At 41.5% G+C, this 72,089-nt stretch overlaps 3 protein-coding genes and 2 long non-coding RNA genes across 10 annotated transcripts; 4 read left to right on the forward strand and 1 right to left on the reverse strand.

Moving 5' to 3' along the window:
- The first annotated feature begins 4,878 nt into the window (after positions 1 to 4,878).
- Positions 4,879 to 6,935, forward strand: LOC307033363. Its single transcript, XR_013806485.1, has 3 exons — positions 4,879 to 5,009; positions 6,015 to 6,367; positions 6,632 to 6,935. It is a non-coding gene; the product is annotated as an uncharacterized lncRNA (long non-coding RNA).
- A 17,310-nt stretch (positions 6,936 to 24,245) lies between these two features.
- On the forward strand, positions 24,246 to 26,644 carry LOC307032050 (uncharacterized protein). 3 transcript variants are annotated; one of them, XM_079669754.1, is made up of 5 exons: positions 24,251 to 24,703; positions 24,868 to 25,130; positions 25,308 to 25,369; positions 25,574 to 25,612; positions 25,908 to 26,644. In XM_079669754.1, the coding sequence occupies exons 2-5, from the start codon at positions 25,029 to 25,031 to the stop codon at positions 26,320 to 26,322; spliced, it is 618 nt and encodes a 205-aa protein (XP_079525880.1). In that variant the 5' UTR covers positions 24,251 to 24,703; positions 24,868 to 25,028; the 3' UTR covers positions 26,323 to 26,644. The 3 variants fall into 3 exon arrangements, with proteins under 3 accessions (XP_079525881.1, XP_079525880.1, XP_079525879.1); XM_079669755.1 differs by having other exon boundaries at positions 24,246 to 25,130; positions 25,303 to 25,369; XM_079669753.1 differs by having other exon boundaries at positions 24,251 to 25,130.
- A 4,992-nt stretch (positions 26,645 to 31,636) lies between these two features.
- LOC307031866 (zinc finger BED domain-containing protein 4-like) lies at positions 31,637 to 42,786 on the reverse strand (the record flags this gene model as incomplete). 4 transcript variants are annotated; one of them, XM_079669368.1, is made up of 5 exons in its annotated part: positions 31,637 to 33,211; positions 33,373 to 33,450; positions 33,742 to 33,918; positions 41,665 to 41,997; positions 42,387 to 42,786. In XM_079669368.1, 4 exons carry the CDS (start codon positions 41,758 to 41,760, stop codon positions 32,819 to 32,821), a joined length of 744 nt encoding a protein of 247 aa, XP_079525494.1. In that variant the 3' UTR covers positions 31,637 to 32,818. The 4 variants fall into 4 exon arrangements, with proteins under 4 accessions (XP_079525494.1, XP_079525493.1, XP_079525495.1 ...); XM_079669367.1 differs by lacking the exons at positions 41,665 to 41,997; positions 42,387 to 42,786 and adding an exon at positions 37,472 to 37,603 and having other exon boundaries at positions 31,637 to 32,637; positions 32,868 to 33,211; XM_079669369.1 differs by having other exon boundaries at positions 41,665 to 42,786.
- Positions 42,787 to 57,475: 14,689 nt separating this feature from the next.
- On the forward strand, positions 57,476 to 61,064 carry LOC307032999 (uncharacterized protein; the record flags this gene model as incomplete). The annotated part of the gene is made up of 3 exons (XM_079671268.1): positions 57,476 to 58,185; positions 59,140 to 60,392; positions 60,662 to 61,064. The coding sequence occupies exons 1-3, from the start codon at positions 57,841 to 57,843 to the stop codon at positions 61,062 to 61,064; spliced, it is 2,001 nt and encodes a 666-aa protein (XP_079527394.1). The 5' UTR covers positions 57,476 to 57,840.
- Positions 61,065 to 63,632: 2,568 nt separating this feature from the next.
- LOC307031867 lies at positions 63,633 to 66,625 on the forward strand. The gene is made up of 2 exons (XR_013806092.1): positions 63,633 to 66,401; positions 66,490 to 66,625. It is a non-coding gene; the product is annotated as an uncharacterized lncRNA (long non-coding RNA).
- Positions 66,626 to 72,089: the final 5,464 nt, after the last annotated feature.

A 72,089-nucleotide genomic window follows, 5' to 3' on the forward strand; every position in this document is an offset into this window, starting at 1 on the left:
TGTGTGTTGGTCTCGTGGGGGTGAGACCAAAAGGGGGATTGAAGTATTATTTGAGTTATTTGAAGTATTAAAGTAACATGTTATGGCAGGAAAGTTCAATCTGGTATATTCATTTTAATGTCACCTTATATAGAATGTGTGTTAAACTTGTGATTTCTGCATTGAGTGACTTCTGCCTAGCAGATACCAAGAAGAGGCCCCTAGGGTCTCTCTGTTAATTATCAATAGTCCTTGCAATTAACAGGGGAAGTCCCAGATAAATTTTCAGATAATGTAGTTAAAGTCTTGTAGAATTAATGTTTATCTCCTACACATCCTGCAGGCCTTGAGACTTGGGTCACCCAGCAGTAAATGAGATAAAGGTCCTTTTGAGCTTATCAATAAAATGTATTCATTCCTAGTAAGCTGACTTTGGGGTGAAGGGAAGTTCAGGGAAGCCAGAAGATCGGGGTTCTTGTTTTTGACTTGCCGTTCCTGAGACGTGTCTCACACGGGGTTAGAACCTGAGCCCGGACTACTCTGCAGAGTGCTTCGTGATTCGGTGATGTATTTGTATGTTTTACCATTAAAGCAGATTATTGTTTAACCCTTATCCTGGCTGCTTTGAATTTTTCCTTCTTTTGAGAACCCGCTCATATAGGAACGGCGCGGAGCAGAGATTCTGCCCCAACAGTAGTCCTTGCAGGATTGCCATCTGGCTTGAGACCCAGTAGACATGCAATGGGACATGTAGGGAAATTAACTTTGAAAGATTCAGACAATAAGGATATTACATCTGACCAAAGTTTTTTTACCGCTGGGCATTCCCAATCTGTTGATTAAGTAGACAGCAGGGCTCACTGTAGAAGCCTGCCGGTTTTAACCTCGGTTAATAACCTGCAGAGCTCGCGGCATTCCTCTGTCCGAGATACGCCTCCTACACACGGTCATAATAAACCCATGAGCGCTGTTATAACGCCTCGTGTGGACAGCACTGCACACACCTCCATTCATCCCCTGAGCGTGTACAAGCCTCATGATGAGAGCCGGAGTGAAACGCAGCGTGTGGAGACTCCCTGGCGTGGCTCGTTGCCATGACGACCACAGAACATCTCGAGCATGTGCGCCCGCTCTTAGAGTGTTTCTCAGAGTGGCAGCTCGTGTGTCTGATGGACAGATGGATGAGCAGGCTGATCAGCAGAGGATACATCCTGCAGTTCGCCTCTCCCCCCCCCACAGTTCAATGGGATACAGGAAGTACTCCTGTCCTCCCAGAAGCTATGTCTTGCGCTCCAATCCGAGCTGCTGGAACTCCTGTTGAAAGAGGATATTTCCAGGGTTCCTCAAAGGGAGGAAAATCAGGGGTTTTCACTCCCGTTATTTTTCTAATCCCGAAAAAGACTGGGGGAATGAGACATCCTCGATCTGTCAGTATTCCACATGCTGACGATCAAACAGGTGCTGGAATGTTTTCACCAGGACGACTGGTTCACTTCCACCTGAAGGATGCATACTTCCACGTACCCATCATCCCGAAACACAGGAAATTCCTGCGTTTTCCATTCAGGGAATATCAGACCAGACAATCGTCTGCCGTTTGGATATTTCCTGGCTCCTCGCATTTGTGTAGAGAGGCTGGAGCCACTACACAGAGGAGGGATGAGAGTGTGTTTCCTCTGGACGACCTGCTATTTGCTGGCTCGCCCCAGGGAGGAAGTCGCTTTACAGACGGTACATCTCGTATCGCATCTGTCAAAGCCTGGGTTTCATAATAAATTGGAAGAAGAGCTGTCCTCTTCCCTCTCAGACAATCGTTTATCTGGGAGTGGAGTTAAACTCAGCCAGCATGAGAGCGCGACTCTCGCGGCAGCGAGGGGAAGAACTGACAGCTCTCCTCCGGCGTGTCACAACCCACACAGCCCTCTCCGTGACGCAGCTGCTCGGCGTTGGCGTCAGCTGGTCACGTGATGATCCCCCTGAGTCTCTTCCAACAGGGGGACACTCCAGAGGTGGTTCATTCGCTGCAGAAGCCTGCTGTTTTAACCTATTAGTTTATAAACTGCAGAACTCGCGGCATTCCTCTGTCCCAGATATGCCTCCTACACACGGTCATAATAACCACGAGCACCGTTATAACGCCTCGTGTGGACAGCATGCACACATCTCTCATCCCCTGGGCGTGTACGCGCCTCATGAGGAGAGACGGAGTGAAAGGCAGCGTGTGGAAACTCCCTCGCAGCCCTTTTGCCTCACGGGCAGCGGCGGCGATGGCGTGGCTCGTCACCATGAAAGACCATTACGGCACTTCACAGAGAAGCCTCTCTCCCAGCAGTTCCATGGGATACAAGAAACACTCCTGTCATCCCAGGAACAGTGTCTTGCGCGGTTTTTACCCCCGCTATTTTTCTAAATCTCCTCTGTCCTGTGCGCGCTGTCTTGCTAGTGGCGCGCACGGCTGCCTTGCGCCATTCTCAGCGCCTGTTGGTGCACTATAGAGAGCGCTCGATCGGGCAACCTCTGTCTGCACAGCGGCTGTCACACAGGTTGTGTGAGGCTGTGTCACAGGCATGTCTCCTCTGGGGTGGAGCTCCCGGAGAACGTCAATGCGCACTCCACCAGAGGAATTTCCTCCTCCACGGCTTTGCACGGAGGAATGTGGAGTGGAAGATATTTGCACGGCTGCATCTTTGTCTTCCCCCTGTTCATTTATTCAATTTTATTTGAGGGATGTCTCCCATTCCTCTCTGACACACCCTGTACTGGGTGTCCTGTCGGAGTGAGTGACGTCAGGGAGCCAGCTGTGCGCCTCTCTCCTGCCTCTCGGCACGCGGAGAGCGGCCCTTTTCCCCTCTTATAGGAGGGATGTTCCTTTTTCCTCTGACACACTTTGTACGGAGTGCCTGGTCAGAGTGAGTGACGTCAGGGATCCAGCTGGGCGCTCTCCTACCTGTCTGACACTCAGAGAGCTGCTGTTCACCCACTACGATCGCAGGACGAGGTGGGACCTTCGTCTCTACTTTCTCACAGCGGCCGGTATGTATTGTTCCCAGCCTTCACCCCGTCGGGAAGATAGGCATGTTTTGCTATGTTCCAGGTACGGTGGTGAGCCATTACGCATGGCACATCAGGCAGGGGGGTGTTATTGAGCAGGTATGTCTATGCTTCTAGTGCCGGGCGGACCCAGTGGGGGGCAGACTACATCATGCTTCGCCCTTAACCCAATAGCGATAGCCTTAGAGGGCGAAGCCATATACGAAATAGAACTGAGGTTACCTACTGTAACCCCAGCTTCTATGAGTAAATGGCGCAGCCCTCTAAGTGCGGGGCCCCACTGGCTCTACGAATAGCTGAAGAAAAGTTATGTTGTATGGGAGCAGATTGCCGGGCCACCTTCCTATTTATACCGGAAGGACGCCCGAGGGTGGGGCCCACCTTGCGGGTGGGCATGGACTACAAGTGTTTCAGTGCTGCGCGGGGGCGCAGGGGGATTACCCAATAGCGATAGCCTTAGAGGGCTGCGCCATTTACTCATAGAAGCTGGGGTTACAGTAGGTAACCTCAGTTTTATTTGTGTTCTGTTGCTGTGTTTTTTTTTTTCCATTGGTCAATATACAGTAATAAACCTTAGTTTTACAGTATAATGTATGGTTTTCGGATTCTGGCCGACAGCCAGAGCTACGGCACTTGAAATAGAATTCAGCCAGAACACGGCAGACAAGTCAGGCGTGTTTGGAATGAGTCCACAACACTCCTGATTGGTTAATATAAACGTCATCGAAGAAACCTGCCAATGAGAACTGTCCGCGCCTCTCGTTCACATTTGAAACATCCACCGTCAGTTTGAGCCGGTTTGAGCGGGTCTCCTCCGGTCTCCTCCTGCTGGAGCTACAGTTGTCTGTCTGTATGTTTGCTGCAGGAGTTTATGGATTCATATCGGGATCGTTTTACACGTTAAATATGAGCATCGGGACGTCAACAAAGAACAGAAGACTTGAGATCTGGTGAGTCCTGCAACTGTAATGGAGTGAAACATGTATTTAGATAATCCTTAGTTTGTGAATGTTTTATTTTTTATTTAAGGTTACGTTTCTTCTTCTAGTTAGCTGAGTTTCTTCCCGTTAAGTTGGCATGCATCATTAATAGGTTGTTAAATGTTAAGAAGCCCTGAGATGCTGTTTCTTGCCAGATGTTGCGCGGGAAACCTAGCTTAACAGGTGGCTGCTAACGTTAGTTTACAGTTTATTGCAGTGCTGCCCCCCCACCCTCTCGTCTCCAACACGGGAGAATTACACATAAACATGCAGCGGGGTGTCACAGTGTTGTCCAAGTTTAATGTAAAGTTTCACAGCTTTCTTACAGCGGAATCTAGTTTGTTAATGTTCAGTAGCCAACAGCTAGCATAGCATAAAAAGCTCACCACTAACGTTCGGCTAACTTGCTCGTTAGCTCTGCTCTATATATTACAAGCTAACATGACGAGCTAATGTCACACTGTGTGAACTAACATAGTTTTTGTATTACTACATCATACATGCTTGGTCCAAATCACTGCTAAAATTAATTATTTTTGAGAATGTATAGTAAAGAAACACTCAGCCATGCATGAAATAACATAGCAAAATAATACGTGTAATGTTTGACCCATGTTGTGCCTTAGAAGTGTAGTGATAAAAACATGATTTTTATTCAAAAAGTAAGAAAGGGAAAAATTAGAATTGGTGTTGATCCAAAACAGGTTAATTGAGGAATACCTGAAATCCTGAATGGTTAAAGTAATTTATTGCAAAGATATTTACAATTAAATCTAATTCAGGTCACTTTTGACACATGTTGGTTGTATGTTGTGTAACAAAGGGTTAACATGACAGCTGTGATGTTCACTCTTTTGACCAGTGGACAGTGAGGACTATGGAAGAGAAGATGTGATGGCTTTGTGTGGAAAGCTGCTGAAGCCAGCCTGTGTCCCTCATCAGTCTTTCCAGGCAGCAACCAGCTATTCTTCCATCTTGCAGATGGAAAGACTTTGATATGTGAGTAATAACTAACTTGTGTCTAACATAATATTGAATGTGGTTTAGTAAAGTATTTAAAAATACCCCACATTGTACATATACAGGACAATCAGATTTTGTTCAACAAAGATCATCAGACAATTGTTTTGTCTTTGCGGTACAGCCGCAGCAGAGAGTCTGAGTTTGAAGAAAACACTAACATTTTATTTAGTGTTGTTTAATCAATCAATATTTACTGGTCTTGAATTTCCTCACTGGATTACAAAATGCTCGCATGTTATTGTACAGGGCCATTATGCAGATTTAATCACCTGAAGATGAAAATATAGATTCAGCGATATGTACCATTTTAAGGAAATAAGCTCTGCAGCTGTAGCTAAGGGCTGCTAATGAAAACTCAAGTGCTCCATTTGTTGGTTTTTCTTTTTTATTAAGAATTGACCAAGCATATCTTCCTCTTCGAAATCCCAGTTGTACTTCGCTAACACGCAGTGCCTGGGAGAGTGCGTTTGATTGTTCACACCCTTACTTCATTTATGGACTAGGCCATGTTAGACAAGCAATCAAGTGGTTAGTTTTAGGGTAAGCTCCATTGTTTTATTTTTTATTTATTCACTTTAAGAGAAAGGGATTTCAGAAAGAAGTCTCACAAGTTTGGCTCGAAGTAAAATTAACAAAAGCTAACTGTTGTTAGACTATGTTCCCCCCTTCTAAACTTGTGTGTGTGTGTGTGTGTGTGTGTGCGCGCGTGTGTGTGTGTGTGTGTGTGTGTGTGTGTGTGTGTGTGTGTGTGTGTGTGTGTGTGTGTGTGTGTGTGTGTGTGTGTGTGTGTGTGTGTGTGTGTGTGTGTGTGTGTGTGTGTGTGTGTGTGTGTGTGTGTGTGTGTGTGTGTGTGTGTGTGTGTGTGTGTGTGTGTGTGTGAAAGGTCCATCATACAAGATTTAGGGGATCTATTGGCAGCTGCTGATAATAACATCCATCATTATGGTTTACTAATAGTTATCACTTCACATCCTCCTCCAGCACCTGGACACAGCAGGAACCTACGCCAGGATCCTGTTTGTGGACTTCAGCTCTGCCTTCAAGACAACCCTCTGGCTGGAGGCTGCGCTCCATCAGGACCAGAACCTCTCTCCATCAGGACCAGAACCTCTCTCCATCAGGACCAACACCTCTCTCCATCAGGACCAACACCTCTCTCCATCAGGACCAAAACCTCTCCCCATCAGGAACAACACCTCTCTCCATCAGGACCAACACCTCTCTCCATCAGGACCAAAACCACTCGCCACCTCAACAAGGCCCGCCCCCCCACTGACACTTTACCTCAGCCACAACGCAGACTCTATGCATTACATAATGGAGATCACAGGATGGTAAATAATGCAATGTTTAAATATTGCTTACTGCACATATTTTATATTCTATAATGTATTGCATTCTATTTCGATGTAAATTACTGCTTTATTTTATTTCTATCTTACTATATTTGTATTACAGTGTTCTTAATATAGTTCGCTATCTGTGTACTTTTTTTTATTTTTTATTTGTATGCACCACGACACCTAGTCAAATTCCTCGTACGTGTGAACCTACCTGGCAATAAACCAGTTTCTGATTCTGATCTTTTTGTCCTCTAGGTTGCACTGCCACGTCTGCAGTAGCGCAGAATGGACAGAGGAAACATGATTGGGCCTCAAGTTTTTTGCAGGCAATATTCATTCTCCTACAGACTTGGGATAGGAGGGTGAGTGAACAAGTTATCCATTGGTTGGAACCTACATCCCCATTGTTAGACATACTAAATCCTGCACACTGCTCCTTCAAATTGACAATGTGAACAACATATGTCGCCATTTTGCAATTTCTGTTATTTTCAGTTGAGAATGTTTCAAAGTAATCTTACAAAATTAAACTTACTTTTTGTTTTTACTGTTTATAAATATGATGTTTAAATATGAAATGCTGTATTCATTAGTTGTACTATAATTCTACAAATATTTCTATATTTTAAGTTTTCAGAGTAATTGTTTCCTACAGAACATTTTGTGATGTCATTTTATTGAACCTGTTTGATTGGAAAATGTTAGAAAAAAGCTGTAAAATAACAGTATTCTAGCTGTAGAACTTTAGGTTCTGTATTTATTTTAGTGTTTGATAAATCTAATAAAAAGAAAAAATGTAAAAAACAGTTTTTCTCATCAGAACTTTATTTAAGGTATTTTAATTTAACATTTTAAGACAATGGATTTTGAAAAGAGAGGAAAGTTTCCTCTCAAATCTTTAAGGACAATTTCTGTATACTAATTGCTTTTGCACTTTATTTCAGTTAAAGTATTTTTACTTTAATTTTATGGTTTTTGTTTGGCAGCCGCTGCTGCCAGTCATTTGACCGTTTTTTTTACGGGTTTTTTGCCCGTAGAAGTTTTAGTGCTGTACTTTTATTAAAGGTTATTGACTGTAAAAAGAGAGGCTAAATCTGTAAAATTAGAGTATTTGCCCGTAGAAGTATTAGTGCTGTACTTTTATTAAAGGTTATTGACTGTAAAAAGAGCAGATAAATCTGTAAAATTACGGTGTTTTCCTGTAAAATCTTTAAGGACAATTCCCGTAAATTAATGGCTTATTCACTTTATTTCAGTTAAAGTATTTTACTTTAATTTAAGGGTTTTTGTTTGGCAGCCGCTGCTGCCAGCACTTTGACCGTTTTTTTACGAGTTTTTTTTTTACAGTGTATGATCACAATTGGAGGAATTAAAGGTCCCCTATTATACTGTCTTTCATCAATATATTATAGGTCTCAGATATATACAAAACATGTCTCTGAAGTGTTTGGCTCGAAATACCAAAAAGATCCCTTATTGAAGCATCCCATAATCCCCTCTGTTTCAGCCCTGTTTCAAAAGTGCTGATTCTCTGACTGTTACTTTAGATGAAAATAAGGAGCCACTCCCCATGCCCCTCTGAGAGATATTTGGTTAAAAAGAACACAGTGGTGCTCTAGGAGGAGATTCAGGTGATAAGGTGGGGGGTGCTACCTGTGGCCCAAATCTGATCAGCTAATTTTCCGGATCAGGACAAAAAGTGAGCGAATCTTTTTTCCTGAAACTTTCAGAATCTCTTTACACAGAGGGGACACATGTATGGGTTTTGCATAATAGGTGACCTTTAAGTTGTAAAAAAAGGAGCAAATATAGAACTATTATAAACAGATTATTTTAAATACTATAAAATGAACAAATAAGAATGACAAGGTTGAAACACAACGAGAACACGGTAGAGCTGGAGCTTGATGTCAAACAAAAAACTGTAAATTATAGTGTCCGTCCAAAAAATATTTTGTACTTATAGTGAAAACTAACCTTGGATGATGGGTTAGTAGAATAAAAGGTTTAGGAATTTTGACATGTGACATCTCTTTTCTAACCGTCAGAGCCAATGGAATCGAGGGGAACTCCCACATAGTCCTTATTTGGTCATGTGTGTATTATACTGCCGCATAGCCAAGACCGGAAGCAGCAGCCACTCTGGTGGCTACCATTAGCAGCTAACTTTTGCTCTGCAATCTTTACATAAAAATTGAATTATGAATGTATTAACCTATGGATTGACCGATTCAGCCACGTTTTTTCTCGTTTTAATGCCGCTGAACACGTCTTTTGATCAGATTAACAGCTACGGTGAGACGATCTCCCTAGAAGCTACGTAAAGGTACGTGTTGTGATGTCTGTTTTTGCTTCCCCTGTGCAAGTTTGGATCACTCAGTGATGATACTATATACCTAAATAATCTGTGGAACCTCAGCTTTAATGGGATATCTTGTATGTGCAGCTGCGATAAGTAATAAGGGTACTTTTATCTTGAGTTCTGTGCCAATGTCCGTTAGCATTTTTCGCTAAGGGGTCATTTAGATGCTTCTTATGAGACTTGTGTTTTGTTTTGGTAAAAATGGTTTATATCGTCAGTTAGCTGAGATTATTTCCGTTAATCTGGTATAACACATTAATAGGTTCTTAAATATTAAGATCCCCTGAGACACAGTGTCCTGAAAAAAAAAAACACTGGGTTTTTTTCTGTACCCAACCTTCATCACATCCCCAGCCACAGCCGTGGTCTTGACTGGTCTTGACATAAAATCTCAAGTCATATAGGTCCGAGACAAAACCAAGACCTTTAAAAAGAGGTCAAGACCAGTCTCGAGTACCACAACACTACTCCACGAATCTGATGCTCAAATCTGAGAAAGTTTTTTGACATTATCTTTCAGTAGCAACACAAAACAGCTTACAAATAGATGCAGCATTGATGCATGTATTGGAAGCCTTTATTTATTTATTTATTTATTTACAGACTGAGCTGCGTGTGTCACAATCATGAAGCCTTGATACAATTCAGTAAAAATAATTCACAAACACTGATAGAGGGATCCCCCACAGCATTCATAAGAAGAAAGATGTATGTGCAGAGCCTCTCCCTCCCCTGCTGGGCTGCAGCATATAAATGATGGGCTCCTCTCATTCTGTAATAGGAGATTCTGAGCCCAAACGCTGATGGAGGGCCTGGTCATTTGTCAAGCTCTGTTCCAACTCTCTGACATGATTGATGCAGGGACCTCCTCCGCTCAGAGCCACCACCGCCAGCTCTGGATTAAAATCCATCCATGCTGACGTTTACATATTAAAATGGGTAGTTAGGGCAATTCTCCATGTGGAAACAAAAGTGGGCAGCTCTGCAGAGAATGTTATCGATCAACCTGACAGTGCGTTTGTACGGAGTCTAAATGGGGACAAGAAGATAATTTGTTGCATATGTTGATGAAACTGCTCTGCATGGATCCTCACACCTGTCAAATGTACAGAGCCTCATATTCTCTCCAAAGCCCTGACTCAATGTGAGACTATAGCAGCCGGTGGTAACAATGTTACACCAAATATTTATTCTGGGATCATATATTTTCCTATTTATATCCTCATTCCTTGATTTCGTTTTTGTTCAGCTATTTGTGCCATGTATAGATCAAATATTGGCTCGTAATAATCAAACTTACACTTTTCTGTCAATCATTTATCATTTCATAATCATGGGGACTTAAATGGTCCCAGTTCTAAAAGGAACCAATACAATTCATACAATATGTGTTTTAATGGTGGTAATTTACCATGATGTGAAGAGTATTAGGAGAAAAAAGGCTACGCTGACTACAAATCATTCCACACCATCTGACAGCTGCTGCTACAGAGAGAGCCGCCTTGTAGTGGTGTATGACATTATGATGACATCATGATGACATCATGTGAAAGCTGTGGGGAACGTTACAACGATATCGCCATCTGGAATCATGTGGCTCAAGTTTCATACTTAGATCAAATGGTGACAAACAAGTAATCCCCACGTCAACTGAGCTAAGGAAAACCTTTAAGATGCAGTTAAATTATTTTACTAAGCAAGAAGTGATTGTGATAAAAAATTACGTGTGCTGCTTACAGTGCCCAAGGCATGATGAGAACACTGACAACATATTTATTTAACCAGGAGAGTCCTGGCAAAGATAGGCAGCAGCACAGTTACAGAACTTATCTCTTGAGAAAAAAAAAAAACATTGGATGCTTTTTGCCGACTCATTGCTGTCAGTTAAGATGTATGTATGGTGTCCAAATGTTTGCAAAGAACACAATATAGAACAGAATATTGGACAATTGGACATTTAACAAAATATAATGAAAAGAACATAGAAAGTTAGCTATCGCTCACTAAATACTAATTAAACGTAACTGTAATATGAACCTTGCAATGTAAAGTGCGTTATAAAAAAAATATTCTCAAAAGTAGCCTGAAAATCAAACCCCCGGCTCGATGAGCGAACTATGGATAAATTAAAGAAAAAAAAGTACCCGTTTTGTTTGTTGGTCTATTTATGAACTGACTCGTGCTCCATGCTTAAGTGTTAGCCAAGTTTTTAATGAAGCTCTTGTTCGGGTCCCTTACCGTACATCTGTATTCAAACATAGGTCACAACTATGTGGCGACACCTTGTGGTGGGAGTGTGTATCTATCTAATCAGCACATCCCCCTTTCTTTGAGGTAATATAAAAAAATAGTGCAACATCAATTTTAACCAAACATTTTGATTTCTCTACCATGCCATAACAAATAAACATCTGGTCTAATGTACTCAGACTGCTAACTAGCACAAACTTGAAAATTGTCTAAACATTTACACCATTTTAACATCCATTAAACCAGTCTCTCAATTACAGATTCAGTCTATCTGGTTTTCTGATTTCCCTTGTAGATCTTCTGACCACATGTTCACTTGGAGTGTTAGTATCAAAGTCTGTCTGTGGTGAAGGTGTGGACTCAGACTCAATGATGGATTCCCTGAGCTGTTGACCAGCCTCTTTTGTTTTCATAAGACTGCGACGATTGCGTCTGAAGATTTGTCCTTCCTCTGTCCTCACAGAAGGATCGCGGTGCTACTTCCTGAAGAACAGTGGCTTTAGTTCTCCATCCATCAGGACCCTCAATCCTGACTGTGTCATTACTTGATAGTAATGGAAGCTGCTTAGCTGTTCTGTCATAGCATGTTTTCTGCTTCATCTTTTGTTGTTGTAGTTGGTGTTGCAGCTTTGGGTGTCTCTTTTGCTTTGAATAGCTTGGCAGTGTGGTGCGTAAATTACGATTAATCAGAAGTTCAGCAGGTGACAGTCCACACTCCAGAGGTGAGGCTCTGTAGCTGAGTAAAGCGAGGTATGGGTCTGAGCCACTCTCATCAGCTTTCTTTAGAAGTTGCTTGAGAATGTGAACTCCCTTTTCAGCTTTCCCATTTGACTGTGGATAATGAGGACTTGAGGTCACATGCTTAAAGTCGTACTGTTCAGCAAATTCTTGCCACTCTCTGCTGTTGAAACACGGTCCGTTGTCACTCACTACTGTGGTAGGTATGCCATGTCTGGCAAAAATTGATTTTGAATGTGTTATGACACATGTTGATGATGAGTTTGATTGTAGTACCATTTCAGGAAAGTTTGAGTAATAGTCAATGACCACTAAATAGTCTTTACCTTTGAGATGAAACAAATCCATTCCAACTTTATCCCATGGTGCTGTTGGCACATCAGTCACCGTCATGGGCTCTTTAGTCTGTTTGTTTCTGTATGTCTGGCATGTGTCACACGTACCAATCAGTCTCTCGATGTCTTTATTTATTCCCGGCCAGAAAACACTTTCTCTCGCCCGCCTTTTGCATTTTTCAACACCCAGATGACCTTCATGTATTCTTTGTAGTACAGATGGAGCACTGAATTTCGGACTCCAGCTTACAGCTTCCTGCCTACCACCAGCCAAAGACCAGTATAGAGGAATGTTAAGCCCTCCCACTATTTTCCAAGAGGGCGTTGCCAGATTTTCAATTTCAGGTTTTAACCAGGAGATGGCGCTTCATTCACAAATACAGAAAGACAAGTTTCATGGACTTTCAGTTGTGTTTTGAAGAGCATTTTAACACATCAATATTTTAGATCAACTAAAGTATATCTAATCTTGTAATTCAATAATATATAGTCTTTATATATGAAATAATCATAATTATAATGTAAATTTTTACATTACACTTCTTTATTTGTTATGCTCATACTTTAACCTTTACAATCGTTTGCTTTAATATGCAGTATATTTTTGTGTTTGCTTCCTCCTGCTCCCTTTCGGACACATACTGTATGATTTATTAATATTATTAATATGAAGATATTATTAAGATAAGATAAGATGTTACTTTATTGATTGAACATTTTAGTTTAGAATGTGCTGTCCCACGGTAATTCAGAAGGCTCACAGGTCACATTCCGACCATTATTTAAAACAATAGGTGCTTTCACACCGTCTACAGTTTGATTTGTATAGAGGGAGCTCTGTCAGTTTTCGAATTACCCATTTGCTTTCGGGGGGCCCTATTTTTCAGAGCACATCCTGCTACTAAATATGTCACACGCACGCTCTGTTGACTGGCGCAGCAGCGCGGATGCGATCAATTGCTATAAAAACACTCTTCTACTAATACAGACGGTGTCACTATGCCGGCGGATGTGGCCGTTGTTGAAGCCTCTTCAGGCTCCGCATCGGCAGGCCTCTCCCTCGGTGTGGAGCTGTCAAGCTCGACCCTAACGCCGCTTACAGCCGGCCAACTAAAAGTTGTTTTCCGTTCACGTTGTCATTTTTAGACTCCTTCGCTTCTTTGCTTGTGAATCCAAAAGCTGTGACGCTTGGCTGTTTTCGTTTTGCCATATTTTTTTATTACACAGCCAGAGTTAAAAAAATATCAATATGAACATTTCAAATACCGCGCCGGCATCACCGCCATAATCATAGCAACGTAAGTAAGAATGCAGCGCCGCCACGTACAGATGGCAACACCCAGACATATTCACAAATATAAAACAAATATTCAGAAACTGTAATGAACAATAACTATTATTTATTTCAAGAACTGTTATTTAAAGAAACTCAACATTTCTAATCTGTGTGACACAAATATGCACGACTGTTTTGGGCTCCCCCTATTTATCTCAAAGTCAGCCTTCAGGGGAGCTCCCTCCCTCTTCGGGGGAGCCAAGCTCCCCCTAGCTCCCCCCCATTTCGAACAGTGTCTGTGGCTGAATGGCCAGCGATTAGGTGCGGCGCATTTGTCATAGGTGATCAGAGCTAACTGCCTGCCGTCAGATTTCATTTAAAAAACAGATCTGATTTTAAGACTATTTCTGCGCTCATAAAGAATGATAAGAATAAGAATAATGCGTATTGAACTGGTTTCATTAATTAGTGAGTTTATTTAATATTAGAACCGCCAATCGGGTCAATTTGTGTGATGTGTTGTTGTGTGTGTGCAATGTAACTTTTTTTCAATCAAATATTAAAGTCTCCCAGTCCCTGACTTTTCCTGAAAGTGTGTTATGTAGCACCCTATGTTGTTAAAAATTGCATTCTAATAGCGGGATTTGACGGGTTTAGGTAGGCCTATACAAAAACCTCTGGCGGTTCTAGTGTTAAGGTAATTAGGTACAGTAGAAGCCCTTTTTTTTATCAGTAACGAATTTAGCAGTTGAACATAAAAGTCAACTAACTGAGGGTCACTTGCAATGACAGTGTTGTGTCTAACTGTAAGCTTGTCACTCAGAGTAACCTACCGTTAATTTAGCTGCTGGAGAAGAAAGATCAAGGGGGGAGGGGGGGAGAGAGCTGTGGTTGATGGGCCATTAGTTGTGTAAATACACAGCTGAGAGCTGCCGTTTCATTCAGACTGTTTAAAAAACTGTAACAACGGACTATTTTTCTTAGCGGATGCATGTCAATTTAAATCAATACATACAACTATTTTTTAAATCAATACATACAACTATTTTTTAAATCAATAAAAAAAAAATCTAAATCCATAAAAGCATTTCAATTAATATTGGGAGTCATGTCGTTACTTTGTTGAGAATTTGGCCATGTAATAAGCGGGATAATTTGCAGCGACTTGTTCCTTATGGGGAAAATAACACCCGGCATGTGTGTGTAGTAGAGGTGTGTGTGGTTAAAATACTTTCATGAAGTGAGGGAATTTCCTTCTATAAAACAGCTGTGGGCAGCAGTGAGTGTCACGGACATGAATTCATAGATCAAGGCAGACTGGTGCACACACTCTCCTGTCCTGCCAGGCGACACGCCCGTTCTAAGCCGTGTCCCTCACTCCTCACATCCCCACAAGTGTATTATGTTGTTACATCGTTTCAGATGTTATGTTTCAGTTGTGCTCTGTCTATGTTCAGTGATGCAAACTTGTCACCTTTCGGCGAAATTCGCCGTTTTGAATCCAAAATAAGTCGTTTGTGTGATTCATGTAGATCTGCAATACAAATATTTTTGGGGTATGGGGGGGGCTGGGACCCGGAGTAATCTGCGGCCGTGAGCTGTTATGTGCCATCATGACACGCATGGTGTTCTTTTTGTATATATTATAATGAAGTACGAGCTGTGTGCTCGAGTCTTCCTGCCTGTCGGCTCTGCTCATGGATGTATAATAAGGCTCTGCTGCTCCGAGATGATGGTCTAGCTTCAGCAGCTACATTACCTACGGGTGCGTTCGTTAATATTAACTGTGCGTCCGGAGTCACTGTGGCACAGACTGGACCGCTGGTGAACAGCTGTTAGAACGGGCCGTTCAGGTGTTCAGAGCAGAGCTCCCTGTTGGAGCGGCAGAGCGTGATGTGAACTGAAAAGTTTTTCTGTGGCAATATTATAAGGAATCGTTGAGCTAGCTAGCTAGCATACATTGTCACTATCTGCTAACGTTAGCTTTAGCCTTCTATTTCTAATAGTTTTTTCATAGGCTATAAACAGAGGTGGTATAAGTAGGCCTATATGTATATATATATATATTGTACTTGAGTAAAAGTAGAAGTACTCAGATCTTGTACTTGAGTAAAAGTAATAGTCCCAGAGTGTAGGAATACTCTGTTACAGTAAAAGTCCTGCATTCAAAATGTTCCTCAAGTAAAAGTAGAAAAGTATGATCATCAAAATATAGTGAAAGTAGCGACAGTAAAAGTATAGTCATTGTGCAGATTGGTCCATTTCAGAATAATAGATATGATATGTTTTATAATGATTGATTATGAAAGTGTTCTCAAAGCTGCTAAAGGTGCAGCTAGTTTGAATGACTTTGTATACTGCAGGGTAGCTTGTGGATTTACTCCAGGTGGAACTAAAGTCTGATTTAACACTTGATTATATTTCACTTAATTAATCCAGATCTGTGAAGTAACTAAAGGTATTAAATACATGTAGTGGAGTCAAAGTACACCATGTACCTCTGAACTGTAGTGGAGTAGAAGAACAAAGTAGCAAAACATTGAAATACTTAAATAAAGTACAAGTATCTCAAAATTGTGCCCAAGTATAGTAATTGTTGAGTTTATGAACTTAGTTACTTTACACCATGTGGCTATAAAGATAGAAAGACTAAGCTTTGCACAGAGGCCTGAAAATACATTTTCAAAATGCTCAACAGTGCTGCCAAAATTATAAACTGACTGCTCCACAATTTGAAATAAATGCTTTTATATATTTCTATTATGTGACTCTTTGGCGTTTCTGTTATTATTAACACTGCTGCTTTAGTTGTTCTGACTGCTAAAATCCTCTGTCATTCCGTGGGGTGGGGGGAGCCGGGGGCTCGGATCCTTGTCACCTTTTTCATACCTGATGAGTTTACATCCCTGTATGTTAAAAAGCCTCAGTCACCTTAATTCATGTAATAAAAACATCTCAGGTCAGTAACACTCAAAGCTAAATGTGCAATACCATGTTCAGCTATGTTACTATTTATAATGTTATTGTTGTTACATCAGAAGATGTACATATTGAAATGATTTCTTAACTTACAGTAGGCTATTTTTTACAATGTGTGTTGGAAGGATTTATTAAATTACAATGAATATTGTCTCTGTTGAAGTCTTTTAGAGAAGGGTGAACTATAAGCCTGAATTACATAACATTTTATACCTAAAAACATAAAAGCCACAATAAATAAGTCACAATTATTGTAGTTATTTTTACCTCCCATATTGCTTTCAACCCACCAGCTTTTATGGTGTTGTTACGTCACTAACTGTAAGCTTGTCACATACAGTCTATGGTCACTCAGAGTAACCTACTGTTAATTTAGCTGCTGGAGAAGAAAGATCAGGGGGGGAGGGGGGGAGAGAGCTGTGGTTGATGGGCCATTAGTTGTGTAAATACACAGCTGAGAGCTGCCGTTTCATTCAGACTGTTTAAAAAACTGTAACAACGGACTATTTTTCTTAGCGGATGCATGTGAATTTAAATCAATACAACTATTTTTTAAATCAATAAAAACATTTTCTAAATCCATAAAAGCATTTCAATTAATATTGGGAGTCATGTCGTTACTTTGTTGAGAATGTGGCCATGTAATAAGCGGGATAATTTGCAGCGACTTGTTCTTTATGGGGAAAATAACACCCTTCACCCAGATGAGGATCCCTCCGCTACACTTTGGGATCCTGATCGACCGACGAAACTCCATTAAAATATACATATTTTTGGTGAATTACTGAGTTTAGGCACGTTAATAACGTTTTAATGAAGTTGAATACAGTATATTCATATGTGTCAGTGATTTCATGTCAATTCGGCGAACATAAACATAAATGATCGTGGTGAAGATGATTAAATTAGGATTAAAAATCGAGAGCCGGGCTGCATTTCCTCCCGTTCGTTTTTTTCGAATAACACAATTATTTTGTTAAATAACAACATGTTGATGTTTTGTAAATGATTACAAACGAAACATGATCTGCGCTCCAGCACCTTTTTCAGCCTCTCATTGTGTTCTTGTAGTGTAGAGCCCCACGCAATGATGTCGTCAACATATGCTCGAACACCATCCAGCCCCTCAATGATGTGCTCCATCGCTCTATGAAATATTTCGGATGCTGAGATGATCCCAAAGGGCAGTCTGAGGAAGCAATATCTGCCGAATGGTGTATTAAAGATGCAATATTTGGTGCTGCTTTCATCCAGTTTCAGCTGCCAAAAGCCTTGAGACGCATCAAGCTTTGTGAAGAAGCTGGCACCTGCCATTTCGCTTGGGTATCTGATAATGTTCACACTTGATGTTTTCATTAAGATCTTTTGGGTCCATGCACACTCTTAAATCACCACTTTTCTTCTTTACACAGACCATCGAGTTAACCCAGTCTGTTAGCTCCTCAACTTTTTTTATCACTCCGAGCATTGTCATTCTGTCGAGCTCTTTCTTCAAGTGATCTCTGAGTAGCGCTGGAACCCTTCTTGCAGCATGCACAACTGGCTGTGCATTTTCTTTGACCTGGATTTTGTATGTGAAGGGCAACACACCAAAACCCTTAAACACATCTGCATAACTCTGTACTATACAATCAATAGAGTCATTTGGTGTACTCACAGTTGTGTTGATGCAATACACTCTCTTGACAAGTTCCAAATCTTCACATGCTTTATCACTCAGCAGTGAATCAAGTCCATCAGCAACAACAGAGAAAAGTAGGTGGTGCACTTTACCTTTTGAGGTTACCTTTAATATGCACACACCCGAACTGTTGATTTTCTATCCATTATAATCTTTTAGTGCCTGTGTTCTTTTTTTAATTTGTGGCTTATCTTTCATTGCCTTTATGTCAGACAGGCTCATCAGGTTTGCTTTTGCACCAGTATCCAGTTTCATAGTTATTATTGTCCCGTTAATCATCAGTGGAGCTATCCATTTGTCTTTTCTGATTGAATTAACCTCTTTTTGCTCAGTTTCACAGTTCACCATGCCAACAAAAAATGTCTCACTTAAATCATCGTCTTCCACTATGTTTACAAACTTTCCTTTATTCCTCTCATTTCCTTTTGAGAAGCACTGCTTTGCAAAATGGTTCTGGTCCTGGCAATTTGAGCATTGCTTACCAAATGCCGGACACTGTTGTGGTTTGTGCTTCGAGCTGCAGCGCTTACAGCTGAATGTCCCTTCTTCCGACCGCTGTGTAGGCCACGTCTGTGCGCGCCATTTGCCTTGGCTGGAGACCGCACGCACCAACTGCTGCGAAATCACTCACGTTAGCCGCTCCCGCCATCTCGCTGAAAGTCCTGACGTGCATTTGGGACAGCTCGCTTGCATGGCAGATTTTTATAGCTGCTTCACATGTCAGCTCCGTTTCCCTTAGCAGCCTTTCTCTGAACTTTTTATCCTCCACGCCAAAAACGATCTGGTCCCGTATCATGGAGTCCCTCAGCGTAGCAAAGTTGCATGACTGTGCTTTTAGCTTCAGGTCAGTCAGAAAGCTATCAAAAGGCTCATGCTGCTGCACACGTGAACGGAATACATATCTCTCGTATGTTTCGTTCTTTCTGGGAGAGCAATGGGCATCAAATTTCTCGAGTACTTTATCCAGTTTGTCTTTATCAGCCTGCTCTTCATACACAAAAGTATTGTACACTTCTATCGCCTGTGGGCCTGCTATAGTTAGCAGTAGCGCTACCTTCCTAGCATCCCATGGCCGTGATGTAAAGCTGGAACTGCTGCTTGAAGGTCCGCCAGTTGCTGTCGACATTTCCCGAGAGTTTTAGCGTCTCCAGTGGCTTTAATGAATCCATGTCGCTTGTCACAACTCCTCACTTAATGTGTTTTTATTTTACTTCATAATTTACTCCTGGTACCATGTTTTGTTTGTTGGTCTATTAATGAACTGACTCGTGCTCCATGCTTAAGTGTTAGCCAAGTTTTTCATGAAACTCTTGTTCGGGTCCCTTACTGTACATCTGTATTCAAACATAGGTCACAACTATGTGGCGACACCTTGTGGTAGGAGTGTGTATCTATCTAATCAACACAGTACCGAGGAGCACAGGATTTAATTCTGCGTGGACAGTTATATGCTTTCACAGCAAACGATGCTGGTTTACCGATATGTTTGATGTTGAGAGAAGTTGTCAAAGGTGCTGCAGCCTTTACGTATCGAGGAGAAAAACGGGAGAGGAAGACAGCTGACGATCTTCAGTCATAATTCAATGGGGTATGTAATTTATTTCAGAAAACAGTTTTTGTTATATTCCATGGAATGCTCTTAATGTCCCGATAGCAATGAATATATTAAATGCTTTGACAATAAATACATACAAAAATTAATCTGTGGAAGCCGTAGCGCTGTAAAATGGTCTACCTGGCCTACCTGCCTGTCAGCCTTCCATCTGTGCACAAACTTATCTCGTGCCCTCATTGGTGATGTGCGCCTTCGTGTGTGTTGGAGGAGGGGCTCTGTAAGGAAGTCTGAAGGAAGTGGCAGATTTTTTCCGGTTGTGTATTTTCAAATTCTAGCGCACTCAAGCTGGTTTCTCCATTCTTACCTACCCTACCTTTAACTCTTTTTAGGGTGCAGCTATATGTTTTATTTATTTCAAAGTGGGCCCATTTTAATGATATTTGTTTTCCTTCAAATGTGCAGAGGACTCCCCAAGTGCTGTGTTTAATTTGTTTTAAAGTAGGCCTGTGTATTATTTTTAAAATATCCTAATAGGAGTTCTCTGTTTCTTATTAGAGGTTAACAGTTTTATATAATGTAATAAATAATAAATGCAAAAAAACTAGTTTTTGTCTGGTCGAATGTACTTATTGTAAGTCGCTTTGGATAAAAGCGTCAGCTAAATGCAATGTAATAATGTAATGATATAACAATAAATACAACTTTATAAGCTATCAAGCTATGAAATATGTTTTGCGCCTCCAAACAAAAAATGTTTGGGGAAAAGGGAGCAAAATGGCTCTTTTGGTCAAAAAGGTTGCTGATCCCTGGGCTAGGCTAACATGTAGCTGCTCCATCTGCACTCACAAAAACGTAATTCAAACTTAAGTAAAGTAGCGACTGTATTTGCCATGCCATAGAGTTTACAAACATACATTTATAAACACAGATTTGTGTCCCGCTTCTGAGCAGACAATGAGAAACTTTGAGCTCTGTGTGCCGTGAGGAGAATGTTAGACCAGTTAGTTTTGCTAGTGTACCTTTCTTACTAAAACAACATACCTTACATTATGTTAAACATTGTTTATTAACAATTAAATCAGGTTGCTAACCCAGGAGGCTGGTTCTCCATCACGGTGAGGTAAAGCTGGAGTGGTTGGAGAAGGCTGTAATCTGAAATCTGTCTGGGGAACATTAGGCTGCTTATACATGCTGTCAAGTGTCAAAGTTAGATTACTTTTCTGTGCTAGTGATGTTCAGAATTAAAATGAATCCCCTGGATGTTTGAAATAAAAATAACTATAATGCAGCAGTGCATTTATTTTTGAGTTATCTGTGATTAACGGTTAAATCCTTAGACATTGATTGTAACGATCTTCAAGCACCTAATGAGGCCTAAATGCAGCCCTGCTTACCTCTCAGGCTGTACCTGGACCTGCAGACCTGAACACTGCCATCCCAGTCTGTGGGACAGAAGAGTGTGGACAGATGAGCCGTGCAGATTGTGTTGTACCATGTGTTACTCAGTGGATTATCAAAGGTGGGGTAGGTACATTTTATAAACCGGCTCGAGTGCGCTAGAATTTGAAAATACACAACCGTAAAAAATCTGCCACTTCCTTACAGAGTCTCTCCTCCAACACACACGAACACGCACATGACCAATGAGGGCACGAGATAAGTTTGTGCACAGATGGAAGGCTGACAGGCAGGTCGGCCATCCAGTTATTTTAGCCGGGCCGGCTAAAATGATTGGTCGTGCTTTTTACAGTGCTACGGCTTCCACAAATGAAATTATTTCATGGATTTTTTGTCAAAGCACTTAAGATATTCATTGCTATCGGGATGTTAAGAGCATTCCATGGAATATAACAAAAAGTGTATCTCGAGCCGGTTTCTCAAACCTAGCTACCCCACCTTTAATGGTCATCTGTGGGCTGGAGTGTGGCAGGGCTGGAACTCCAAACACATGACAGATACTGGGAGCAGACAGCAACACACCAACAACCACTCTCTGACAGTTACACAATCTATAATTAACAACAAAAACATTTAACATGGTACAGAAAACTCCCCAGGGGGTTCAACATCATTTATCACATTTCCTCACAGAAAACCAACTCTCTAATCAAATCTAGAATGAACATTTATAGCCAAAGAATGAAGGAAGATCACAGTTGTGGCGACAGGTTTAGATTTTTCTCAGCAATCTGTTGCCATTACTTGGAAGTTAAAATGACATCACAGCTTTGGATTGAAATGTGTTTCTTAATTTATGACATAGAAGTTAAAACAAATAATTCAAGGTTCTTTTAGAGCTTCATAAATCTTTGAAAACTCCCAACCAGCTGCTGAATGCACGCTTTGGTGAGTTTGTTTTGTACATTTACAACTTCATCCACATTCACAGTGAGATTATTTTAAGACCCCTCCATTTGTCTGTCCAGGAGAATTGCTGTCAATAAATGAGACTAGAAGCTAAGTGACTCACCCTGGTGGTGATTAAACAGCATGCATGAGTCACACAGCAGAGGTGGGTCATTACGAGGAACAAAGTTAGCTTGACTGAAAAACAGGAAGACTGCTGAATGAATTAGCGCTCCTGACACATTTCATAACATGGACTGAATCATTAAAACGGTTAAACAACCACAACAGAAACTCACAGACATAGAATAGAAGTCATATTGGGAGAATGATGTTGACTGACATTATAAGACATGGAGCATGTTGGGAATTCACTTTAAAATCGGGATCCCCTATGAGCCTCACTGATAGTTAGCATTACACTGGACTGCAGGCTAGTTATATCAGTGTGCTCCTTCAGGACAGAACTGAAGGTTCATTATTTAAAGGATTAAAGGATTCAGAGATCATTTATTGTCATTATGCAACACATGGCTGCAAAAATAAATGCAGTTGTAGTCCAATGTGTGTGACACAGAGCAGAACATAAACAAGAATTATAGTGCATTTTTACATTTCCAACATGTGGAACAAACAAAAACAATGTGATTTCTCAGAGCAGATCATATGCAGACGCCGTATCAACACGTTGTTTTAACATAGCTCTGTTTTGTCTGTTCTATGTTATGTCTTTAATACTTTTTAATGCATGTAACATCTGTAACATTAAGCTGTCTGTGGCTCTTTTTCTGCTGTAACAACGTACATTCCCCCTCTGTGGGACTAATAAAGGTGTAATGTTCTCACTAGATGTTCCTGGAATCTAGCTATTCAGTCAGCATAAACATGAACTTCAAATAATTCCAGGAGAACGGGATTCTGAATTGGGGATTACTTAAGCTCCTGAATATTCTTATATTCTTTATTGTAAAACTGTAACACAAGAAAAGGACATTGTTTTACAGTTGCAATGAGATAAGTATACATGACAGGTATACAGAAACACGAAATAAATGACCATGCTATAGCTAGGCTAGTTCCTTGGTCTCGTGTCATCCATGTTTCACGGAAAACTCATGGATGACCATGGTCATCCATGGACATCCGTGATCTGTCCATGGTGGGTGTCCATGGTATGTTTGTCCGTGGTTTGTCCATGGTCATGAAACATGGACAGAACACGTACTACCCGCCTGGCCGTGAACTGACCATGATTGTCCATGGTCATGAAACATGGAAAAACATGTTCACTTGTCTGGCAATGAATTGACCATGATTTTCCATGGTCATGAAACATGGACAAACATGGACAAATCCTATATTATTTCCATCCATGAAATATCCATGATTTTCCATGGTCATGCAACACGGTGAAACATGGACAATCACTGATATTTTTATCCATGAAATATTCATGCTTTTCTGTGGTCATGAAACATGGTAAAACATGGATAGAATTCTGATATTTCTAACCATGAAATGATCATGTTCTTCTGTGGTCTCAATGTTGAATGCAGATCAAAGATATTGGTGCCAATCTTTTTTTCTCAGTTCTGACTCTTTTTGTTTGTCCTGGAGTAGTGAGTTACACAGGGCTGAACTGGGGATTTATGAAAAATATGAAGGCACAACATACAGTATTTATAATAGACACATTTAATTTATTTCAGAATGTACAGATAAATGTAATGTCTGATCAAATAACATTAAATATGTGACCTACATGTTCGTCAGCAGAAATAATAAATTGTTTGCAAATATGACATTAGCAATACCCCTGCCAACATGAAAATTAGGGTTTGGCACGCACTACATATTTAGGAATTTTTTTTGGACATGTGCTCTATTTACCTGGTAGACTGACATTGAAAATGTAAACAACAGTGCCAATTTCATATGAATACAATAAGAATGTCAGAGAACAGACAGTGGTACAAAACTTAATTCACACAATTACATGAAAGGTTACAATTTTGTCAATACATGGAAACATTTTACAATATTGGACTCCCAAGTAGAATCCTTGTCTGCTTTACCAAAAACAAGACAGAACCAGTTCCCTTACTTCAATATGAACAAATATAATTAAGTGTGCCAGATATATCTTATATTAAGATATATCTTATATTAAATCCTTTTAGAACCTCCTTACTTATACTTCAAAAATAACATAATCATTTAATAGATTTACACTTAAAACCTTAGTCGGACCGCGAAACTTTGTGGTTAGACTAAAAGTAGAAGAGGTCAACTGACCAATTCTATTGAGTGATGGCGTTTAAATGTCCGCTTATATTCACTCTTTAAATATTAGAATTTTTTAAAAACACAAAAGAAGTGTAACCTGTACCAGAAGTTTTTTAATGTTCACGGTTTGATCTTTAGAATACTTCTTTATTTATTTACTTTAATATATACCACTCTAACTTTACTCTTACTCTTATATAGATAAATACATTTAGGGTGGAATGAGTTAAAAAATAAAATATATATTTTTTAAAAATCTAAAAAACGGATTTATATATTTTTTAATTTAAATACACTGTCTTTACGGACATTTGGTATATTATAATTTGCTTGCAGTTCATGGAGTAACCACTATGAGTGCTAATGGTCATGTTACCTTTAATTCCGCCGTTTTTGGCGTCACTTCCGGGTGGCGGAACAGCCACTTCCTGTCTAGCGTTTACATAGGACGGCAGTTGAGAGAAGACTGCTAAAAACCTTTGACATCCACATTGAAATACTGATCTTTCAACGTTGAGGGTGAGTACATTTGATTATTAACATATCAGAGACCAGAAATATGATCCATTTGAAGAAAAATAAGTTTTTAATATTTAAATAAATAGATAATTTCACAAGATGGCGGCCGTTTTTTTCCAGTTGCATTTATTTCAGATTCATATTAATAAATTGATCATTTCAAGTCGGGAGGGTTGATATGATCTTTAGAGGGTTTAGGTTTTAGATACAGCCACAGCCCATCGCCTCAGAGGAACACAATACCTCGCTGCAACCGGTCATCGCCCAGAAAGGCTGCACCGTCAGCACGCAGCCACAGCCAGTCGCCTCAAAAGGCTGCACCCAGATGCAGTCGCTCACCTCCACAGCATGGCACAGCCTCCCCCTCTGCTCACAGGAGACTGGAACTGGGGTCGCCATCTCCAACGATCACCAAAAAGAAGCACAGGTAATATTAATATTATATACATATACGTATATGTATATGTATATGTGTGTAAATGAGAACAAAATGTAGCACACTATCATTGTGAAAAGATCTATTAGGAAGTTTATCTGCTGATAAAACCATGCACAAATATGCAGACTGAACTTGATAAATTTCACACATACCTTCAAAGGTCTAGTGTTGAACATCACTGGACTTCATTGGAGTCGACTTGGAAATATCAGTCATAAATTGAAAAGGTAAATTACTTGCGCAGTTCCAATTGACTGCAGCCAGAGACGTGTAGAAGACAATCAGCAAAATGTTGTTTAAAATCTGTTTATTCATTATTTTAAGATGGAATGAATATTGATACCAGGTGAACATGGTAAACCTTTTTGTATACTGCTTCAACTTCACACATTACCTTTTAGGTTCTAGTTTTTGGGTATTTGTTTTTACAGATCTCCCTTTGCAGCTGGAAAGGATATCAATGTTGCCCAGTAAGTTATTTTAATTATATATATTAATTATATATATTATTATATATGTTATATATATTTATATATATATATTTTTTTATATTGTTAACAGATACAGATGTTCCCTTTTTATAATATACTGTTTGCTGGGAAGGAAAATAATGTGGTTAATATTATATGACTCCAAAATAGTGTTTACACATTGTCTGATATGGCAGCAAATTATATATTTGAAGACTGTGGTAGATGTAATTTTTGTTCCGTCTGTATTGTTTTTACTTCGGCATTATATTTTTAAGCAATCTTTCTTTTTCAGACTAGCCAAGAACCTGTACGAGCTGCAAGGTCAGTTTGCGGAATCACAGGAGAGTATAAGGAAACTCAAGAGAAGAGTTCGCGAACTGGAAAAGAACCGCGAGGGGCGTGTGGCAGTTTGTGAGCCACGGTACAATGGCAACACCATTGAGGAGCTGCGTGCAACTGTCGTCTTGGAGACGAGCACCTTCAAAGCAGCCAGACGGCTGCTGACACAGTTGTTCTCCAAAGACGATCTCCTCAGCCACAGTGTGTCCGGGAAAGCTCCCAACCGGATGACTCCACCAAAGCCACAATTTCCGGAAGATAAGTTCCTGGTATACAAGGACTTGATGCGGGGACGCTTTCCCGAAATGAAAGACAAGGATATGGTGGAGAAGGTGCACCATGTGCAAAAAGGCTTAAAAAAAGTGTGAAAACTGACTTAAGTGTACATTTGGGAAGAAAATGTATGTTGTTATGGTGAACATATATCTGGCACACATATTTCTTCATACAAAGTCATATGTAAGTAAGGGAACTGGTTATGTATCGTTTGTGGTAAAGCAGACAAGGATTCTACTTAAATGTTATAAATACTGTAAAATGTTCCCATGGATTGACAAACCTTTCATTTAATTGTGTGAATTAAGTTTTGTACCACTGTCTGTTCTCTGAGATTCGTTAAAAAACATCCTGTGTAGTATTTCTTGTACAAGAGTGTCATGATAAGATATTAATAAACATTTTGAAATGCAATCTTAGCACATTTATATCTGTAGACTTTAGATGCAAGTTAAATTGGTCCTGTCTGTAGCCCCCCCTCCCCCCCTGGAGCATTATGTGGACATTATGGTAAGTCTTGTTATATACAACTTTGGTAACAATTGACCAAATTGGTAAGCTTTCTATAACTTCAGGGGTGGAACACCCATGGTCAGACCATGGATATCCATGGTCAGACCATGGATATCCATGGTCTGACCATTGACCATAATATTGTCCATGGACGTTAAATGGCACCATGGTCTGACCATGGATGTCCATGGTCTGACCATCGAAGTCCATGGTCAGACCATGGATGACCATGGTCTCTCCATGGACATCCACGGCCATACTATTGCAAGCCTCGATAAGACCATGGTTGTCCATGGTCAGACCACGGACATTAAATGGCACCACAGATCAATCACGGAAAACCACGGTTAACTATACCATGGACAGACCACGGCTAACCACGTCTTTGATGTCCATGAATTACCGTGGTCTGTCCATGTTTCACTTGGCCGTGGGTTTCCATGATTCATCCATGGTGCCATTTAACGTCCATGGTCAGACCATGGTCAACCATGGACAATATCACGGACAGATCACGTATGTCCATGGTTAATGTCCATGGTCTGACCATGGTCTGACCATGGACATACATGGTCTGTCCATGATCCTGAGACCAAGGCTAGACAGCTTAAAAGACTAACAAGCTAATCTATTTTATAAGTGAAGAGAAAACAAGAGTTTAGCTAAATGCTAACAGTGCTAAGCTAACAACGAGCTAGTATGTTAAAGAGGCTAAGCTAACAACGAGCTAATACACTAACGGATTACATTGTCATTAACATGAGGCGTTAGCTTAGGCCTAGTGGTGCAGATGCAGTTTAACGTCACATAATAAAGGTATGAAATACGATCAAATGATGAAATAAACACTGTTCTACATTAATATAGTTTCAACTAACAAGTCTGCAGAAGATGGATGCAGCCAGATTGTGGAGCAAACAAAACGAGACTGCCACATGTAATTTCCCAACTGACTGACGCAACTTCCTGTATGACTATTTCCTGTGATAGATAAGGCTTCGCTATTATCACAGTCGCCACTAGGGGCTCCCACAAACACACAGCTCTATACACAGAACACAACATTCCCCGCTTGAGGTTTTGGAGGCATGACCTCACATTACTACAACTACTTTAATCTTGAGAGTCCTCTGGAGAAAGGAGAAGGACCACTTCCGTCGCAGGTCTGGAGTAAACCTTTGGCTTGCCCTCCTTGATCACTCGCACGTCTACTTTCCTCACCAGTCCATCCTGGCTCGGAAAAGCCTTTGTGACGACTGCTGTGGGCCAGTCATTTGTCTTTGCTTGAGCATCTTTCATTAAGACTACATCTCCTTGCTTGAGATTAGGCCTCTTGTTTACCCATTTATGCCGGACTTGCAGGGTGCTCAAATACTCTCGGCGCCACCTAGTCCAAAAAGTGTCTGCCAAACTTTGGACTTGTTTCCATTCTGCCTTGAGAAGCTTTCCTTTCTTGAAGTCGCTTGGTGAAGGTGGAGGAGCGCCGACTTTCTGGGTTAGGAGCATCAGATGAGAGAGGATAACGGGAGCTTCTGGATTGGAGGATACAGGAATCAGAGGCCTTGCGTTCATAATAGCACTGACCTCGGCCATTAGGGTCGTCAGGACTTCATGAGTTAGGCGTGACTTATCTTCCAGAAGCATGCAGTCCAGGATACGACGAGCAATCCCGATCATCCTCTCCCATACACCGCCCATATGAGATGAATGAGGGGGATTGAAAACCCAGATGCATTTCTGTGTCTCCAGACACTTCTCCACACCATGCGGGTCAGGGAGGGATCCATCCATTCCGAGCTCTCGGCATGCGTCAACGAAATTGGTGCCAAAATCTGAGCACAGCTGCTTTGCGGGCCCTCAGTTAGCGAAGAATCTTCTGAGTGCATTAATGAAGCGGATAGCACTCATAGCTTTGATGATTTCGATGTGCACAGCTCGTGTACACATACAGTACATGAAAACAACACTGCCCAGCGTTTACTGTTAACTTGCCCTCCTCTGGTACGGCGAGAGACCACCTCCCAAGGCCCGAATACATCTACTCCCACATAGGAAAAGGGTGGTGCTGCCTGTAGCCGCTCGGCTGGCAGATCTGCCAACTGTTGGTGCTCTGTTTTCCCTCGAAGTCTTCTGCAGGTCACGCATTTGAAGAGCAGACTACTGATGCTTTGTTTAGCTCTCACCAGCCATATTCCAGATGCTCTGACGGCGCCCTCTGTAAAATGCCTGCCTTGGTGTTTCACAGCATGGTGGTGATGACGAACAATGAGGGTTCCTAGATGGTGATGGCCTGGAACAATGATGGGGTTGGTTACGTCTGTGCTTAACTGGGACTCTTTGATGCGACCTCCCACTCTGAGTATTCCAGTGCTGTCGACAAAGGGATATAGTTTCCGCAGACTGCTGTTGAGAGGGAGGTTGCCTGACGTTTCGATACACCTGAACTCTTCAGCGTAGCACTCACGTTGCACACTTTTGATCACAAGTATCTTAGCTTTCTCCGTCTCCCCAGTGGAAAGCCCCTTGCGGCAGATGTGCCACCTGTGACAGGTGTCCACCTGTCTAGCTTGAGAGAAAGATGAAGCAATGTGGACTAAGTGTCCTACTGCCTTGATGAGAGTGTCGAAGTCGGAGAAGCGCTCAAAGCGTGCTGTGTTCAAAGTGTCCTTTTTGATATTAGTGATGTTAACAACAACTTGTGGGCGAACCTCGGAATCTGAGATGGAATCAACTAGATCATAGATTTCTTCACATTCTGGTTTTGGTGGTGATGGATTCCAGAGAAAGGCTGGCCCGGTGAGCCATGTTGTACTTCCCAGAAGTGATGCTGGCACGGATCGAGTCCCATGGTCTGCTGGGTTATGATCGGTGGACACATACTGCCACTGTTCTGGAGCTGAAGACTGACGGATTTGCTGAACTCTGTTGTTCACGTAAACGTAGAACCTCCTGGATTGATTATGGATGTAGCCAAGTACCACCTTACTGTCAGTGTAGTACTTGATGCTGTCAAACTTCAGATCCATTTCTTCCACTATCATGTTGGCTATCTCGACTGCGAGAACTGCCGTGCAAAGCTCCAACCGAGCTATAGAAAGGACTGGTTTTGGAGCTAGTCTGGCCTTTCCGAAGACGAAGCCGACTTCTACTCGTCTGGCGTTGTTGGTTACTTTCAAGTATGCCACCGCTGAAACTGCCTTCACTGATGCATCCGCAAAGATGCATAGTTCTCTGAGCTGAACATTAGGGCTTGAGGTAGACGTGTACGCTCTTGGTATTTTGAGGTCTTTAAGGTCTTGAAGAGACTCCCTCCATCTGTCCCAATCTGCTTCCATGCCTTTTGGAAGGGGAGAGTCCCATTCTTCAGCTTGTTTGGAGAGTTCTCTGAGGAGTAGCCTTCCCTGTATAGTTACTGGGGTAAGGAAACCAAGGGGGTCGTAAATATTATTCACGGTTGAAAGCACTCCTCGCTGGGTGAAGGCGAACTTGGAACATGAATGTATCTGCTGTTATACTACATGTCACCCCTAGAGTCCGTTGCAGGGGCAGATCGTTGCTGAAGAGATTGCGCTCTTGGATGTCTTTGGCCCGATCTTCAGGGCTGAAAGCATCGATGACGGCTTGTCGGTTAGAGGCCACTTTATGCAGCCAAAGGTTGGAAACGGCAAGCATTTATTGAGCTTGCTTGAGGACACTGATAGCTTCTCCCTCAGTGGGGCAGGACTTTAACAAGTCATCAACGTAGAACTCTCTTTCGACCAACCTTCTTGCATCGCTGCAAAAGTCGTTTTCTTCTTCTCTCGCTGCTCTCCTCAACCCATAGATGGCAACGGCTGGGGAAGGGCTGTTTCCAAAGACGTGGACGCGCATTCTGTACTCCACAATGTTGCTGTCAAGATTGTTATTGCGATACCACAGGAAACGCAGAAAATCTCTATGCTCTTTTTTCACGACGAAACAATGAAACATGTGCTGGAAATCAGCTGTTATTGCAACGAGATCTTTTCTGAACCTCATGAGTACACCAATGAGGGTGTTGTTCAGGTCTGGGCCTCGGAGAAGCACGTTGTTGAGTGAGACGCCCTGATAGGCTGCACTAGAGTCGAAGACAACTCGAATCTGCTCCGGCTTCTTCGGATGATAGACTCCAGAGGAGGGGAGATACCAGACTTATTGGCCTTCCTGCAGTGAAGGAGCTACCTCTGCGTGTTCGTTCTTGAACAATTTTTCAATAAATTCCAGGAAGTGTGTCTTCATCTTGGGACGTTATTCTAAGGTCCGACGGAGTGAGATGATACGATTATAGGCACAGTCTCTGTTGTTTGGTAGCCTTTGTCTGGGTGTCTTAAAGGGCAAGGGAGCAACCCAGCTGTTGGAGTTGTCTTGATAGACCTCACTGTCCATGATGCGGAGAAACCTCATGTCGTCTATCGAGGGGGCGAGTTTGTGGTCGCTGGGAGTGCAACAGAAGATTAATTGACCCAGGTTCTCCTCATCTATTGTTGAGAGTGAACTGTCTGAAGAAGTCGTTGGGAAAGCTTGGTACATAGTGTCATGACCAAATCTTTCTTTTACCTGCACTTGACTGCCACAGGGCTGCAGGTAGCTTGGGCGGCCATTGTCCAAGATGGCAGTCTTGAGTGTGCTCACTACGGATGGCTTGTGAGCCCCTCCTAGACAGACATCACCGATTACGACCCAACCAAGGTCCAACTTCTGGGCGAATGGAGCATTGTGTGGTCCGTTGTAGGGATGTCCCGATCTAATTTTTTAGCTTCCGATCCGATTCCGATATTTTCATATAGGTTCCGATCCGATCCCGATATTTCACTTTTTGTGTTGGCAAACAGCATTTAATTTCATATACATTAAGAAATAGACAGGCACCCAAGCTGTGCTCAATAGCTTTTATTCTCTCACTATCACAAATAAGAGCATTTTTTTTGCAATAATAATAAAAAACATCTGATCTTTCAGTTCCCTTTATTCTGTTAAATAGGACTTTGGTTGTTCAAGTTGCCAGTAGTTAGAAACTATAGTATGAATATTCTGCAGGTAAACTTTACAATCCAACATAAAGTACCATTTACAACTCAAAAGGTTATTCATTTAACAGCAGTAAATACTAGTAAGCTTCACTAAACTTTACTTCTTGGAAGTAAGTAACCATAACTTAAAAATCTTTGCAATAATTGTACACATAAAGTAAACACAACATAACGTACACAACGTTTGTGTTACTTATTTGAGACAACAAGTTTCCACTCTTTTTTCAAGTAAACTGAACTTATTATTTTTCACAGTGTGGGTAATTAAGGGATCTCAGAGACATGTAATCACTAAACTTAAACATTTTTACAGTTTAATAGAGCTCCTTATTTCCTCCATCTTAATCTACTGCACTGACTTCTTCAAAGTATAGTGCAGGTTTTTTTTTAATGAAAACCAACAACTGCACCTTATCGGCTGTCAACCGGTTCCTTTTTTCATCAAGGACATTCGACACTGCACTAAACAGTCTCTCACTGTCCACCGATGTACAAGGTGCACAAAGAACTTCATGACTGTATCAGCCAGTGCGGGTTGCTGTGTAGCATGTGCCCGCCAGTAGTGTAGAGGATTCTCTGACCTTGGGATGGTTTGTACAGCCAGGTAGGCCTCCACCTGAGTGACGACTGCTGACGTACTCACAGGCCTCGACTCCACCACATTCCCCTCCAAGATCTCGTCATATAGACTGACAAAGCTGCTGTTTGCAGCTGCACAGCCTAAACCGCCTCGACGTGGTGACTTTCTTGGAGGCTCTTCTGCAGACACCTCACTGCCAGCCTTCCTCTTTCTCTCCATGATCTCCACCTCTCTAATGAGAGCCTCCTTGGCAAGCTCCTGGTGGTCTGGACTTGTGAAGAATCGAATAGAATTTCATTTAGTTAAAAAGGATTATTTGTTTCCTAACATATTTTGTCGTTCCCTTAGCATATCGAAGTTATTGTTGTCAATGTCATAGAACAACATTTGGAACATTTATTTTGATGTTATTTGATAATTAATAATCAAGTGGTGAATTGATTAGGCCTAAGCAATTATATATCGCAAGAGAAGTTTTGAATCAAACAGGACTTGCCTTTCTTTGTATCTTGGGTCAAACAATGTAGCAACGGAGTAGATTGGTTCAGTCTCAGCGTAGTCGAAGCGCTCAGTGACAGCCTCAAGAAGTGTTCTCTTCGTAGTCTTGATTCCAGCATCTGTGCTCTCTTCACGGGAAAGATGACGCTTGAGGACAGTTATTGCAGGGATCACATCCGCGGCACTTGCAGTCGCAGCACTCACTGCCCTCGTTAGCTCTTCAAATGGACTCAAGACCACAACTGCCTTCTCCATAAGCGCCCATTGGTTGGCAGAGGGCATGCATGGAAGGTCGTGGTCCGCTGCATAGACCCTGAGCGGCCTCTTTTGCCGAAGAAGGCTCTGCAAAATAAGTAAATAAATGTTAGTTTAACATTCATGTGTAAAATACAAGTAGAACTATATACCTCACATCTACATTTATTTATTTAGGCCGATTCACATGTAAAAAAAAAAAAATCTATTCATTCTTTGCATTCATTCCTTCCATCCATATAGCCTACCAGCATCATGTACTGAGTACTGTTCCATCTGACTGACACGTCCTGCTGGAGTTGTTGTGTTGGCATGTGCAGGTCTTTCTGTAAAGTAAAAATAATGATAATAATTAAAATAAATCAGCTGTGTGTATCGCTTTTCTAGTAGGCGACTCAAAATGCTTTTATATTTAGGTTAATTATTTGTTGGCTAGCATCCTTTCAACACTAGTGTAGCCTAATGATGGATTGCTTTACAATGACATGACAGGGAGGGGGGAAAGTGCAATTAATAAAAAGATAACATAGTACTATTACTAATACTACTACTACTACTACTACTACTACTACCACTAATAATAATAATAATAATAATAATAATAAAATGATAACCACCTGAATGACTTCGAGGATGGAGTAGGCCTTTGGGGAATGCTTAAAATGACCCACAAGCTTCCGTGCGTTGGCGACAGCATCGATGATGCTTCGCTGGGCGAGAAGGCCTTGGATGACCACGAGTTGGAGTGTGTGTGCGAAACAGCCCAGGCTCTGCACCCCCATGTCTGCAAATGCCTACAGTCGAGAGATTGGGAGAGAGGATGATGGCGAGAGATAGATAGATGAATATCAATAGCCTATTGATACTGGTCAGTGGGGAAAATAAGCAGTCGATGTCACAATAGTATCAAATAGAATGCAGCCATCTGCTGGTTGCAAAACTGATAGCAGTGTATGTAAGTGAATGAGAGGTAACGTCTTTATCTCTCATTGACTTACATACATTTCTGGACTTTCCTTAACTTATTAAACAAACCTCGGGAAATTTCCATAACATTTGTGAGTAATTTATACACTATGGTCCACCATCTGCATAATACCTCCAAACCATTATGACCTGTTGAGACTTTTGAGATTTTAACATCTCAAAAGTTGCACTGAATATTTTTCCTGCTGATAGGTAGCCTCTCAAAACTAGCTGTTTTGTCATTAATATGGTAGGCTACTTCCAAGTCTAACAAACGTATTGAAAGCCTGTAGTCTTAGATAAGACATAAAACAGGATATTAATGTTTCGTTTTAATTCTTTGCTGTCGCAATAACAACTAGTGCTAGTGGCTAAGCTGACGTGAGTTAGCTGACAACAACCTCGGCTAACTTCTCTGCTAGCCTGTTGACGTGGTTGCCGTCTAAAAGACACGTTATCTAGACATCATTTTTAAATAAATCCAGGGCACACGTAATTATAATTGGGAATAGGGAACATTTAATTTATGTCAAAATCATGTCAAAATCATCAAATGGAAGTTTACCCCATGACCATTCATTGAAAGATGCTGTTGACGGAATTAGCATGAACTTTACTGACGTGGGTAATGCGTAGCTAAACATCAGTGGTAAATAACAAGAAGGCTTACGTTCTTCATATTGGCAGCGTTGTCCCTCATAACAGCATGCACCTTGTCATTATCGATGTCCCACTTGGCGAGCATCTCTTCTATAGCATTCCGGATACGCATTGAAGTGTGAGAGCCACGCAGCTCACTTGCATGTAGCACCACGTTGTGCAAAGTAAAACCGGAGTCTATCCAGTGGGCGGTCAGACTGAGGAGCGACATCGGGGCTACACCTGAACTCCAGAGGGCGATTGAGGTAGCCTCCTTTAGGTGCCGCTGCACTTGTTCACGCACCTTGGTGTGCAGGGCTGGGATGCCTTCTTCAGCAATGTAATGGCGGGATGGCATCCCATAGCGCGGCTCCAAATAATTTATTAGACGACAAAAACCGGAGTTTTCCACAAGTGAAATTGGCTTGTCGTCCTTTGCTATGCACTCCACAATCAGCTCAGTAATCTTGCGAAATCTCTCGGAGTCTCGAGGAATTAAATCCTTTTGTTTCAAGCTGTCCCGCAGTGTTTGTTGATGGAGTCCATCAGTCGCAGACGCTGTCGCTTTACAGTAGGCGGCGTGTTCGTCGGGGTGGTGCTTTTTAAGATGTTTTATTAGGTTTGTGGTGTTGTAGGAGACCCTGTTAGCACCACCTTGTGAGACTTCCACACCACAGACTTTGCATCTCGCAGTCGGCGACTCACTTCTAGTTATTTTTAAATGATGCCAAACTGCAGACATTTTAACTAGCTAACGATATGTGTCCGTTTCACTTTTCCAACTCGATAAGGGCGGCTGATGCAATAGAACAACAACGACAAACAACGTAACAACGTAACAATGGAATCATGGGAAATATTAAATATGGATCGGCCATGACATTTAATTGGATCTGCCGATCCCGATCCACCTTAAAACCCAGTATCGGGGGCCGACATCTCTAGTCCGTTGGTTTGCTTCCTGATTTTATAGACTCTAAGCAGGGCTCGAGCTTAAGGACCTCCCGTCGTCCCGGGGCCGAAAAAAATAGTGTCAGGGAGGATAAAAAATAATTTTGGGACGAATTTGGGACGAGAGTTAAAATAAAAATACCCTGCTAACTCTACTACAAACGTCGATGAAAATGAAATCGACTGCACGTTGTGTGTAGCACACAATTATTAAACCTCATTGTCAACATAAACACACAAAACATTTAGCAACCCGCGAAACACACACACACACACTCACACACACAGAGACAGACACACACACACACACACACACACATACGTAAGCTGTGCCCATGTGCTGTCAGCCAGCCGCACAGCTGGCTGTGCCCGCGAATTCCTGGCCCGCAAATTCGCGGGTCTATCTACATTAGGCTATGTACTGAGTGTGTGTATTTCGCGGGTTGAGTGATGTAAAATGACAATGGTATCCTATGGAGGAATTCTGAAATGTTTTACCTTTACATCACAAAAACGCACAGCAGAACCAGACCCTGGAGCGCCGGCCTCTTTATTTACTTACTCCACTTCATCCCCTATGGGTAATAAGGCTGAGATGAGAACCCTCCATCGTATTTAGTCCTTAGCAATATGCTGCGCCTCTCCCCATGTATGGATGGGTACCGAGCCCCGGTATTAAACGGGCTCCGCCCGGGCCGGAATTATTAAAGACAGTGGTAACGTTAAGCTCCGACGTTATCTGACTTTTTATCGGTACTGGAGACATTTAAAAAATATATGTCATATGTAGTATTGCTACATAAACATTATATCGCAGTTTTAGTTTATCCAACTCTGTTTCTAATATGCAATAAGACTACAACATGCGTCTATGATGTATTTTCGAGCTTTCCAATCCAGACGAGATTTCTCTCTCCCGCCTGTGTGCGAGGGGGCGGGGCAGTTTGTAAAGGTCTCCTGACTGTGTTACAGACTGTCCTCCTGGTTAGTGGTTACTCTGGGTTCTGTCTTTAGGACAGGGTGTTGGATTTTTTTTGTTAATTGGATGGGACTTGATTTGATTCAATATTAGTAATTTTCTCGTTTGTGTGTTTGTTTAAATATATTTGGCCTTTGTTCATGTGATTGACTGATTTACTCAAATAAAAAGGTTGATGAATTATCATCTAATGATTTGTATGATGTTTTATTTATGTTAAAGGTCACTTTGAATGATTTTAACTAATGATAAGTAGTAGAAAAACTAATATTTTAAATTCGGGACGGTCCACATTAATTTCGGGACGGCTTAGATTGTATTTCGGGACGGTTCCGGGGGGATGGTGAAAAAAGTTAGTCGAGAGCCCTGACTCTAAGGATCTCCCTGCCAAGCAACAAGAGTATTTCTGCTTGCGGATCAAGGGATGGTATCTCGTCCGCCATCTTCCTCAGGTGATTGTGGTGCAAAGCTGCATCAGGGGTTGGAATCTCTGAACGGTTGTTGGGGATCTGGTTACATTCAAGGAGTGTAGGGAGACGAAGACTGATCTTCTGGTCGATTGACTCTATAACGTAACCATAGGCCCTTCGTCCAGTTGTCTCTTTGAGCCCTGCGCATGTTTTCAGCGTGTATGGAAATTCACCACCTTGGATGTTGAAGACACTAAAGAACTCTGACCTCGCCAGAGATTTGTTGCTTTGCTCGTCGAGTATAGCATAGACCTTCATTGATTTCCCATGGTGCCCCTCAGGGTAAACACTGACGAGACATATCTTTGAGCATGCTGTTGCGCTAACTCGTCTTCCACATACCTCTTTGCACTTAGCGGTGACGTCTTCGGTGGCCTTGTCCTCCTCCCCACCATGCTCTGGAGAAGGGGTGAAGGACCTGGATGTCCATGGCGCGGGGCCCGGATGGAGGGCTGACAGATGATAATCACTCATTGATCATCCGCATTGTACAGTGTTTCCCCCAGGATGGAGTCATAGCAGCGGTGCTAAGGCACGTGGGCCCAGCATACTGTGAGTGCGGAGCGCGTGGAATTTTTTAGTGTGTGCGCGTGCAAAGTGCGCCCCGCCAATTTGTTTCTATGTGTTAGCACAAGAAAGGCTCTTTAGGCCTAGTACCAGGGCCGGTTCTAGACAATTTGCTGCCCTAGGTGAGATTTTAGGCGACATTTTATGTGTAAAGATAAATGAAAAATCTCTACAAAAGACAAATACACTGCAAAAAAAGAAACTTATTGACATAGGTAATAGACGTCAAAATGGCTTCAAATGTATTCAGTATTGTATGAACATGTTTGAATTGGGGGGTGAACGTGATATCCCCTAGGGGGGTCCGGGGGTATGTACCCCCGGGAAGATTTTTTTTTTAACATTTTACAGTAAAATGCTTCAATCTGGTACACTTTGAGCACACAATTACTAGAGACCTGATCAAGGGGGTACAACTCTAAAACGCCCATATGAAAAAGATTGGTTTACATTTTAATAATCAAATAAGTATGTGAACATAACCAATAACCTACCATAGCCAATAATAAATAAATGTAGCCTATTTTATTTTTGTTGTTCATTCATATCTTATTTTACCTAGTTAACCTAGCGCCCACCGTACAGGGCAAATTAAAAGTGTAACCGGGGTGAAAAGGGTGTTACATTTACTTAATTATGAATGTTGTTACATCAAGGCCGAACATTTGGATGAGCGGCAACGGTCAAAAATGTTTTTTCCCTCCCAGAGCTACCAGCGCAGTGCCCCCCAGATCTGGCGCCCTAGGCGACCGCCTGTGTCGCCTATGCCAGTAACACAAATACTACAAATCTACATAACAAACAATCAAAAATGAAAAAGGGTCGCCATTTATTATTTGAAAAAAAAAAAAAAAAAAGTAAAACAAATTTTTTTTTTTTCATACCTGGCTGGCGCACCCTAGCAGCGGCGATCATATTTCAGCAGCGGCGCTGCGCCGCCACTATTTTTATATAGGGGAAACACTGTTGTAATTCTGCTTTGCAGTCTCTCGCGAGATGCTCTGTTGATGAACAGTATCTAAAGCATATGGAGTGATCTTTCAGGAATTGCTTGCGATCCTCGATGGTCTTCTCCCTGAAGCTTCTGCACTTTTTCAACGGGTGAGGCTTCCCATGTATGGGACAGAGCTTGTTGTCATCGACTGATTTATTTTTACCTCCGTATTCCTTGGGGGGGAACACAGTTTTCTTGTTGACAGTTACAGATGCTCTGGTAAACCTGTCTGACCCCTTTCTTGGTTCTGACGGTGCTTGAGAAACAGCAAAGTTGAAGCTGGGATCTGTACGTGTCATAGCTTCTGTGCGCACAAACTCGACAAAGACAGGAAATGGAGGAAAGCTGACGTTGTTGTCGCGCTTGTATCTTGACCCGTATGACATCCACCTTTCCTGGAGATTATACGGCAACTTTTCTGCGATGGGATGAACTCCCCTGGATGTGTCCAAGTACGCTAGCTCAGGTAGGTAGCCATCCAGCTTTGCTGCTTCAACCTCTAGCAACAGATCTCCAAGTTCACGGAGCTTTTGTGGTTCTTTGTTTGTCAGTTTTTGGAAACGCTCTAATTTGGAGAAGAGAGCTCGCTTGATGGCTTCAGGCGAGCCGTACGTCTCTTCCAGCCTCTCCCAGGCCATACTTAGTCCAGGTGGTGGACATCTGATGTTCACTGCTTTGAGCCTGCGAACGTGCTCTGAAGACTCTCTGCCAAGCCATCTACTGAGGAGGTCCAGCTCTTCTCCTGCAGTAAGGTCTAATCCAGCAATGGCGCTCTTGAAAGACGATTTCCAGGCCCAATAGTTCTCTGGTTTGTCGTCGAATGTGATTAGGCCTGTTGTGACAAGCTGGTTGCGAGCCAGACACTTGGCAAGATCGTGGTTGGTAGGTATTCTGTCGTACTCTGAAATACATGGTTTATGCCGAAGCCCCCATGTGATACAAGCGCGACAACGTCAGCTTTCCTCCATTTCCGTTAGGCAATATTATAATTCTGTAAACTTCCATTGTTATGCGGATGCTACTCAACTATATTTATCAATCAAGCCTGATGAAATTAATCATCTAAATAAAATTCAAGACTGCCTCAAGGACTTAAAAACGTGGATGACCTTACATTTGTTGATGTTAAACACGACCAAAACTGAAGTTATTGTACTTGGCCCAAAGAATCTACGAAACAAATTATCTAAAGATATACTAACTATGGATGGCATTAATTTGGCCTCCAGTGAGAGTGTAAGGAATCTTGGTGTTATATTTGATCAGGATTTATCCTTTAACGCCCATATAAAATCAATTTCAAGGACTGCCTACTTCCATCTAGGTAACATTGCAAAAATCAGGCATATCTTGCCTCAAAACGATGCAGAGAAACTAGTCCATGCATGTGTTACTTCAAGGCTGGATTATTGTATCTCCTTATTATCAGGGTGTACCAAGAAGTCAGTCAAGTCGCTTCAGCTGATTCAAAATGCTGCAGCTCATGTACTAACCAGAGTTAGGAAAAGGGACCACATTACTCATGTTCTGGCTGCCTTACACTGGCTCCCTATAGAACACAGGATAGCATTTAAAATTCTTCTTCTCGCCTACAAAGCCCTTAATGGGCAGGCGCCATCTTACCTTAAAGAACTCATTATACCCTATTGTCCTACTAGGGCATTGCGTTCCAAGAATGCAGGGTTGTTGGTTGTTCCTAGAGTCTCTAAAAGTACAATTGGAGCCAGAGCCTTTTCTTATCAAGCTCCACTTTTGTGGAATCAGCTTCCAGTTTGTGTTCGGACGGCAGACACCCTATCCGTTTTTAAGAGTGCGCTTAAGACCTTCCTTTTTGATAAAGCTTATAGTTAGGGCTGATTAGATTCAGCCCCTAGTTTTCCTGATATAGGCTTAGTTTGTCGGGAGACATCTTACTTCTTCCTTCTCTCTGTCTATACCTGTGTACTCATGTTCCGATCAACCCAGCTTCCCCAAATTTCTTTCTTTTTGGTGTCTATATACGCCGGGATCCGGAGTCATGGATGATCCTGCGGTCCTGTGTCATGGATCGCGAGTCCTGGATCTTGAGTCGTGGCTGTGGTCCTGGATCATAAGTCCTGGATGGATATCTTTGTTGATTCATCTTTCTATTATACACACATGAATTTCCAAACATTTGGACTACCTATGTTACAAATGTATTATCTTTTCAATTTACACACGGCATCTATTGCACGTCTGTCCGTCCTTGGAGAGGGATCCCTCCTCTGTTGCTCTCCCTGAGGTTTCTCCCATTTTCCCCTTTAAACTGTGGGGTTTTCTCCTGAAGTTTTTCCTTGTACGATGTGAGGGTCTAAGGACAGAGGGTGTTGTATTGTCATACTGATATTCTGTACAAACTGTGAAGTCCACTGAGACAAATGTAACATTTGTGATATTGGGCTATACAAATAAACATTGATTGATTGATTGATTGATTGATTGATTGATTGATTGATTGATGTGGGTGAGTGGAAGGCCGGTGTTGATGGAAGGGCTGTTCGCCTATGTGTAAGACCCCATGCTCGTTTTTGATGCGAAGGCTGCCTTGGTCATCACGTGGAAGTCCAGTTTGCCATAGGCGTGTCACATGTGGTGTGTGAAATGGGGCTTCTTCCATATTGGAATGGTATGATGACTTAATAAGTGACAGCTCCCTTACGTATTCCTCCGTATGTTGCAGCCGTTTTTGAGGTGAGAGAGGAATAGGCTTTTTGGCTGCAGATCCTAGATTCCTCTCAACTAGGCCGGCTTCCAGCGTTTTCAATTCAGCTTTAGCAGCATCCCTTTCTTTCTCTACCTGAAGTGCTTCAAGTGTAGCTTGTAGACGGGCTTGTTCGACCTTAAAAGCTATCTCCCGCTGAGTATAGGATGCTCTGGCTTCAGCTGCTTCGGCTTCTGCTCGTGCTCTTGCGACGGCAAGCATTGCATTTGAACTGAGGGATGAGCCGCTTACCCTTGAACGGGTTTGTAGAGACTGGGTTTCCTCGTTGAGTTCATCGTTTGTAAGTTCCTCTTTGTCCCTGGCAGTCTTGGAACTTGCATGACTCATCTTGAGGTGAAAGATGGCTCCATGTTGTTTAAGATAGCTGAGGTTCCACGTAGATGCTCTCCGATTTGTGGAGCTTTTTGTAATGCTGTCTTTTTACTGTACTGTTCTCACTAGATGTTCCTGGAATCTAGCTATTCAGTCAGCATAAACATGAACTTCAAATAATTCCAGAAGAACGGGATTCTGAATTGGAGATTACTGAAGCTCCTGAATATTCTTATATTCTTTATTGTAAAACTGTAACACACAAGAAAAGGACATTGTTTTACAGTTGGAATGAGATAAGTATACATGACAGGTATACAGAAACACGACTTAAATGACCATGCTATAGCTAGGCTAGTTAGACGGCTAACAAAATAATCTATTTTATAAATGAAGAGAAAACAAGAGTTTAGCAAAATGCTAACAGTGCTAAGCTAACAACAAGCTAGTATGCTAAAGTGGCTAAGCTAACAACGAGCTAATACGCTAACGGATTACATTGTCATTGACATGAGGCGTTAGCTTAGGCCTAGTGATGCAGATGCAGTTTAACATCACATAATAAAGGTATGAAATACGATCAAATGATGAAATAAACACTGTTCTACATTAATATAGTTTCAACTAACATATTTACTTACAGACAATGTGCTTAACAAGTCTCCAGAAGATGGATGCAGCCAGATTGTGGAGCAAACAAAACGAGACTGCCACATGTCATTTCCCAACTGACTGACGCAACTTCCTGTATGACTATTTCCTGTGATAGATAAGGCTGCGCTATTATCACTCGCCACTAGAGGCTCCCACAAACACAACAAAATATATTCTGATTCTGATTACATTAGCACACAGCCTTCCAAAGGTTGTGATGATTATTGTCTTTTGTGGTATATTCTAGGAGATAATCCTGAAGTAAATGTAAGTTACGCTTTATGCCAATAGGGTGACAGACGGACAGAATTTTTTTTAACAACTGTCTCCAGTAGTTGTTATGCTGATACACACACACACACACACACACACACACACACACACACACACACACACACACACACACACACACACACACACACACACACACACACAGATGAAAATACAGCTTGAAACTGGAGTGGGATTTTTTTTTAGAGTAATCAGATCTAATACTTTTTCCCCCTAAACATCCCATAATGCAGTCTGTCCTCCGGATGTATTTCCGGCAACAGTGATGTTTAAAAGAGGCGTGACGCACGGCCAGACTTATCTCAACCAATCACAGCTCTGCAAACTGCTGGATATGTATTAACTGCTTTAATCGCGAAGCTGTGTTTACAGTGAGAACAGCTGCTAAGGTCCGTGCAGAAAGCAGAACGTGTGCATAATATATATCACTCAGTATAAAATAAATATATAAGTCATCATGAACACAGTTCTGTCCATCAGACAGAGGGCTGCTGTGCCTCCTGTCATCATTAATGGACGTCTCTTTAAAATTACTGCTCAGAGGAGAGGATTTCTCATTTCTCGAAACGCCTGCTGCTTCCCCTCCTCTCTCCTCGTTTCCCCTCCTCGACTCCTCCGCTCGCATCTCCTGTGGGCGGGACTAAGACGGGAGGATAGGAGTCGAGGATAGGAGTCGAGGAGGGGAAATTAGAGAAATGGGAAACGTTCAGGGCGTTGGACGTCAGCGAAATCAGCAGAAGAAGACAGGAAGTAAACACTAACAGGAACAGCAGAGGAAGACAGACAGGAAGTAAACACTAACAGGAACAGCAGAAGAAGACAGACAGGAAGTAAACACTAACGGAACCAATATGGTCTAGCTGCAGCCGCAGCAAGTACACGACACGCCCCCTACACGACACGCCCACCTGACACGACACTACGGTGGCTGAGAGACATTGATGCCGTGGGTGTTTCTCAATCTCGAGGATCCTGGCTTGGTAGTCGCGTACTTCCAAGTCACTTCCTTCAGAAACGAAGCAAGTATGCTTCCAAGCCACGGCTTCGAAAAACGAAGAAGAATGGAACAGGCTAACAAGTGTGCCACTCTCTCTAACGGTTTCAAAATAAACTGTACCGAAAATAAATACCTCACGATGTCTATCTAATTATGAACTTGCTTTACTTTCACAGAACACATTTTTGGTGATAACAAATGTAACAAAGTAACATATTTACCAACACATGTTCTACGCCACTACATACTTACATTTAAATGTGTGATACGTCGGTTCATCCATTCTCCGCAAGGGTTTTTGAAATTGGTCCTTGCGCAAAGCATTGTGGGGATTTTAAGGACGCAAAGTCTACCCATGTGCAGCCTCGAAATTTCCCCCAAACCAAGAACGCAGCCTCGGTGGAATTCCAAGTATGCTGGACATTGGAACGGTCCTGCTGCACCACTTGATGACGTAGCATCCTTGAAATATTGGCTTGGAAGCCAGTATCCTCGAGATTGAGAAACGGCCCGTACATGGCAGATTAAAAACAAATTGCAAATGTTATTGTAGCATTTAAGCAACTATTAGGCAAATTAATTAATAACTTAGTACAGGGATGGGCAAATGGCGGCCCGCGGGGGCCGCATGCGGCCCCCACCTCCTCTTTTTGCGGCCCTCAGATTAATTTATAAACGTAATTAATAAAAATAAATAAAAAACTTGTAGTACTGATACCGTCCACTAGACTCCTAGTTACGTCGCGAGCTGCGTACATGATTTCAAATACCGCAAAATAATCTGTGACGCATTTGTGTGTGTTGTGTTTGTTTCCCGGGGAAACCCTCACAAGAAACACTGGCTGTTGTAATGCCTGCTGTGACGTTAAGTTGCCTCTTGTAATTGTGCCTTTACGAGCTTAAAAGTTGTTTTTATCATCTGAATTTGGCGAAACAAGTTTAATATTCTTAAAACCAAGACTTTGTTTATTTGAAATCAGATGAAAACAAACTGTCACGGACCCTGCCTTGTTATCTATGATTACTACGCTTTTCATTCATAATTTCAGCGGGAGGGAGGGGGAGTGGTGCTGAGGAACAGCAGAGTGCGGGCTGACAGGTGTCTGTTTTGACATTCCCCTTATTGTGGAATAAGGGGAATGCAGAGACTGGCTACAAGTGTTTTAGGTTCAAGGTAGACAACTAATGTCTGGGTTAGTGTTCATGACTTCATGCGTATGTCATCTTAATGGTTAATCTCAATACACACACATTTTCCGTGCTTTCCAATAGTTTAAAATAGTTTTATTCCACTGTTTAATAACCTGTTCAATATAAACATGCCACTTGTAAAAATGAAATAACATTTCTGTGAACTGATATTTGTTTAGTGAGCTTATTAGAGGATGTTCCCATTTTTTGGGGATGTTCCCTTTGATTGTAAAATGTCAATGAAGATGTCAGACTTAGTATATTTTTTTATAATTACATACAACACATGGAATTTTTGTGTGTGTTCCAAGTGAATCTGCGGCCCCCTGGTGGCCAGTACATCAATGATGTGGCCCCCACCACCATCAAAGTTTCCCATCCCTGACCTAGTCTATCCGTTTGAGAGAACAGTATATGACTTTAAGCACAAATCAGTTTGTCTAATTAATAAATTAAAACAAAAAGGGGGCTTAGTAAACTTTATTTTTTAGTACATATAAAATAGGTAATAATGAGATCATCTATTATACTAACTGCTACACATGTATTTATACATAAATGTAGATATTTATGAAGATCTAAATATAGTTGTGAAAGGTTTTAAGATATAAATAATCACATCATGGGGTCATTAAGGTTTCAAACAGGTTCATGTAAGGTAGGCCGACTATAACATGAAAACATGATTTTTAAAACTAATTTCTGAATCTCACATTAGCCTGTAGTTTGGTATATTATTGATATTGGCTGGACACCCCTTCACAATGATCATCATTTACTTTTTTTAGACCAAATTAAGAGGGCCAGTCAGGCCACAAATGAGATAAATACTTCACATGTATTATTACTTTATAAATTAAGAGTACTAGGGGTCTATAGAGAACCGCAGTGACGCGTCCTAAAACCCGGAAGTAAACTTCTTCCGGTTCCTTCGTCAAAAACCAATGCAATTTCTCCATAGGATTTTTGAAAATAGCTCGAAATAAGGTCTGTGGTTGACACACATTTAAGAGAGGGATCACGTTTTGTTCAGCCGGATAATCTCCACGTGTCAACCCTACCTTTATAATTTTTGAATCATAAATCTAGTTGCCAGAAGCAAAATGCTAACGTTATGCTATAAATGAACTACAAGCTAGTACAGCAGCAGGGTCGCACGACTTAAACGTCATGCCAACTTAAGATCGTTTCAACTGACTTTCACTGAAACTGCACTTTGAACACTTTAAATATATTAACATTTTAAACTGTATACCCTGGTTATCTAGGCCCTTTTTGTTTTTTTTTATGTATACCACGTTTATCTAGGCCCTTTTTGTTTTGTTTTATGTATACATGTCACACTGTGGGAAACTATATTTTGATATTTCTGGATGTATAACACATGTAGAATTTTTGACAATAAAGCTGACTTTGACTTTCGCGCGTTTGCATATTTTAACAAATCTTTTCATTTTAGCCACACTGAATTTAACTAGAAGTCATGGCTGTGTCAATTACCAGTCTGATATCGTTTTACAAAGATGACAAGAAGAGTGTAGATAGGAGAGAACCACTACAAGTCAGGACACGTAAAACAGTGCAGCCTAGATGAAGGTGTGCTTACCGGTGTTGTCAGGGCTAGCATGAGGGACAAGGTTTATAGTGTCGGTGAGTAGTGATAGCAAGAGTACCGTTAACCTAGAGTTAATCTATTCACATTAATGACATTAATTCCCATCAACAAATCCATTTTATGTGTCACATGAAATCTTTATTACAAATATTACACACCAGAAAACACAGAAATATCCATGAAATAAACATACAGTAAGCTATAAACAATTAAAGGGATAATTGGGAAGGCATTACAAATGTAAATATATTTTAAATAATAAAACAATCCCACCACCACAGGTATCTACAGGAGAAGAGGGAATTATCTCCACAAAATGTGAATGCCCATGTGGAGAATGGAAATGCAGTCATGCAATGACTGGCAATTGTGGCAAGCATGGCATTGTCTGAAGATCAACAGAGGGCAATTCAGGTGGCTACCACTGGTCAGCGAACCAACCCAAACTGGCATTTGTTCAGGAAAGGAAGGTTGACTACCAGCAACTTTGGAGCTGTCCTGAGGTCAAAGCGTGTGACTGCTTCCCTTATTGCCAGGGTGCTAGGGCAACAACAGGCCCTTGATGGTGTTTTTGTAACGATCTGTCTGTGTTGTGTTTTGTCTTGTCTAGATCTGTCTTTGGTTTTCTGTCTGCGTTGTGTTTTGTCTTGTTTAGATCTGTCTTTGGGTTGCGTTCGGATAGTTTAAAAATCAGCTCCTAAGTTCTAACCCTATCTCCTATTCCTTGACCTCTGAGTGAAACGTCACGGGGTTAAGGGATAGTGGATAGGAGAATTCAAAAGGACTTAGGAGAAGAGACTGCGGTAGTTTAGAGAATCCGAATGCACTTTCCCTATCCGACGTGTTTATGATGCGCCAGCGGACGTCATTGTGTGCTTCTGCTGCTGTGGGGGAAACTATGGAAACTACAGTTTTCTGTAGGGACTACAACATGGGTGTTTAATAAGAACGACGGATTCATCTAGAAACTGCACCGTGCTCTGATGCTTTTGCTTTATGCTTTATGAACAACAGAGAAACATATTCTTCATGACCAAAATTGGAATTGAAATAAAAAATGAAAGTGAAACTAATGCTCGTCACCCTCTCCCTCCGGTCCACATTAATACAAATGATCCCAATACGTATTATTGTATGAACTATGAAAATATCTTAAAATCAATACAAATGTATTTATTATAAACGTTAGTCTTTAACACCTATCACTGTGTATATCACCATTCAAACATCTTTTAAAAGTTGAACAAACCCCACACAGCTCAGTGAAATGTTGACTTTATTTGATCATTTCAGTAAAAACTAACATTCATATTTCTCTTTTTGATTATAATACTGATGAACGTTCAAAACAAAGCACTTTGGCAACTTACCACATACGTTTTAAAATGCTTAATAAGCACCGTAACTTTCATGATATCATTTCTCCGTCATAATCACTTGTGTCCGTGAACGGCCGACTGTTGTGTGACGTCAAATGCTGCGGCTGCAAGGCATTGTGGGGCAGCATTTTCTCCTCTCCTTTCGGTTAGGGAGGTCCAGTGGTTCCTAAGCTAAAGGAGGTTATAAAGGAAGTTTGAAACCTCCTTTCCTATCATTCTAGATAATTTGAACGGCACTTATCATGGCTGCCACTGAGGGACTTCCGGGTCATTTCACTCGGTTAGGAAGGTTCCTAAGCTAAATGGACTATTCGAACGAAACCCCGGTTTCCTGTCTGTGTGTTCCCTCCTACCTGTTCCCTCCTACCTGTTTTCTTGATTGTGTTCACCTGGTGCCCCTGTGTTTTCTCCTCCCTCCTAAGCTGTCTCTTGTTTCCTTGATTAGTCCTGTGTGTATTTAAGTTCTGTTTTGTCCGTCTGTCATTGTTGGTTCGTTTTTTTGTCTGTGACTGTGTTCACCGGGGAGTGTTCTGTTTGTCTGTGTATCCTTGAAATAAAGGTATTTTCAGTGTTATCTGCATTTGGGTCCTGCTTGCTTCGCTCACCCGTAACAGAACCAACCAACTAAAGATGGACCCAGCAGACAGCCTGTACGAGGTGACGTACAATTTAATGTGCCGGCGCTGGTTCCGGCCCCAGCACCCATGGTCCCTCCTCTAGTCCCAACTCAAGTCCCTTCTCTAGTCCCTTCTCTAGTCCCTTCTCTCGTCCCTACTCAATTCCCTTCTCAAGTCATTTGATTGGATTGGCATTTCAGGCTGAAAGGTTGAACAGCAGCTTTATCTCCTCCATGTTTACACAGCAGACTGGGCTGCTCTTATAATAGGTGAACCAGCGCTGAGATGTTTTGGGTGCGGAGAGTGTTGTCTGGATATTAATTACATATTCCAAGTCTTTGAAGCTGCTGAGTCTTTGGAGACACGACCTGGCGGGGGGGGGGGGAAGTGCTGCAGTAAGACTCCATCTACTATTCATCCTCTCGCCGTGTTATTGTTCCGTTTCTCTGTTGACTTAACAGGCCATTTTGAAACTGTTAGCAGGCGCTATTATGAAATTATTTTTCTTTCATTTGGATATTCGTGTCATAAAGAGCTTAAGTAGTCTGGAATTACTGAGGGAGGGCTGTTTGTTAAATGATCTTCATGCCCCAGGGGCATAGACCTCTATTTGGACACGGGCTTAGAGCTTGTAAGCCTATTATATCCATCAGATTAAAAAAACACCACATTGTGTGTGCAATGGTTAAATTGATTGCATTCAGTCCTCATTCTACCTTCTGCCTACATGCAGCCCGTCACACATAAATAATAAACTGACTGTATAAGTGTGAATGGATAAGTCATGTCAGCTTTGCATTGTGTTGCTGAGTAATATCACACACACACACACACACACACACACACACACACACACACACACACACACACACACACACACACACACACACCTCTGAGGCCTGTGCGGGTGCACATTGCCACTCAGGGAACAGCGGTGTCTTAGCCTCAGATGAAAGCCGTTGTTTGCTACACTGAGATTGGCTCTCTCTGCAACAATGATGACTCCTTTTCTTCATCCTATTTTTAATTTGTTATGTTCGAATTTAATCTGAATTGGAGGGAGAGAGAAATTGCCAGTGTGTGAAAACACCAGCACTAACCCACTGACAGACTCTCTGAGGTCCAGCAGCCTTCACAACACTCATTCATGGAATTCAACAGGGAACACTGCTGGAGACATTGAATCCCTTGTGGTGAGAATTGTGAGGGGGAAAAGGGTTACACAGAGTTACACACCCCGCAAACACATAACTACTGCTGCTACTACTACTACTTGTACTTACAGTATACTACTACATACTTTTGATATTTAACTCCTTCAGCCTACTTTCAGCTACAGAAACCATTCAACTATTTCAGGACATTGAGGCTATACACTTTGTTGTTTATACCTTTTTAAACTTTTCTTTGAAATATTAAGCTTCATCACTATTTGTTCTCCTCTTCCAGTTTTACATTTCACTTTCAAGTTTCCCAACGTCAGTGCAATGCATCTGAGCTTTAACAATTTTGATTGACATCATTTAACTTTTCTACATTTTTTTCCGCAAGTTCAGCAACAAATGTACGTAGGTTACAGCATTCACAGGCATTTTCTGCAGGAAATGCATTTTCTGTAGTTTCTAGTTTTTATTTCTATATTTGTTCTTATTTAACATTTTAATGTATCTCTCTTTGTTTAAGTATTCTCTATTACACCAAAACAATTTCCTTTGATGTGAATTCCTACTTTATACACCTGACCTAATTCTGATTGGCTTTAGAACAACACTGCATGTACCCCTCCCCAGTCCCACCCTTTGGCTTCTGAGACCCTGTGGGGGTCCCAGTGGGGGTCCCAGTCAGGGGCAGATGTCTTCGGGGCTCTTGTCTTGAAACTAACGTATGCGTCCCCGTCGGCCTCACGGGGACGCATACGGTAGTTACCGTTACAGTTTTGTGTCATATAGACCGTCCGGCCACACTAGGACGACAGCATATGGCAGTAAACAACCCCGCAAATGATAACGGGTCCCAAGGTGGATAGATCTGCTAACATTTTCTGATAACGATGAAATAGCCCCGCTTCCCTCTCCCCCCGTCTCCCTCTCCCCACGTCTCCTGCTGCTGCTGGGCTGTCAGAAGAGGGGGAGGAAAAGAGAGGCAGGCACCGTTTATTATTCTTATATTATTATACAGAGAACAGAGTTGTTATCAATTTGTTTTAAAGCTCAATAAATAACAAAGAAGACCTCTGAACAGCACTTTTCAAATTTTGTCTGGAACATTTAAACTTTAACGGACATGTTGACCGACACATTTTTTTTTAAAGGAAACTCTGCCGCACGGTTCCCTCGTCCCTTGGAAGAGGGGGAGAGGTGGGTGTTTCTCATCTGCTGGTGGACTACCGGAGAGATATACAGCAGGAGAACACGCCGTCCACCGTGGAGAATAAACAGAAGGACAACCATGGCAACCATGCTCCGGGGTCTTCTTCACTGCTTTTGGTGTATTTTGTGGTGGCAGCAGCGCCACTTACAGGCCTGGCATATGTACTCAACGTTTCCAGCATTTCCAGCGGTCTCGTGTGAACGGACACGTTAATGAATCGAATGCGTGTGAACGGAAGACTTTTTTGCGCTTGCGTATGCCGTATGCGTTTTACCGTATGCGTCCTCGTGGGGCCGGGGCCTCAGCCCCTGCCTGATATTGGCCCTGCTGTGCAGCTATGAGATCCGGCTGTTATGATTCTCGACATGAATATTTAATGGCCGTCTCTCAACAAACACAGAGCAGTCTGGATGTTTGGACAAATGTGAGGGTGGCATGGGAAACCACAGCCGTGTCAACACTAGTTTGTATTTTCCAGCTGAGAGCCAGTACTGTGGTCACTCTCAGATGCAGTCAGGGCAGTCATGATGTATGTAGTACACATTAAGAGTAGGGCTGTCAAACGATTAAACATTTTAATCAGATTAATCACAGCTTAAAAATTAATTAATCACCATTCGAACTATGTCCAAAATATACCATTTCTTTATGTATATTGTTGTGGGAATGGAAAGATAAATGAAAGAAGGCGGATATATATCCATTTAAAATACAGTATACGTATGTTTATTATAACATTGTTCTGTGTGTCAAAATGAAAGACAGCCCACACACCTATCACTCATCAAACCGTGGGGTCTTCATTCGTATCGATGTATAGAGATGTACTACAGCAAAAGTATTCTCCGTCGGGACTTCCTGCAACAACACCACGCCGTTATCGTGATTCTGATTGGCCAGAAGACATTATCAAAGATGTTCTATTGAGAAGACGATCACTACGTGACAAAAGTTGTCAAAACCGTTTCTAGTCTTCGGTATTTCCAGACAAGTGGCTACTGAAATCAATCTTACCAACTGCTGTCTGTGCAATTTACTCCGCGCGAGTTGGCGGACTTTATTTTGCTTACTTTAAATCATTTTTCAAGGTGGGGCCAAGCCATTTCTTGGTATGACTGTAGCCCAGCCATACCCTGGCGCTGCCACTGGCGGGATGTGTGGGGCGGGCCATTCTGCACATGCGTTAAATGCGTTAAATATTTTAACGCAATCAATTCAAAAGATTAATTACCGCCGTTAACGCGATAATTTTGACAGCATTAATTAAGAGGTTATATTTCTATCTAACCCTCCTGTCATGTTCCTTTCTCCCCCTCAAATTTGACCGGTCTGTTTAAACTCATCTTACATTTACGCAAAAAACGTTTATCATCACCACATTTTATCGAACACCCTTCTCAGCTGTAAACAATGTATCAAACTACTGGTTTACATGAATAGTGAATAAACAAAGAATACTCATCATTTACTGTAAAAAAAATCAAATCAAAGAACACATTCCCAGGACAATAACATCAATTCAGTCAGACAACTCACGTGTTTCTTAATATGTTTATTAGAAGCAGCATATAGTTTGAGTTTGGCGTCTAGGCTCGGGCCTCATCACTCCACAGATTTACAAAGAACATTGAGTGATGATTAGATAACTATCCCCCAACACTGCGTGATGATTTGATAACTATCCCCCAACACTGCGTGGAGATTAGATAACTATCCCCCAACACGGCATGGAGATTACATACCTATCCCCCAAAACTGCAAGGACTGAGAGCCTGACGCTGGTGATATTAGTCTGATAAGTAGAGGGCATGGCAAAACTGCACCTTGGCTTTGAGGGAAATATACTACCTAGTGAAACTGCTATGTGAAGGCCAGGGAACAGCCCGAAAAGCCATCCCACTTAAGCACTGTGGCTTTGAGGGGAATATACTACCTAGTGAAACTGCTATGTGGAGGCCAGGGAACAGCCCGAAAAGCGATTCCCCTTAAAGAGCAACTTGCAGGTTAGAGACACCAGTGAATAAATGTGTAGGAAAATGATGAATACACTAGATTTTCAAAAAGATATACAGAAATATACACTACAGTGACATCTGGCGTCGTATTTGTAAGACATTTTTACTTCCGCATAAAAAAAGCCTCCCCACGTGACCTCCCGCGTTTGACGTAACATGGGGGAGAGCGGCCGGTCTAACGTATGAATAAACATGGATCACAATAGTTTTGACACAGAAGAGGTTGAAAATATATATTTGAATGCATATGATTATAATTATGAGCCTGCTAGGCGTCCAAGAGACCAGGAGCAGCCAAGGATTAGAAGAAATAACGGCCATCGGTGAGAAATGGAGCTGTGGTGTGAGGAGAACCAGTGGAGAACAGGGCAGCTGTCTTGGTGAGTGACCGGCGTTAGCTAAAGTTAATGTTAGCTAACGTCAGTCACATCACAACATTGTAAAGTTAGCTATCATACTGTATATCAGGCTATAACTAAAGTAGTATTGATAATATAGTAACGTTACTGGCAGGACTGTTGATACTGATCCATAACAGAAACTAATGCGCAAGTATCAGCCGTATCTCGCGTTACCTAATGCAACTCCACACTACGTCTTAAGGCGCTGTGTACCGAAGGGGAGACGCGAGATACGGCTGATACTTGGCGATCTGGCGGAGAAAGGTTGTGGAGCCTCCGTTGATATGCCGTTGTAAATGGCTTAATGGAAAGCAGGTGTGTAGTCAGGGAGGGTGCACAGCTGATTGCATCAGGTGGGTGGAGGTTGAGCCGGGAGCCAGGAGTGACAGCCACTTCGCCCAGCGGCTTTGAGGGGAATATACTACCGAGTGACTGCTATGTGAACGCCAGTGAACAGCCCGAAAAGCCATCCCCCTTAACCTGTTAAGCCCCAAGCCTGTTTTTCAGGCCCTAAGGCTCGAAAATGACATTCCCAGAACAAATTACCATAATTTCACGTCTAAAAGGGGTACATTAATAATCTTTTTTCTCAAAGCAATAATAAACCTGTGAGTTGGATGTAGAAAAGTCAGAATCAATATAGAATTGTTTTATTTTAAAGTAAATTCAGATTGAACATTGTGAAACATTTTAAATTATAAACAAAAACATTACTTTTAGTGAAAACCACCCTTGAATGATGGGATAGTAGACTAAAAGCTTTAGGAATCCAAACTATAACATAATAAGTACCCTGTATCAAGATTGTTGCAAAACAAGTGACATTTGACCTTTTTAGAGAGGTTTAGAAACACCTTTGGGGTCATTTGGGTGGATTTGCCGTTTCTCTGGAACCCATTGTTCGATTTTAGTGATTGATGATCTTTTGAACCGTTAGAGCCAATATAATCGAAGGGGAGGTTCCACATACACACACACGTTACCATTGAGGAGTGAGAGTGACGCTCACGCAGTCGAAAGCTATGTTACGCTCTGAAAACTGAAACCTAGGCTCAAACTAGGGCTGCTCAATTAATCGTATTTTAATCACAATTACGATTTTAGCTTGCAACGATTATGAAAACAACGTAATCGAAATAAAATGATTTCTTTTTTTCTTTTTTTTTTTTTATTGGTTTTTCAGTTGAATTATACTTACAGTAAAGGTGGGGTAGGTAAGTTTGAGAAACCGGCTCGAGATACACTTTGTTATATTCCATGGAATGCTCTCAACATCCCGATAGCAATGAATATCTTAAGTGCTTTAAAGTTCAGGGTAATCAACTGTTCAAAATATACTGTTCAATTTTTTTTTCAATAAATGGATGTTTTCAAAGTAAATGGATAATCGTTTTTAATAATCGTGATATCAATTATTGAACCAAATAATCGAGATGATGATGTTTGCCATAATCGAGCAGCCCTAGCTCAAACTAGTAAATATGAAGATGGATTATCAGTAATCATTTCAAAGTGACACAGACACATTGGATTAACCTTCAGCAGCGTTTTTATCGTTTTGATGCCATTGAACACACATTTTGATCAGAAACAGCAAAAGGTAAGACAAATTGGCCGTGTTTGCTCAGCAAAGCTACGTGGTGTGATGTCTGTATTTGCTTCCCCTGTCGCGGGTTCTGATCGCTCAGTGATGATACTTATATTTTTGGAATCTGTGGAATCTCAGCTTGCTAATCGATATCTTGTATGTGCAGATCCGATAAGTAATAAGGTTGTAAAACATGAATAAACATGAGTGCCGAGCCATGTGACAGAGGGCAATGATGCAGGACGTTCAGCATGGAAGATAAAGGACAAAGAAAACAGTGTTAGTCTTAGCAATGATTATTCAAGTTCCTTGGCCATCTCTGTACAAACTACACACGTGTGTAAATTACGATTAGGATAGGTACACACATCCAGAATTATAGCATATAGAAGGCTTGAATCATATGGGAAAAAACTCTCTCCTTGGTAGATGATTGAATGTACATGGCCGCTTTGGCAGAGAATGATTCATAGTATTCATAGAAGAGAGCCACTGTAAAGAGTGAAGTCTAAGATGATGGACAGATATATATCGAGCTATTCTTCACCATTCAGATTGACATAACAGATATATATATTTATTTATTTATTATTATTTAATAATTTATAGTAGTATAACAACTTCTGTATAATTGCCTCAAAATATGAATGACTGTAGACAAAATATTTCCATAATAAAACATTGCCTTATGCAGAATTGTATGATATACCTGCTAATATGTGATATGTATATATGTGAGTCCTCAGGGGTGTGACGTCAGCGGGAAGCGGAGCAGCATGGGTAGACGCGGAAGTAGAAGCATGGGTTGAGGAGGAGGGACCCGGTTTGTTTACATTTGCAGTAGGCGGAAAACGGGTTTTGTTCCAGGGAATCTATCCTGGAATTAGAGGCTTCAAGCGCTGATTTAACTTCAAGAAGGGAGGACAGGAATGCAGGTAGTTTGGGAATGCCGGAGCCAGCTTGCTCCTGCCTTTTTTGGTGTTGAATTGCCCGCTGGCCGAGAGATATTGAGCCTCTGTTATTGACGCTCTGTGATGAGAGGGGTTGTTACCGGTGCTGGCGTACAACTCGGGCCTTTCTCTTGGCCGGAAGTAAAAACGCTCCTCGGGATTGAGGACGGACCGGACACCCGGCCAGTAGTGATGGGAATTATGGCTCTTTGAAGGGAGCCGGATCTTATGGCTCCGTTCCTTTCAAAGAGCTGTTCAAAAGAGCCGTTTTTATTTTTTAAAGGGGGCGGGGTCTGTAGGATTATCTGCGAAATAATCACCAGGATAATTATTGACTGTATTGCCAGACCTAATGTCAATCATCTGCATTGTAAACATGACACAAGGTGGCAACATATCCATGTCAGTAATGCTTGGTGTGAACGCGGCTATTAATGTACTACTTTAAATTGACCCTCTGTATGTCAATAAAGCTGCCTTGCCTTGAATGAAATTCGCGCAACTCTTAATATTAGATACTATGTTTTTAAGCGGCGATGGAGATTATTTGTTGACCCTGCTTTAAAAAGGATATATTACAAATGCTTCGCTTTATCACTGCCTGGTTGAAGTGCATCCAAGTGCTGCTGCGTTTTCACGTTTGGCTCATTTTCCATCCGAAAAACACGTTGTCTACCTGTCCTGTACCACTTGTTATGATTTCTCTCTCTCGTGTATTCCGTAAAGACCCACCCCATCTCACTCCTCGTGCTGAAACCTATGGCTGAAACCTACCAGAGTAGGGGCGGGTCTTCACAGAATACGTTTGGGAAACAAAATCAAGCTTTTTAAAAGGCGAGTGGATTTTGGCAGGCAGTGAGTGCGGACCAATGATTGAACGATAAAAAGGACGGCTCTCACCAAGTACGAGTCGGTTCCCCTCATTCGTACCAAACAGCCGTTCAAAAGAATCGGCTCGTTCTCGACCGACACATCACTACCGGCCAGTCGTTCCGAGTGATGCGTGTGGTGTGGGAGCTGCAGCTTGTTCCAGCAGCGTCCGAGCCATGCTCTCAGCGAGCCTATGTTTCGGATATGAGGCAGGCTTCTTCCTCCATGGATGATGATTCGCTTCAAGAGTCGGAGATAGCGAGACACATGTGCAAAGGTCAGCACCAGCAGGTAACCTGAAAATATCATGGAGGACTGTGTAGAGCAGCAGGTATGCGAATAAAGCAGGCAAGCAGCAGCAACATGAAATACAGCAGCAGGAACATGCACGTAGCAATAGCAAGTGAACACAGCAGTGGCAGCATTAGCGAGGCAGAGGCAGGAAGACCTGGCAGCTTAAATAGAGCGGCATGTTTAGGAGAATGTGTTTGGTTGGTTGTAAGAGGGATGAGGTGCGTCACGCATTAATGTATGATTGGTGCTCGAGTTGACTGCCTGAACTAGCTCGCAGGCTTCGCCCAATTAGTCATGTGTGGAGGGTTGTTGAGTCATGTTGTGGTTGTGTATTATCAGATAGATGAACATGATCTAGGGTTACACATTCATTTCCATACTGGGAACACCATAGCTTTTACAAAGTTGGCCAAACCAATTTGGCATTTTAGGTAGTTTTATATGTAGAGATGCCTACTGTGGAGGATATCATAAGGCCTTCAAATGTGAAATACAATAGTTATGATTAGGGTTGCCAACTGTCCCGTAAAATACGGGATTGTCCCGTTTTTGGAAACGTAAGTACCTGTCCCGTAATGAACTGATACGGGACGCACCTTGTCCCGTATTTTGGGGTGGTGGAAGAATGACCGCTCGTTATGGTGATTCTCAGTCATTCGCTCTCTTGAGGACTGCGTGCGCACCTCTCAGAGCCACACACACACAAGCAGGGGGGGCTATCTTGAGCTGTGGGAGCAGCAGCATGCACGCTCAGCTCATTGGTCAATACTCATAGTCATGCAGCAGAGGAGCCAATCACTATAACGTATCGTATCTTAGCAACCGTTTCACCTCCATGCTGCTCGTCCTGCCCAACATGGAAGATGCTGCCGACGACAAGCACAAACAAAACTACCTCCTCAGAGTCCGAAAGTGATGCAAAAAACAACTTTTCTCCTCCTCCTCCGCCGAAGAAAAAGACGAAAAGAAAGAGTTACTACAGAACTGAGTGGGAAAAAGAATACGTGTGGCTAGAAAGCGTAAGGGACGATGTGCACAAGGCAAATTGTACTGTCTGCCGCCGACAATTTTCAGTTAGTCACGGAGGACTAACTGACGTTAAACAACATGCTGCAGGTGAAAACCACATGAAAACAGAGAAGCAAAGGAGAAGCCAGGGAGCCTTGACACAGTTCCTCGTTCGTCCAGCAACTCCAGAGGCTAACTTGGTATGTCAAATAAGGATGTTAATTTTGTATATGAATTTAAATTAAACCTACATTTACAAACATTTTGTTTGGTCAATTTCATACTGCTAAATGTTCAATGTAATTAAGTACCCCAACACTGATACACTGTGATATTTTTTAAACAATATATGATCAACTTAATCATATAATGATGCAAGTAGATGTAATGACTAATATTTATTCATAATCAGAGGTGGTAGAGTAGCCAAAAGTGTACTCAAGTAAGAGTATTGTTGTTTTAAAACAATATTACTCAAGTAAAAGTAAGAAGTATTTTTCATTAAAACTACTATTCACCTCCGGAGACCCAGAAATTAATTGTGTCCACTATAGAGGACACCAAGGGAAAGGAAGGACTGAAGGATGGAGGGAGGAGTGAAGGGAGGTCAGAAGGAGCTAGGGAAAGAAGGAAGGAAGGAGGAAAGATTGAAGGAAGGAAATAAGCAAGTAAGGTAGGAAGGAAGGAGTGGAAGATGGAAAGAAGTAAGGAGGGAAAGAAGGAAAGAGGGGGAAGGATGGAAGTAAAGAAGGAATGAATGAAGTACAGATTTAAGAAAGGAAAGAAGCAAGGAGGGAGGGAAGGAATATATATATATATATATATATATATATATATATTGTATTCAAGAGGTGGGTAGAGCAGCCAACCGTATTCTTATTTTAGAACAATATTACTTAAGTAAAAGTAAAAAGTATTTTTCATTAAAACTACTCTTCAAAGTACAATTTATCCAAAAAGCTACTCAAGTAAATGTAACTCATTACTACCCACCTCTGTTCATAATAAAAAATAATGCATACTATATACAACCTATACACACTCAAACAGCTAGTATATACATGTGTAATATATATCAGGTAGTATTTGATATTATATATAATATTATATTACAATGATTATATGTATAGTGATATTTTCTTTTTCTTTTACAGGTAACTGCTGCTGAGGTAGCCCATGTTTATCACACGGTCAAACATAATTTGAGCTATAACTCATCTGATTGTGCATTCAAATTGACCCTGCAAACACTAAGTGACTCCTCAATCGCAAAAAAGATGTCGTGTGGGAAGACAAAAGCTGAGGCAGTGGTCACTGATGTCCTGGCACCAAAGGCAGTTGAAGAGGTACTCAGCCATTTGAAGAGTGAAGTGAAGCCGCTCCAGTTTTGTCTACAAACTGATGCCTCAAATAGAGGCAATCGTAAGATGTTTCCCTTGGCTGTGCAGTTTTTCACTCCAGAGAAGGGCATTGTTAAAAGGCTGATCGACTTTGTTGAAAATGCAGATGAGTCTGCTGCAGGGATAGCCAGTTCAATCCAAAGTTCTCTGGACAAAATGGGTCTAACTTTGGATCATGTGTCTGCATTCAGTGCAGACAATGCAAATGTCAATTATGGCATCCATAACTCTGTCTTCACAAAATTGAAGGAGTCCAACAGCGAGATCCTCCGTGGCAACTGCCATGCACATGTGGTCCATAACACCGTGAAACATGCCTTGGATAAGCTGTCAATTGATGTGGAAAATATTGTCCTGAAGGTGTACGGTCACTTTTCCATCTCTGCCAAAAGGAGAGAGACCCTGAAGGAGTTCTGTGAGTTTCTGGATGTAGAGTTCCATGACATTCTGCGCCATGTGGTGACCAGATGGCTGTCACTCAACCCTGCAATCAGCCGCTTGTTGGAGAACTGGACTGCGCTGAAGTCATATTTCATCAGCCTCGGTGATGAATGTCCAAGGCGGCTGCGAGAGTTGCTGAGGTTGCCTGAAGATGCAGCTGGGGTTGAAGAGGAGGCTGATCTTGCAGAGGTGTATCTCCTCTTCTGCAACAATGTCCTGATGCTTTTTGAAGAGTCGGTCAAAAAACTGGAGAGGGATGCCACCACATCTGCTGACCTATATGCCATCATGGACTCTTTTCTGAGAAAACTAATCAAGAGAAGAGATGATCAGTTCTATGGCTACCTCACCAAACAAAAGCTTCGGCGTCTCATTCCATCTGAAGCTAACCTTGCCAGGGAAGAGTTTACAGCCTTCTTAAACACTGCCATCACTTATCTGCAGAAGTGGTTCACATTCTCTCAGGAAAACTGGCTCTTTTACCTGCAGCCACTCTGTCTGACATCTGGGAACATCTCATATGAAGACATGGAAAAGATCATTGAGAAGCTACACCTAGTTGCCAGGTATGTAACTCACACACTGTACCACTTTGTACTTATTCCCTTTATACTGGCATATTATGCACACCACTTTTGTCTTGTATTAATAAAAAACAAAATTATACATAAATACTTCTCATCATACAAATCATGTCTTATTTAAATGCAAACAAATGCACGGGGCTTTTATGTGTTGTTTTTAATATAACATTTTATCAAATGAATTCAACAAGTGTCTCAGTAGTTTTTAATAATGCTACTGAACTGAATTCCAGTTTCATCTCTATTCGCAGGCTCAACCTCTCCATGGATGAGCTCTTTGATGAGTGTGTTACGGCAAACAGCCTCCTCGATCACCTCACAAAGTCAAAGGATGATTGGGAGCTGAAGGGAACAGCTGAGAGGTGGGTAGCAGTTCTCACTGGCCGGGCAGCTGACCTTCCAAACATTCTGGCTGTGGTGTCCTTTGTCCTCAGCATCCCTTCCTCTACTGGGTACGTGGAGAGGGTCTTTTCTTTGATGAAAAATAAATGGTCAGATGTGCGGAACAGATGCTCTGTTGAACTAATTAAGAGTGAGCTGATTGTCACTCTCAATTATGAAGAGTCTTGCTCAGAGTTTTACACTGCATCTCTGGTGGATAGACAACTCCTTGCTGCTGCAAAAGGCCAACAAAAATACAAGTGGAAGAAATAGGGTTGTGTGACATCGTCTCTGGTTGTTCCATAGGCAGTTTTGGGGTTTGCCAATAGTATTTTTTTTCTGCTTTAATGTGCACACACACACACACACACACACACACACACACACACACACACACACACACACACACACACACACACACACACACACACAGGTGGTGTGTTTTTCTTTAGTTTACGATTTTGCACTAATCTACTTTTTTCTTTCAAAGAGGCCAAATATGTTTGCACTACATCTCAAACACACTGTTTTTTGTTCAGAAGGTGTATATTTATGTTTTTTATTCAGAAGGTGTGTTTTGCACTAATCTATTTTTTCTTTCAAAGAGGCCAAATATGTTTGCACTACATCTCAAACACACAGTTTTTTGTTCAGAAGGTTTATATTTATGTGTTTTGTTCAGAAGGTGTATATTTATGTTTTTGTTCAGAAGGTGTGTTTTGCACTGATTTATTTAGTTATTTAAAGACAACTGTTTTGCACATTTGAAAAAATAAATGATTGAACGATAATCTGTTTCTCATGTCTCATGTCTATAACCTAACTATAACCTCACACTTTGGGTGTTTGACACAAAATTTAGACTGGAATTGAGGGGTTTAACCCAAAAATGGGGGGTTTTGCCGCGCTGCCAAGATGTGTCCCTTATTTGAAACTCTGGGAGTTGGCAACCCTAGTTATGATTGATGAGCGAAGTAAATCGGTCAGATTTGACCTGAACACAACAGGAGGGATAAGAAGCCAGCACCGCCCCCCCGTCATAGGGCAGTGTTCAAACAGCTGCCACTCACCTCCATCAGCTGCTCAGCTCTCTCTCTGTGCTTTGGTTCTCTTTACCGCATGTCTTATCCTTCCTGGCATGACTTCCCTGCCCCGTGGCAGCCACTTTCACCTTTAATCACTGCAACTGCTATTTTAACCATGCTTAGATTTCATTTTTACATTTTCATTTAGTTGTTGAGGTGTTATTCCATTCCTCCTCTCTGCTTTAATAAGCATGTTTGTGTGCCCTTTTACTAAGCCTTAATCCTAAGTAGTGGCTGTGATTTCAATACATTTGGCATTACGGCAGTTTAACAAAGGAAATCAGTTATGTATATGAAATCTGCAAGGTTCGGACTAAACAGGGTTTAATATTTCTAATCAATCAATCAACCTTAAAATAATGAGACACGACTTGAATACTGACATCCTTAATCCAGGAGCAGATATCAAAATATCTGATTCCAGAAATAAGAGGCACATTTTGGGATATTTTAAAACATGCCTTTTATTTAAACCTCAAGCTCTTGCTTACTTTCTTCTTAGCCACTTTTAATGAGAATGAATATATTAACCAAGCATGAACACATGTCAAAGTCTTTTACAATAGATATAAAGTCTCGAAAATAGCGCAATGGAACATGATGTCAGCAAAACAAAATTCTAAAGCTTCTGTACCAACGTTTCTTTCAAATCTGAAACTGTTCTTCGTCATGGTGGAACTATACATACAAATTCAAGCTATAGACTACGTCATTAGAATTCATCCACAAGAGACCATGATTATAATGAAAATCCAGACCATATTGAGTTCACTTGACTTAGTTGACAAGCCTGCTGACTTTGCAATTCCTGCAGACATGGTGCAATGTTTAAAAACAATATTATTACAGAAACAAGCAAACACAAAGTCTCCAACAGCACCCAAAGAATACATAGGAAAAAGATTAACTCCAGAGAGGTGATGAGTCCAATTGATTGTCTGCAGGGACACAAGTTGTCTTCCTAAATATCTCCAGGTAGCCATGGGTAGTGCTGCGTACCGGTACGCCGAACCGGTACTGGACTTGTAAAAAGTTTCGGTTCAAGTCCGGTTAAAACCGGAACGTCAGGAACCGGTACTTACGTATATTCTCCTTTGTGTTCTAAACCATCTAAAACCTTCCATAGATCGAGAAATTTGCGCTGAAAAAAGACGGAAAACATTGTTTTGGCTTCTGATATGGCGGCCATTACTGAACTCACGAAGTCTCGCAAAATATCGCAACTGCTAACAAGCTGCTGATGAGTGCTCTCGGTCCAGACGATGAAGATATTTCAGCCTCGTCTCGGCCCGCGCCTCGCTCTGCTTTGTTAAATGAGTCTCTCCCCCAAAGTTGTATTAATTAGTGTAATTAAGTATTTTTACGACTTACTATGAAGTTGGGTCTGACGTATTTCATCTCATTGTTCAGCCACCCCTCAGTGCTTATGTCACACAACATTAATAATGCTAATTAAGCACTTTGACAGTTAATTTAAGATAATTAATACAAATACTAATATTAGATGGCACACAATTGGAGCCAGGCAAAGTGAAACCAAATATCTTTTTTTACACATAGCCCTTTCAGGGAAGCAGAGCTAAAAAATAACTCCACAGATCTGTATTTCACAACCTGGCTGTCAGAGTTCAAAATGACTTCTAAAATCACTGCAATCTCTCTTCAGGAAGAACCAGCTGTCAGTGCTCGTCTCCGAGCCGCTCGGCCCGGCTTTGAGGATTTTAAGTCCATTAAAATCTCGACCATTAGGTCTGTTTATAACCCTGCACTTACTAATTTCCTTAATGAGCATAGTGCTTTTTTTCTCCATGTAGAAATAGAAAAGCTTTTTAAAAAATGATGGTCAAGTCATATTGCACGAGAGCTATTACAGGAGATCCAGATGGCCCATTTGCAGAGCAGGAAGACGCCTTGGCTGAAGATGGAGCGGGAATAAGTCACTGTCGCCGCCTTAACTACCAAACACATTACCTCTGAAGTATATGCCATTTAGAATGCTTGGCTCATTTTTTACATTTTCAAGGCCGCTTAGCTTGATCCCCGCTGCTGAAAAAGTCTGAAAGATTAAAATAGTGAGCTTGGAGAATAGTGGCTCTCCTGCAGTCGCTACAGCTCAGCTTATCTCAGGAGTGGTGCTTGCTAGGAGCCCCGGAGGTATTAGAAGCACTGAGCTCCTTATTACAGCCAGGGCAGCTTCAAACCTGTAATATATGGTGATTGCTGTGTAAATAAAGACTACAAGAGGGGAGACAAAACAAATTAGTGCTGCTTGTTTTGCAGGGGAAAGGAAGTGTTTAGCTACAGGATTCCAGGGGCTCAATTAAGAGCATAACTCTGCATATAGCACATCATAACTGGAGGAACATGCAGACAGGGGACCAAAGTGATCGGCACTTGTAAAACCTCTGCCTCGCTGCACACTACATCCCCTGATGGGTATTGAACCACGGATTGGAAATTGTCTTATTTATCTCCTTCTGACCTCCTCCCCAGACACTTGCCTTAACCTTCGCACACTGTCTTAATTAAATGAGCAGGAAAGTGTGTGTGTGTGTGTGTGTGTGTGTGTGTGTGTGTGTGTGTGTGTGTGTGTGTGTGTGTGTGTGTGTGTGTGTGTGTGTGTGTGTGTGTGTGTGTGTGTGTGTGTGTGTGTGTGTGTGTGTGTGTGTGTGTGTGTGTGTGTGTGTGTGTGTGTGTGTGTGTGTTACTGCATGCATGGCTTTAGCTAGCTGGAGTTTATTATGAGTCTCAGGCGCTGTCCCGCTGCGGTTAGTGTTTCTTTAATGAGGCTAGAGAGCGGTGGGCCAAAGCTCGTTAGCTGGGCTCTGGGGTTAATGTGTGATAGAGTGTCTGCAGAGCTCACTGGTAAACAACAGAAACCAGACCAGTAGGGTCATGCGTGCCTGTGTAATTTGTTTCCTGATGTGACACAGACACTGCTCAGGTGTAAGGAGCTCACACTGCAGCTGTGGATTTCCTCCTGGAAAAAACACAAATAAAAAACAAGTAAACAGTGGCTAGAGTCAAAATGACGAATAGCTAACATTAAACTTGGTTTGTTAAAGAGCACAAAAGCATCACAAAATGCTGACTCTGCATTCACAACGCATGGATCATGATCAAGAAGTCCATTCAGAGCTGAAGCGTGGAATCAACAAGCTTATCAGCCGGGAAGAAAAGTGTACTGCTCACAGCTGTTGTGCTTTTTGCTTATTTGCATGTTGTCACACACTGATTTAACATGTAATCAATATCAGCATCTTTAGACAGGAGTTGATAATACAATTACATATTGGTTACACTGTTAAATAAAATGTTCCCTTCTGACTGTAAAAGGAAATAATAAAAGTGTTATAATGTATTTTCTGTGTGAAAAATATGCTGAAGACCGGCAAATCTAAATCTCTCCGGTCAAAAATAATTTCCCCTTAGCACAATACCGCATCATTTGCGCAACTTGTGCCGAGTATGTGACAGACAAGAATAGTCAATTCTAATGTCTAACACTTAATATGGAGAAAGAGATGTCCTGTATGGGTTGATTGTGCGTTGATCTGTTGGTAATGCCTCAGGGTTCCGGTGGGCATGTCAACAAATCCATAATTCTGATACTTTACGGCCTCACCCGGTTGCATAGCGACGCTTATTGTTTAGGTGTCTTTTAATAAGCAGGTAGTCATATCATTAGCTAGAACCAGATAACCAGATTGAAGAACCAGATAGAAGAGTTACGACTTCTCCATTCACTCCAATGGACCAGTTTTTTTACAGCAATGGCGGATCGTGGAACTCTCAATAGTTCCCCGGAAGTTAGCTTGCCGCTGACTTGCGGGGCTATCTGCGGTTAGCAGCGCAGTAGAGTTGCAGCATAATAGACCGTTTGTGTTCGACTTTTAAAGGTAACAATACGTTTAAAGATTTATATTGCGGATATTATCAGCACATCTGACTCAAATTAACATGTGTATTAAAGGATGTTAGTGGATTCCGTGAAGATTATCCCTAAATCAGTAGATTCAGGGAACATTTACAGATAACAGATTAGGCTAGGATTCCGGATAAAGTTAGCGACACACGTTAACCACGAACAGCCGATTAATCCGTTCTCCTTATGTTATTTCAACCCAACGTTGTGGAATTAGAGAAAAGGGGCTTCTTAATGTGCTTTTATCCGGGGTGGAGGGAGTTAAATATTAGTTAAATATAACATTGGGGCGATTGTAGTGGGTGGAGATGGTGAAATGAGGATATCCATTTTGGAGTTCAAGCTAGTATAATATAGTTCACGTTACACAATAATAAGGAAGAGAGCTATTTGTGTGATACATCGCTATTGATATGGAGTGCATATTTGAGACTTCTAAACAGTAAACAAAAACATAACTTATGGGTGAGTGTTTTTAGCAGAGCCATAGGATGTCCTTGTGATTCTGTTGATTATTACCTGTCTGTATTATGTTGCAGCTCAGCTGATTTTGGATTGATGGCAAAGGGAGAGGGACTTAAGTGAGAGTGAAAACACAAGGTAAGTTTCAAATAGGTCAGCAATTTCCCATCCTATAGGTTGCTAGATGTATCTAACCCTTTCTCCTGTCTTTGTCTCCCTCTCTCAGCACAAGAACCCCAGGGGGATTCAATGGAGCCTGAAGACCTGCAATGAGACCCTCACCCTGCACCTGAGTCTCAACTCCCAGAGTTTTGCAAGCCTCTCCCTGTTCCTTATTTTTGATTAAACAGATGTTAAGCTTCCCAATGGTGTGGTCTTCGTTTTGTGTAAAATATGATTACCTCACATATGTTGTTGCTGTTGTTGTTTTTTTCTGATGGTTAAATTGCTCCTTCTGACTTGAGCCAGCCATTCTTTCCTCCTCTATGTGTCAGTGGGGAAACTTTACGTGTGTACTCCTTTCTCTGAGCGCTTGGAGCATCCCCAGGCAGCACAGCAAACCATGGGGGAGACGATATGCCAGGACAACACAGAGGAAAAGGCACAGACAAACTGCATGATATGCTATTCAATGTTTATTGAATTCCATTTATTTACAATGAATGTTGCTAAAACAACACATTTAACATCATCATCATGCTGCTGCTAGTGCTTTGACTCAGTTGACAATCATTGATAGGCACCTGTGGGTCTCCTGTCCTTTCTGAAAGTCATAAAGATTACATTAGTACTTTAGATAACTTGTGTTCTCAATTACCAGGGGATTACTGAAACCACCATGAATTAAAGAAATGGTAGAAATGTATCTAATCTGAATTTTCAAACCTTCCTTCCCATCCCCTCCCTCTAAATATATCAATAAACATTAGGATGTGATGCTCCTGACTACCATACAGGTTTAAGAAGATAATATTTGTTTTAAAGAATTCAAAGCCATAAACAACAGGCTCTTAACCAAGGCAACGTTAGCCTAACATGTATATTTTAGGTACATATGTGTATTTTTTTTAACTTTTTGTAATGCTATTTTATTTCTATTTAAGATGTTTACATTTTTGAGTGTTTGATTCTAGTCTTTTAACTCTCTAATGTACAGTACAATGCCTTGTCTTTTGCTGCTGCAGCGTAAACATTTCCCCAATTGGTATCAATAAAGTACTTCTTATTTTATCTTAATCCTCAAATATTAGCAAATGTTACTTAAAAAAAAAAAAACATTGATTTAACTACATACACATATCGATATGTTGTATACATATTGCAAATCAAAACCTTTATTGACCACTAATTACCAAAAATTGCATTTCTATCCTGGTATTAATCAAATCGTGATTCAAATGGCCCGCCACAAACTTCCGGGGAACTATTGAGTCTCCCTGAACCACGTGACGATCAAGCATTTTGGACCTCCGTTGTCGCAACTCTTCTCTCTATACAGTATGGCGCTGGCTAGAACTAGCTGGATCTGATCGATATGGACATAGACACGAGTGAAGTCTAATCTGACGGGAGAGATATTAGCTGCTGCTGAGGAGTCGACACGCAGCTCTGCATAATCACATGCAGCGGTGAGCGGAACAAAACACACACTTCAGGTTAGAATATCACACGTAGCTATTTTAATTACCTCTCAAACTACCTAAACTAGTTATAGATATGTTTAGTTTTACTGTCGGGTCACTCATTACTGATCCGCGAGCTGCATGATACTGAGGGGCTGTCATGAGAGGGAGAGAGCGCTCCCGTTTATTATTCCCGTGTTATTGTAAGTTACTGTTACTCTACTATAATTAGTTTGTTTAATATCGAATCATATCAATTTGTTTTAAAGCTCAATAAATAACAAAGAAGACCTTTGACCGGCACTTTTCAAATTTTGTCCGGAAGATTTCAAATTTAAACTTTAACGGACATGTTGACCGGCGAAAAAATCTTCTAACGGGAACTCTGATATAGATGTATTCCAGGGACGTGCACAGGTACGGGCTAATGTTCCCCGGGCAACGGCCCATTTGGCCTTTTTGGCTGACCTGCCCCTCTGGAGAGAGCGAGAGTTTGTTTTTATTTTTTCTGTTGTGGCCGAATCAACATGATAAGCCCAATATAAGTATTGTAGCGTCTTGCCGCGGGAAACACACTTTGTCAGCGCTTTCATCTGCCGGTGCGTTAAGACCACCTCAGTGTCGGATTTTGGAAACTTGCTTTTGAGTTGTCTCATAGCAGTTAGGGTATAAGGGACAAACCAGGGGACTTTACTTCCTCTTGATACCGTCGGTTATTTACAAAAAAACACCTAAATATAGCCTACTTGTTGTTTTTGTGCTTCTGTGTCTTTTCATCTGTAAACTCCCTCATCGGGCCCGCTCGCTCTCTTTTCTTGATCGCCCTCTCATGGGTGAACAGTTCAATGTCCCGCCTCATTGTAGGATTTCTGCCATGTCTCCACTTTAGTTTGACCATCTCTGTTACTAAGTTATGGAATACTAAATAAATAAGTAATTAGATACCTTACTGTTACTGTCTGCGCTCATAAAGAATGATAAGAATAATAATAATGCATCTTGAAGTGGTTTAATTAATTAGTGAGTTTATTTAAGGTAATTAGTTAGAGGCCCTATTGTATCAGTATGTCTGGACAGCAGTTACAATGGTCAAACTACATTACAACAGAATTGTCCCCAATTTGTCTTAGTTAATAACATTAGATATGTTAATGAGATATGGACCGCAAAACAAAAAATGTCCCTGGTTTTCATTTCTAAAATCAAGTTACCAAATGCAATAGTCGCCTTAGCTTAATTTGTTATGAGATGTGAATTACTCTTCAATTTAGTTGATGTAATAATAGTTTGGTTTCTTTTACATTAAAAAACAAGTTACAATTTTCAAAAGGTCTTTTTATCGGGGGGAGGACCTTTTTCCAGTTTAGAGCAATAGCCCATCCAAATGTCTGTGCACGTCCCTGATGTATTCCTTCTTCTGACAAGCTTTATGGATATGCTCAGTGGTGTAGTGGGGATTTTTGTACTGGGTGGAGACATGGACGCGCTCGTGAACTGTCAACTGGGGGGGGGGTCCTGTCAGCACATTGCGCAAATTACATGATGCCGTTTAGACAATATAATAATAAAGGGCGGTGCCGGCCGTCAGTGAACCGATCCGGTCTGTCTGCGCGACTGTCACTCAAATGCGGGACAAATAATAAAAACGCACACACACACACACACACACACACACACACACACACACACACACACACACACACACACACACACACACACACACACACACACACACACACACACACACACCACACACACACGCTTCAAATCAAGTTGCATAAATGCTTGAGCTACGTTTTTATATACTGTGAAATCTGCCTATTATGTTTTCGTCATTAATACAACAAATACACACTTGCAACTGATAAAACTGGCAATCATTTTATATTTATTAGACTATTAAAAAAAAAATCATGCTTCAAATAAGTGGGGGTACAGCGTACCCCCGCGTCCAATGCCCACTACACCACTGGATATGCTCACCTGCCCACACTGACAAAAGTACCAACACCTGGTTGAATGACCATGGAGATACTGCGCTTGATTGGTCAGAAAACTCCCCTGACCCCGTAGAGAATCTACGGGGTCAAGAAGATGATGAGAGACACCAAACCCAACATTGCAGACGAGTTGAAGGCCGCTATGAAAGCAACCTGGGCCTCCATAACACCTCAGCAGTGCCACAGGCTGACCGTAATTCATGCTTAAGGAGGCCCAAGTGCTGAGAGCAGAAACATTAACATACTTTTCAGAAGGCCGACATTTCTGTATTTAAAATCAGTTTTTGCATTGGTCATATTCTAATTTTGGGAGAAACTGAATATGGTTTTTCATTAGCTGTAAGCCGTAATCATAGAGATTGAAACAAATAAACGATAGAAATAATTAACTTTGTGTGTAATGAATCTACATAATGTGAGTTTCACTTTTTAAATTGAATTTCTGAAATAAACTAACTTTTCCGTGATATTAAAATGTATTGAGATGCAAATGTATGTTGATGTATATTGTTTTACTGAACCTTAACACCTGCAATCTGTTACTAACTTTGGACTTTGGAGCATTACACATGGACTCATATTCATTGATGTATGTGTATATGTTTTTTTAGTGTAAACGTTTGAACAGACTTTTTGTTGACATCATTTATATATGTACATGTGTATATTTGTTCATTGATGTTCACACATTCACTCTCTGCAGAGTAGATATCTTGGGCCACTGTTTTATTCCACCCATATATCACTGTTATTACACTTATTTTATGCATTAATAGACCCTTAATACACGCTATTACAACCATTTTAGACATCAATCAATGTTTATTTATATAGCCCAATATCACAAATGTTACATTTGTCTCAGTGGACTTCACAGTTTGTACAGAATATCAGTATGAAAATACGACACCCTCTGTCCTTAGACCCTCACATCGTACAAGGAAAAACTTCCAGAGAAAACCCACAGTTTAAAGGGAAAAATGGGAGAAACCTCAGGGAGAGCAACAGAGGAGGGATCCCTCTCCCAGGAAGGACAGACGTGCAATAGATGCCGTGTGTAAATTGAAAAGATAATACATTTGCAACATAGGTAGTCCAAATGTTTGGAAATGCATGTGTGTATAATAGGAAGATGAATCCACGAGGATATCAATCCAGGACTTAGGATCCAGGACCACAGCCACGACTCAAGATCCAGGACTCGCGATCCATGACACAGGACTGCAGGATCATCCATGACTCCGGATCCCGGCGTATATAGACACCAAAAAGAAAGACATTTGGGGAAGCTGGGTTAATCGGAACATGAGAGTACACAGGTATAGACAGAGAGAAGGAAGAAGTAAGATGTCCCCCGACAAAACTAAGCCTATATCAGCAAAACTAGGGGCTGAATCTAATCAGCCCTAACTATAAGCTTTATCAAAAAGGAAGGTCTTAAGCGCACTCTTAAAAACGGATAGGGTGTCTGCTGTCCGAACACAAACTGGAAGCTGATTCCACAAAAGTGGAGCTTGATAAGAAAAGGCTCTGGCTCCCATTGTACTTTTAGAGACTCTAGGAACAACCAACAACCCTGCATTCTTGGAACGCAATGCCCTAGTAGGACAGTAGGGTATAATGAGTTCTTTGAGGTAAGATGGCGCCTGCCCATTAAGGGCTTTGTAGGCGAGAAGAATAATTTTAAATTATATCCTGTGTTCTATAGGGAGCCAGTGTAAGGCAGCCAGAACAGGAGTAATGTGGTCCCTTTTCCTAACTCTGGTTAGTACACGAGCTGCAGCATTTTGAATCAGCTGAAGCGACTTGACTGACTTCTTGGTACACCCTGATAATAAGGAGTTACAATAATCCAGCCTTGAAGTAACAAATGCATGGACTAGTTTCTCTGCATCGTTTTGAGGCAAGATATGCCTGATTTTTGCAATGTTACGTAGATGGAAGTAGGCCGTCCTTGAAATTGATTTTATGTGGGTGTTAAAGGATAAATCCTGATCAAATATAACACCAAGATTCCTTACAGTCTCACTGGAGGCCAAATTAATGCCATCCATAGTTAATATATCTTTAGATAATTTGTTTCGTAGATTCTTCGGGCCAAGTACAATAACTTCAATTTTGGTCGTGTTTAACATCAAAATATTTAAGGTCATCCACGTTTTTAAGTCCTCGAGGCAGTCTTGAATTTTATTTAGATTATTAAT

This window comes from Notothenia rossii, assembly GCF_949606895.1.
Source record: "Notothenia rossii genome assembly, chromosome: 3".
NCBI lineage: Eukaryota > Metazoa > Chordata > Actinopteri > Perciformes > Nototheniidae > Notothenia > Notothenia rossii.

What these genes read in the sequence shown, in the direction of transcription:
- LOC307032050 (XM_079669753.1), top strand. Translation starts at nt 25,029, where the DNA reads ATGCAGTCGCTCACCTCCACAGCATGGCACAGCCTCCCCCTCTGCTCA. An exon ending in ATCACCAAAAAGAAGCACAG is followed by an intron (nt 25,131 to 25,307) that starts GTAATATTAATA and finishes TTCAAAGGTCTA; the next exon opens with GTGTTGAACATCACTGGACT. An exon ending in AAGGATATCAATGTTGCCCA is followed by an intron (nt 25,613 to 25,907) that starts GTAAGTTATTTT and finishes TTTCTTTTTCAG; the next exon opens with ACTAGCCAAGAACCTGTACG.